Here is a 70,995-nt window from a genome sequence, read left to right as displayed (position 1 = left end):
ATGACTCCATACCCTCCAACATTTCTCCGGCGAAAATAGGGACGTCCTAAGGAAAAGCAGGACATTCCAGGATTGAATCAGAAACCGGGACGGCTTCTGTAAATCTGGGGCCGTCCCTGGAAAATAGGGGCACTTGGAGGGTCTGCCATTTCAGGACCCTCCACCAACTGCACCCTTTCTTCTGTCCTGCTTTCTGCACCTGCAGCAGGAAGCTGTTTGGCGGCAGAGGCTCTCCCAGCTGGCAGAGGCTGGTGGAGGGCAGGAGAAGGGAAAGTCCACTGTATTCCAACCCCCAGCAGCAGTGTAGATCAGGGATGAGAATAGCTTCCATAAGCTCACAATGCTGTCCAATTGGAAGACCCTTAAGTGCAAGTAGATAAATAGGTACCGCTTTATAGCGGGAAGGTAAACGGCGTTTCCGTGTGCGGCTCTGCTTCGCCAGGGTAGCTTCGTCACGCTAGCCACGTGACCCGGAAGTGTCTCCGGACAGTGCTGGCTCCCGGGCTCTAGAGTGAGATGAGCGCACAACCCTAGAGTCGGTCACGACTGGCCCGTACGGGCAGGGGTACCTTTACCTTTACCTTAACGGTAAGGTTACAGGTTTTAGGAATGGAAGGCCAGTGGAATGGACAGCCGTCTGTGGACGCTAGGTTTGCTCCCTCTTTTAGCAGCCCCTCTGCCTGTCTCTCTAAAAACAAGGGTGGGGAGCCTTTCCTTCTCAGAACTCCCACCATCACTGACTATTATGGGCCATGCTGGCTGAGGTTGGTGGGGGCTGGTGGTGCCCCTAGACCCAGCTCTGAAATGTCACTGTGCTAATTTCTCATATGTTCCAAACATAGCTGTCAACTTACAGATCTGAAAATAAGGGACCAGCAGCCTCGAAAATAAGGGATCAGCAGCCAAAATAAGGGATTTTGGCTAAGCTTAGGCGCAAATCCGACACTCACGGAGCCATGCTGCTTCGGCTGCCACTGACTGTGGTTTGCAGGGGGTTGGACTACATGATCCTTAGGGTCTACAACTCCCACCAAACAAGAGGGGCAGACAAAACTGATGAACGACGTCCAGATGGCAAAGATTACAGGCAGAATTAGAAACCAGGAAGAGGACCTCTTTCATAAAGAATGGGGAAAGTTTATCATTTAGTTGAAAAGCTATTGTCAAGAGTTACATACATTGGTAGGATTGACAGAAAATTTGTAGTAAAAATTTGAACTATGGATGGACAAATGATTTATAAAAATAGAGTTATGAAAGGGATGCAGAGGGGGAAATCACTACATTAAGATGCTGCACTGGTTGGACGGGATGCTAAGCAGCACGTCGGGGCTGCCGTCGTCCTGGCGCGAGGAGTTCCATCGGCCCTTCCCTGCCCAAGAGAGAGGGAGGGAGAGAGACTCTTGCCCACACCGCCCATGAGCCCGGCATGAGACGGTTGCAGTGCCGGGGCGGCTGCTGAAGTGCCGCCCTTCTGCGTCCCTCCCCATCCCCTCCTCTTCCTCCTCCCTCAGGCTGCCTCCTCAGCCACTGCCGCCGCTGCCGCTGCCGCCTCCGGCTTCCCCTAGCAGCGCGGCAGAAGTCTTGCAAGAGAGGGGCTGCCTGCCTGCCCGCCGCCACCCGTTTCCTCACGACGCGCCCCTGAGGGGGAAAAGGGAGAGACGGAGACGCGGCAGCTCGTGCGTGCTCTCTCTCTCTCGCTCTCTTGAGGCAGATGACCCCGAGCCGTTGCTTCCCTCCTGAGCCAGACGAGCATGAAACCCAGGAAATTTAAGACACATCATCAATCCGGGACAACAGCGGGAAACAGCGCTGGGATAAGGGAGTTTCCTGCCAAATAAGGGACGGTTGAGAGCTATGGTTCCAGCTCTGATTATATTGCCACCTCACTCTGCAATACCAAGACGATTATACATTTGCCAATTAGTGCTGTGGCGAACAGTCCTTTTGTATTCATGTAAGCACCCACTGAAGGGCTGCAGCCCTTTTCATGCTACTGCTTTCTAGCGCCAACATTTTAATAGATCTGCACGTATATACGAGCTTTGTTGTTTTGTGCTCCGACAGGCAACCAGTCTTTTTCCATCTCTGTCCTGCGCATTAAATAACACCCTTGTTACGCAATGCAACTGACCTGCCCAGGGCGAAGCCACATACCAAAACCCTAAATTATCCCCTGACTAATTATTTAGCAAAGGTTGCGGTAGCAGCAGGCAACAGAGACTGCCACGGAAGGGCAATTCCTGGGTTTCAGCAAGAGGAGGTTCCTGACCGTTAGCATTCCTTGGAAGTGGCAAAAAAAGTCAGGTCTCCTTGTCACTTTCATAGCTGCATAGCAGAAGAGATGTCAGCAAGTGCAATCTTTTCTGCTTTCTGAAGATGTCCTGTACTGAATCAGGCCATATCTGTCTGTCTAGCTATCTATCTATCTGGACCTCCACACCTCATTTAAAATGACTTATTACTACAGTGATACCTCGGGTTAAGTACTTAATTCGTTCCGGAGGTCTGTACTTAACCTGAAACTGTTCTTAACCTGAAGCACCACTTTAGCTAATGGGGCCTCCTGCTGCTGCTGCGCCGCCGGAGCACGATTTCTGTTCTCATCCTGAAGCAAAGTTCTTAACCTGAAGCGCTATTTCTGGGTTAGCGGAGTCTGTAACCTGAACTGTATGTAGCCTGAAGTGTATGTAACCCGAGGTACCACTGTACCGCCCTATACCCGAAGGTCTCAGGGCGGTTCACAGAACAAAATCAGAATATATATAAAAACATTGAACATTGAAATTCTCCTTATGTAGGGCTGCCTTCAGAGGTCTTCTAAAGGTTGTATAGTTACTTATCTTCTTGTCGTTGCATAATTCCACACCCTCCAACATTTCTCCAGTGAAAAGAGGGACGTCCTAAGGAAAAGCGGGAGATTCTGGGATCAAATCAGAAACTGTAAATCCAGGACCATCATTGGAAAACATTGGAAAACAACTTGGAGGGTCTGTGTGACTAGGGACATGGTGGGCTGATGGGCTGCCTAACACTGAGTCAGATCAATGGTCCATGTACTTTGTCGGCATTGTCAATCCTGACCAGCAGTGGTCCTCCAGGGTTTTAGACAGGATCTCTCCCAGCCGTACCTGGAGAGGCCGGGGACTGAACCTTCTACATGCAAAGCAGGGGTTCTGTTACACAGCTGCGGCTTTCCCCCAAACCTTCAAGCAATTGTTACTCAGCAATCTGTTATTCAGAAAAGTTTCCACTGGAGGTGGGTTCTTGACCTCCAGGGAACACAATCATGGAAATCGGTTTGTTTTTATTTTGACCAGAAACCAGTGGGCAGCAGCAGGGGTTGTTCCCCTAGCCAGGGACGCAACCCAAACTTTCCTTCCCATCTGCTTTGTTTAAAGCGAGGATGTCCTCACACAGCAGCTGCAATCTCTCTCTCTGGCTCGGAAGATGCTTCACTAGAACCCAAAGTAAACACACCGCATCAAGGCACAGGAGTTGGGAAAGACCCGGTCGGCCTCGTTTCTGGTTTCCGTCAACTCGGTTTGACACTGTAGTCAACCTGGATTCCAGATGCCAACTCCCACTCTGTTATTTCGGTCACACTTGGGGCCAGAGAAAGCCCAAACCAAGCCCAAGCATTCGCTCTTCAGCCTTTGTCTGAAGCCGCTGACTCATACTTTGGAATCCGGAGAACGCTACTGTAAGATTTTCTGTGCATCGTTCCCTCCCCCCTTTTCCTGCTCCATTAGAACCTCTTTGCCCCTACGTCACTCGCTTGCTGAATCATGCTACACCAGCCGAGAAGCCGCTCTGAGGTCATGCATGTGCAATTAGAGAGAGAGAGAGAGAGAGAGAGAGAGAGAGAGAGAGAGAGAAGAAAGCAGTTCCTTGGGGTCATGGAGGAAAGATATTAGTGTAGGACTGAGCAGCTTTGTTATGCCGATATGCCCTCTCCCTAACCTGTGCGTGTCCGGCTTCACAGAGGAGCCATTTGTTTCAAGTTCTGTCCTGTCCAAGTCTAGTTTAAGGTCTATTTAAAGTATCAGAGGAAGATAAGGCTGGATCCCTGAAGTTGCCCATCAACAGTTAGCATCCAGGCAGCAAACAGAGCAGGCACACTTGGTCACTGGCTTCCCCACTGTTGTGCTTTATCATAGTGATTATTTCCACTTCTGCATCTGTACATATAAATTACCACATATGCATCTTATGCAAATCTCTGTCCTCTTTTGCCCATCCCTCAACTGCCTCAGACATCCCGTTTCTTCTCAGGAGAGCACGGCAGCCATTTTGGGTGCTGTGATCTCATGTGATTCTGCGCTGTGATTCTCCCCTGAAAACGATCTCAGTTTTGGGCGTAAATGCCCAAAAAAGCACTTTTTCAGGCCCATGATTTTGTGTGCGTGATTTGACTCGCACAGGAGTTTGGCCCCGGAAGATGGCACCCCAGTTTTTCATTGTGACGTGTTGGAGGGTATGTTTATGGTGATGCGTATGCGGCCAATTGGTGGCCTGGTTCGCTTATCAAGCCAAGCCAAACCATGGCTTCACATGACTGTATAAGCATCCAGGTTCCAGAAGAGCCTGCTTCATGGCTCCCTGGTTGTTTTCTGGTGTGCGTTGCTAAACCACAAGTTTCCGAAACCAGGCTTGTGGTTTATCTCCCCTGGACAAACCACGAACTATGAACCACTGGACAAACCTTGGTTACCGCTCATGTTGTTGTTGTTTAGTCGTGTCCGACTCTTCGTGACCCCATGGACCAGAGCACGCCAGGCACTCCCGTCTTCCACTGCTTCCCGCAGTTTGGTCAAACTCATGCTGGTAGCTTCAAGAACACTATCCAACCATCTCATCCTCTGTCGTCCCCTTCTCCTTGTGCCCTCCATCTTTCCCAGCATCAGGGTCTTTTCCAGGGAGTCTTCTCTTCTCATGAGGTGGCCAAAGTATTGGAGCCTCAGCTTCAGGATCTGTCCTTCCAGTGAGCACTCAGGGCTGATTTCCTTCAGAATGGATAGGTTTGATCTTCTTGCAGTCCACGGGACTCTCAAGAGTCTCCTCCAGCACCATAATTCAAAAGCATCAACTCTTCAGCGATCAGCCTTCTTTATGGTCCAGCTCTCACTTCCAAACATCACTACTGGGAAAACCATAGCTTTAACTATATGGACCTTTGTCGGCAAGGTGTTGTCTCTGCTCATGTAGAGAGAGCTAAACCACAAGTCCAGGTTTAGAGCACATGCTAAGCCAAACTATGGCTTAGCTCAGTATGGTACAGCTTGCAAATTCACAATAAGCCGTGCCTTAGGACGACTGTATCTGCTATTGTGTTGCCTAACATATATTACTATTTATTTATTTATTTATTTGACTGATTCGTTGCCCACTGCAAAAAAGCCCCCCTTGGAAAAGGGGATGAGTCAAAAAGGTGTACTGCAGAAAACAGTACATTTCCATAAAACCATTCTGGTAGCCCTTAAACAAACCCACCAGAAAAACAACAACCAACAAGAACATTCAATCGAACAGGCCAGCAAGCCAGCTTCTCATAATCCTCTCTTGGCAGCAGAGGTGAGTTTTCATTTGGTGCTGAAAGGATGCAAATGATGGTGCCAGGCAGACTTTGGTGAGGAGAGCATTCCACAGTTGTGGAGCCACAACCCAAAGGACCCTGTTCCATGCTGCTACTGAATCTCCCTCCAGGAAACTGGCCATCTGTCATGGATGCTTAAAGCTGAGATTCCTGCATTGACCCTTGGGGTCGCTTCCAACTCTACGATTCTAAGTAAATATATTTATACAGTGGTACCTCAGGTTACATACGCTTCAGGTTACAGATGCTTTAGGTTACAGACGCCACTAACCCAGAAATAGTACCTCGGGTTAAGAACTTTGCTTCAGGATGAGAACAGAAATCGTGCTCCAGTGGTGCAGCGGCAGCAGGAGGCCCCATTAGCTAAAGTGGTGCTTCAGGTTAAGAACAGTTTCAGGTTAAGAACGGACCTCCGGAATGAATTAAGTACTTAACCTGAGGTACCACTGTACTGAGAGCTGCTGGTGAAGGGCTGGTAATAAATTTATTTATTTGCTACTGCTACTGCTACAGTCGAAGCACATCTGGAGGTTGGAGGAAGACTTGCACAGCATCTCTCCTGAGGCCTGCACCACTTCTACCCTACAGCTACTCCAATGTGTAGAGATTTACTTCTGAGTTGAGATTCACATGGGCTGATAATCCCTTCCTTATAGCTTGTCTTCATCCCTCTCCCTAATTGTCATCAATCACTCTACTCCCACCAAAGATTAAAACATAATAGCATTACCCGCCAGGTTTCCTGGTCCTTAGCCAAGGAGGATGTGCCTCAGGGTGAGAAGAGCGAAAGGGAAGAGGGAATAGATTTCAGGGGAAATGCCCAGGTTGCTGCCTGGGCACGCAACTTTTCCGCTTGCCTTGAGCTAAAAATAAGTGGTGGGCCCACATCTAAATTTTTCCAAATCCAGCCCAGTCATGCCAGCATTCCAGATGCACCTCAAAGAGGCAAAATGCCAAAGTGGACATTCATGCTGTCTCTTCTCACGCAAAGGGCCTCCGCCTCCGAAAGCCTCTGTCTACCTTTTTCTGTGGAGAAATTACAGGCCTTCGGCCTGTCCACACCAGAGTTTACTATGTGGCTGCAGCTGCTTATTTTCCCATTTAATTTGTGCAGTCCGCATGATGTTCCCCTCAAACAGCACCAGTCTTGATGTTTCCCCATGGAAATAATAATAGTAATAGTAATAATAATAATAATAACAACAATAATTATTATTTTATTTATATCCCGCCAATCTGGCTGGGTGTCCCCAGCCACTCTGGGCAGCTTCCAACAGAACACTAAAAGCAGAATAAAACTTCAAACATTAAAAACTTCCCTAAACAGGAGCTTCCTGCAGCCAATCAGAAGCCGAGCTTTGGTTTCAGGACATTTTGGAAGTCGAACAGACTTCCGGAATGGATTTTGTTCGACTTCCAAGGTACAACTGTATATGTTACTGACAAAATCCATCAATGGGGTTGGGGAAAGTGGGTTGCCTGGGGGGTGCTTGCCCCTTGCTCCCCACCCGCTCTGGTGCTGCCCATGTGGACAAGTCCATTCCCAAGTGGAAAGAGGAAAGGAGGGAGGGAGGGAGGAAGATCTCAAACATTGCCGAAATATCACAAGAGTTCACCTTGCCGTCTTCTTCTTTGTTTCAAAGGATTGCGTACATGTTCAGGCAGGTGGATATGTTTGTATAAGGAGGTGCTCATCATTTCAGTTAATTAAAAAGCAATTAAATCCTTAAGAACCCTTCCAAAACTGTTCTGGGCTGGGATGGCCTAAGATACTTTGCTGAGTCAGAGAATGAATCAGAATGGAAACCTACACCGCGTCCATCTTGACAATCTGCAGCCTTTTTCTCGTCAAGACCGAGGTGTGGCCAGGTCATCCTGCTGCCTAATGGTAGGGCACAGGCTCTGGCCAATTCTAGCAGACTGGGGAGCAGGACACCAAAGTGGAAAATTCATCAACATTGAGGTGCAAATTTCTCCCAATAAACACATTTCGCATACAGTTTTGATAACTGCAAGCAATTTCCCCCATTATGATACAATTTTGTATCTTATTTTCACTAATACATACATTTATATTCCTACTTTTCCCTAGTTTCACTAATACATACATTTATACGCCTACTTTTCCCTAGTTTCACTAATACATACATTTATATGCCTACTTTCCCCTAGTTTCACTAATACATACATTTATATGCCTACTTTTCCCTCGTACGTATTTTTTTCGTACATTTTACTTGCTTAGAGAACTGCACTGCAAAATTTGAAGAAATGCAAAGGTCTACGCAAATAGAGTCTATTCTATTCTAAAGGATGGCTGTGTTTCAACTCCCATATTGTTTCATGAAGCACAAACTGGATAGATTCACCATTAAATGCAAACTGAATCAAACTTCTTCCCCATCCCTACCCACCACTCAAGCATGGACACTGGTTTTGCATGCCAAAACCAGCCTCCTGAGACTCTCAGCAGCTTCTTTTTTAAAAAGGCATAGCAAGTTTCTATACCATAAGATTGCAAACATTGCCTCCAAAGCAGGAACAGGATTAGGGACAGTGGTCTTAGGGATGTCACAGCCCACCAACGTTCTTCACCACAAACAGGAGAAGCAGAATATTTTATTTACCAAATAAAAAAAAAAAGCAATATGCAAATGTGCATACAGTCATACCTTATGTTACGTCCACTTCATGTTACGTTATTTCAGGTAACGTCCCGCGGCGACTCAGAAGTACCGGAAAGGGTTACTTCCGGGTTTTGCCGTTCGCGCATGTGCGCAAAATGACGTCACGCACATGTGTAGAAGCAACCCGCGCGTGCGCAGACATGCCACTGCGGGTAGCATTCTTTTCATGTTGTGAACGGGTAGGTAATTTTGGTAATACAGTCAAACCTCGGTTGTCAAAGTTAATCTGTTCCGGAAGCCCGTTCAGCTTCCGAAATGTTCCACAACTGAGGCGCGGCTTCTGATTGGCTGCAGGAGCTTCCTGCTCTCAAGCGGAAGCCACGTCGGATGTCCGGCTTCCAAAAAATGTTTGAAAACCGGAACACTTCTGGGTTTTCGGCGTTCGGGAGCCAAAACGTACAGTGACGGCGGCATTCGGGAGCAGAGGTTTGACAGTATAGGCAGAAATCCTGCTAAATGAGACTGAAGGGCCATTAGAATATTGTTCTCTATATGATCCCAAAAACTGTTTGAGGCATTTTCTCCTCTCTCAAATGTTATCCCCAAACCCCTTCCTTAAAGGGGGGAGGGAGGTTTTTACACCAGCCAGAAGAGCAAGGTTTTCCCCCCCTTCTTCTTGCTTAAATGTTACAGTAAAAATGGGCCTCTCTCTCTGGAATGTCTGGGCGGGTAGAGATAATAGCAAGGCTGAATGGGTGTTATTGTAATCCCAGATGGGAAGGGGGGGACTGAAAAGGAGGAGGCGAACTGAAAAGGAGGAGGGTAACACAAGAAACAAAGCTGTATCTTATTGCTATTAGTGTAAATCACATGTTTTACATGTGAACACATGTCTATGCATTCTAAGGGGTATAAAAGTGGGCGCACCCAGACTGGGGTGTGCAGATTGCGAATTTATCGCTCTGTACCTTTGTCCTGCATATGCATTTCAAATAAATCCTGTTAAATCCTACAAGGTTGGTTGCCGCTTCGTGTGAATGTGTGCTCCAAGGACTCAATAGCAGATATGGAAAATGTCCAACAAGACATGGGTTTGCCTCTGGCATTCGTGGCATTTATCACTTTCAGACTGCAATGTTTCTCTTGAAACTGCCCTATATTTTCACTTGAATTTCGTCTAGTGTCACTTCTGCCCAACACTGCCCACTGCATTTGTGCACCCTGGCGCTTGTGGAATGGGTTTCCTCGGAACAACGTGACGGATAGCCCAGGGTCAACAAGGAAACATTCCCACGACCCCCCCCCCATTTTTCTTTTCCTGTTTGTTGGACCCAGCTGAACCGGTTGAATTGTGCGAGATGATATGGAGCGCGTTAGCTTACTTCCACTTTCTTTCCAGGAAGCATCCAGCCCAAAATAGCACTTGGCAGCAGATGACGCCTTTGAAAGGCGCTCAGCGCTGGCTTTGTGGCTGCTGCAACCACATCCACTCCCAGAAGCTCAAACGACACATGATGCTCAGCGACGTGATTCTGCTCATGTTTCAGTCGGCGGTTTTTTAAATAAAGAATCAAAAGCAGGTTCAGAGGCTGCTGTGGGGCCAGGAAACACAGCTATGGCATCATCTGATGGAGGTTCCTAGAAATCTGATGCAAAATTCGGAAATGTTTCATCCCTGGCTTGCAATGAAGGGAACCTGGATTGCTTGGACTGTAAAGCTGGTTAAAAAAAAATAATTATATAGTTTTTGAGAGAGGGAGAGAAAGGAACCCAGAGCTGGCTCTCCCTCTAGAATGGCAGAGTTCCTCTGCACTGGGGGAAAACTGCCTGCAAGATTGCCAATACAGTGGTACCTCAGGTTACATACGCTTCAGGTTACAGACTCCGCTAACCCAGAAATAGTGCTTCAGGTTAAGAACTTTGCTTCAGGATGAGAACAGAAATCGTGCTCTGGTGGCACGGCGGCAGCAGGAGGCCCCATTAGCTAAAGTGGTGCTTCAGGTTAAGAACAGTTTCAGGTTAAGTATGGACCTCCGGAACGAATTAAGTACTTGAAGTACCACTGTACAGTGTTTTTTCCTTTCCATTCATCTACCCAAATTGCCCTTAGACACACGAGCTATTTATGTGACTAGGAAGAAACAAGATAACACTTTCCCCACATTCCTATTCTTTGTTGTATAACCATGAATTGGGTCCAGATGTAAACATGGCTTGAAGAGTAACTGCTGCTTGCAGACAAAGCATATCTCTTGCCAGAGTTCCCTATAAACAGCTGTCAAAAAACAACAATAGTTTCTTGGGTCATGTGGTGGGAGGAAAGAGGAAACTTAGGATTGTGTACTGCAAACACCCACCGATAGGGAGGAATGTAGAATATGCAGCGTGTCAGATATACCTACATTAGTAACAAATCACATAAAATTTCCATTTTTAAAAGAGACCTTCACTTAGGGCCAAATGAAATGTAATACAGGCAGAATTTGGAAAGTTCATTTTAAAAAGGAACAAATAATACTAGTTCAACATGTAGAAAAGAAGAATTTCTGTGCACCTTTCTCCCTTTACAGAACGAACTACTTCAGTTCATTGTTAAATTCAAGTTGACCCAAATGATATTTGGCAATTTATTTTCAGCATTCGGGAGTGTTACAAAATACTGTGCTTAGGGATTAAATATGCTTAAGAACACTAAGAAAATATTAAAACACACACACACAATGGAATGTGAATTCTTTAATTTATTTTGCCCTGCAATTGCTATCTTTCAGCTTAAAGGCCAAAAGAGTTTTAAAAAAGCACAGGTGAGGGAACACACTCAAAGCTCTGCCCCCAAATGAACTTAATTCACGTATGGTTCACCCCGAAATTGCGGGAACCACCTTAAGGTTTAGTTCAGAGATTTTTTGAACTAATTCAATGAACTTTGTTAAATAGAACTAGTTCATTTTGAACTGGTGCATTCTATAGAACAGTTCCGCAGTCCCCCTTCTCTCTCTCTCTCTCTCTCTCTCTCTCTGTTCTAACTTTCAGTTCTTTACTTGATGAGAAAAATAATGTTCCTCCTGCCGCCTCTACTGCCAGCTTTCTCACACTTCCTCACACTTCTTGGCAAGAACGATGAGTAAGGGGCTGTGAGATATTTATAACTTTTATGTTAGTGGAGTTGACATCCTATGAACGTGAGATGACGCAAACAGAACAAGTTCCAGTTCACATTTGGTCTTCTCAGGAATACAGTTGACACTCCGTCAGAAATACTTTCATAAAATATAAGGTCCATCTAGACGCAAGCAGGATATATACTACGTTCAGGGTATATTCCCCCCCCCCCCATTTGATCAAGTGTAGCCCACAGAAAAGCACATTTGATCTCGACGCTCTTCACACCATACTGCTATTTCCTATCCATACCTGTAGTCTGTGTGAACTAGCCCATGGGTAGGCAAACTAAGGCCCGGGGGCCGGATCTGGCCCAATCGCCTTCTAAATCCGGCCCGCGGATGGTCTAGGAATCAGTGTGCTTTTACATGAGTAGAATGTGTCCTTTTATTTAAAATGTATCTCTGGGTTATTTGTGGGGCATAGGAATTCATTCATATTTCCCCCAAAAATATACTCCGGCCCCCCACAAGGTCTGAGGCACAGTGGACCGGCCCGCTGCTGAAAAAGTTTGCTGACTCCTGAACTAACCTCTATCCACATTGTCTGCCTTCTCCTATGGGATAATGTGGTTCCCTCCCAAATAAACTGGTCCCAAGCCAGTAATAGCTTTATACAATGGTACCTCAGGTTACATACGCTTCAGGTTACAGACTCCGCTAACCCAGAAATAATGCTTCAGGTTAAGAACTTTGCTTCAGGATGAGAACAGAAACCGTGCTCCGATGGCGCAGCGGCAGCAGGAGGCCCCATTAGCTAAAGTGGTGCTTCAGGTTAAGAATAGGTTCAGGTTAAGAATGGACCTCTGCAACGAATTAAGTACTTAACCCGAGGTACCACTGTATACCAATAGTAAAACCTTGAACTTGGGTCAGTAACAAATCAACCCGTGCAGATCTCTGAGCAGAAGTGTAATATGCTGACAGGATCGTGGTGTTGTCAGCCACCGTGCTGCAGCATTCTGGACTAGCTCCAGTTTCCAGGTCAAGCACAAGGGAAGCCCCAGGCGGAGCGCATTATGGCAATCCATGCTTGAGAAACCAATGAAAAACACAGAGGAAGTAGCATCTATGTGAAGGGTGGGGAGGGGGAAATGTTCTGACTCAGGCACATGATGGGCGGGAAACCCCACTGCAATGCGTCCGGTAACAAAATGACGACAGTTTGGCGCCGGATTATCAAGATCGTCCCTGGATTCGGGAAATCCAAATTTACTGCTGAAAAGAAGTGAGAGGGGTCCTTAACTGGACGGAGCCAATTAATTGAGATATAAGGAGCTTCTAATCTACAGGGATTTTGAATTATGTTGCTGGAGGAGACTCTTGAGAGTCCCATGGACTGCAAGAAGATCAAACCTCTCCATTCTGAAGAGCCCTGAGTGCTCACTGGAAGGACAGATCCTGAAGCTGAGGCTCCAATACTTTGGCCACCTCATGAGAAGACTCCCTGGAAAAGACCCTGATGTTGGGAAAGATGGAGGGCACAAGGAGAAGGGGACGACAGAGGAAGAGATGGTTACCAGCATGGTTGGTTACCAAATGATGGTTACCAAAGCTACCAGCATGAGTTTGACCAAACTGCGGGAGGCAGTGGAAGACAGGAGGGCCTGGTGTGCTCTGGTCCAGGGGGTCACGAAGAGGCGGACACAACTAAACGACTAAACAACAAAATCTACAGGGAACACCAGGGTAGCTGAGTTCTACTGCCAATTTGGCCCATCCTTTGACATGTATAATTGTCCTGAATATTAGGCATCTGGGCAGTCTGCACTCAGAAGCAGAAGAGGCCGGTCCATCAGGATGACGGACACATCGCCACACCAACCCCAGCCAGCCACCACCACCACAAGCCTGCCTGCCTGCCTTCTTAACAAACTTGCCCACTTCCTCCTCCTTAGTTTCAGTTTTGCCTTTGCAGAACTCAGGGGGCAGAACAAGAATCAGGTGGTCTTGCCTGTCATTGGCTCTGGCGCCACCTACTGGTGGCCTCCCTGCCTGTCACCCTACCAGTCCCAATGGGTGCCACTGATTGGCAGAAGGAGCAGGAGGACCCCTAACTCAGCATGGCCGGCTTATGACTTTTTTCGAAGTAACTGAAAAAATGTGCGTTACCATCTAAAACATGGGTAGGCAAAATAAGGACCGGGGGCCGGATCCGGCCCAATCACCTTCTAAATCCAGCCCGCGGACGGTCTGGGAATCAGCATGTTATTACATGAGTAGAATGTGTCCTTTTATTTAAAGTGCATCTCTGGGTTATTTGTGGGGCATAGGAATTTGTTCATGTTTTTTTCTTCAAAATATAGTCCGGCCCCCCCACAAGGTCTGAGAGACAGTGGACCAGCCCCCTGCTGAAAAAGTTTGCTGACTCTTGATCTAAAGAGCCCCTCCGTAAGAACTTTACGTCCAGAGTCTAAAATGACTTGAATGCACCACTGTGTGTGTGTGTGTGTGTGTGTGTGTATGCACATGATGGTGGGTAGAGGGAAAACATATCAGAGAAAGGGTTAAGCACACACCTCATCGCTGCTTCTCCACTGCAATATATATTTTATCAGCCACTTTACTTTCCCCACCAACACTTTGTAAACTGATTGTAAGTATTAATTAAACTTTGAAGGTATGGTGGGGGTTTTCCATGCTTTTTGTTTGCAGTTAATGATCCTGTCTCAGCTGCCCTCAGCCCCCATCATGTTGTGTGGCAGCCGACAGCTATCAAACATGAATGGGAATACTGAATGAGACTGTATTACAATCTTTAAACTTGTTTCTCGTATCCACAGTTCTTTTTTGTTTTTCTCCAATAACTGAACTTTACGCTTCTTCTTGGCCTGGTTACGACTCCCTGGCTTCTCCTTTTCATGTGTCAGACCTCCATTTCAACAAGTGCACGTGTCCAATATGTGGCCAGACTGTTTGTGTGTTTGCAAAATTTCATGGGGCCGGAGAGCGTGTTAAAGGCAGCAGTGGGTTGCTGTGGGGGTGTTCCTTGCGCAGGATGTTTATGCCGGGACAAGGGCATATTTGTGTTGCAGCAGTTGCTTGTTTATTTCATGCTCTCGGAGGGTGTGTGTCAGAGAGAAGCTACATTTGGCAAAAGAATGTTTATGTGGGGGAGACCGAAATGACATATTACGGGGGGGGGTACACGGCTACATCCACCCCCTGTTGCTTCCTCATACCTTCCTGGTAAAGTGATGGTCTTTGGAAAACATCACCAATTTTACCTACCGTATTTTTCGCTCTATAACACGCACCCGACCATAACACGCATGTAGTTTTTAGAGGAGGAAAATCCGTAGGCATGCCACCCGTAGGCATTCCCTCCATAACACGCACAGACATTTCCCCTTACTTTTTAGGAGGAAAAAAGTGAGTGTTGTGGTGCAAAAAATACAGTATTTTGAGGATTGTTGTTATTTACCCATTCTTCACCTTCAGGTCCTTGGGTGGAGCTGTGGTCTAAACCACTGAGCCTTGAGTTTGCCGCTCAGAAGGTTGGCAGTTCGAATCCCCACAACGGGGTGAGCTCCTGTTGCTCTGTCCCAGCTCCTGCCAACCTAGCAGTTCAAAAGCACACCAGTGCAAAGAGATAAATAGGTACCGCTGCGGCGGGAAGGTAAACGGCATTTCTGTGCGCTCTGGTTTCTGTCACGGTGTCTCGTTGCGCAAGAAGGAGTTTAGTCATGCTGCTCACATGACCTGTTTCGTCTGAAAGCAAGATGAGCGCCGCACCCCATAGTTGTCTTTGTCTGGACTTAACCATCCAGGGTCCTTTACCTTTACCTTTTACCTTAAAATACAACAAACATATTGTTATATTCGACCCCAATCTCTGAGTGGTGCAAGATTCCAGAGTTTCCAGTCACTTACCCACGATTCATGTTTCCTTTGGAATGAGGTACAGTAGACTGCTGTGTCTTTATTATATATGGTTTATTTACATATACAGTGGTACCTCGGGTTAAGTACTTAATTCGTTCCGGAGGTCCGTTCTTAACCTGAAACTGTTTTTAACCTGAAGCACCACTTTAGCTGATGGGGCCTCCTGTTGCCCCTGTGCCACCACTGCACGATTTCTGTTCTCATCCTGAAGCAAAGTTCTTAACCTGAGGTACTATTTCTGGGTTAGCGGAGTCTGTAACCTGAAGCGTATGTAACCTGAAGCATCTGTAACCCAAGGTTTACGAACCTAAACCATTCCGGAAGTCCGTTCTTAAACCAAAACCATTCTTAAACCGAGGGGCGCTTTCCCTAATGAGGCCTCCCGCCGCCAGTGCCCTTCCACCGTTCAGATTCCGTTCTTAGACTGAGGTAAAGTTCGCAAACCAGGACACTACTTCTGGTTTTGCGGAGTTCGTAAGCTGAATCGTTCGTAAACAGGACTGTTCTTAAACTGAGGTACCACTGTATCTACGTACAACCGGAGCCTATGACAGAGGGGTTCACAGCATTAACACCGCAAGAGAGTCTTGCTTCATCCATAGCTGCAGCCTTGGATTCAGACAGAAATCAAGGATTGCTCTGATTCTCTGGCTTCCCAGCCTGTTGCTTCAAGCTTCTAGCTCACATTGTTCCTTTGTTCCCTTAATAGCCCAGTACTGAGCTATCACCTCACCAGGAAACTAGCCTGGCTGTTCAAAGCACCCAGGCATTAAAAGGATCTTACCAAGAAAAAAGCACACCAAGAACCTTGGCCAATATAAGTTTCAATAGTGGGAGTGGTCCCTACTCAAAAATCAATAGTCAATTGTAACAAAAACTAATCCATTCAAAAGTATGTATTCTGACAAGGATTACAAACTCAAATAGAGATTACAAACTCAAACAGAGATTACAAACTCAAACTCCTAAGGATATGTATAACACAATAATTTGTTACTGTATTAAAGATAAGTGTTTATGAGTAGAGATAAGTTCATGTTAGTCCATAGTAAGATTTGACGTGAAGGTCTTAGTTTCAATCATTGAGCAGAAGTCAGAAGTCAATTATGGATCAGAAACCAGGACAGCGCCCTGTTTCGATGTATTCACCTTCATCAACTGGAAGTAGCAAACATTACATGAAAATACAATTATCATAAATTATAAAACAGTGTTATACAACATTTGGTTCCTTAGAAGGATTAGAAGGATCCTGGCATACAGCCTAGTCTCCCCTCCCCAAACTCAGGACAATATTTTAAGAGCGTGTAAGAAGTGTCCTCTCCTTCAGTCCCTACACAGGCTTTCAACCTGCACCCAGGCCCTGTGCAGGATCCCCATCTTTACCTTCGAAGCCTTCCTTGCCTCTCCCCTGCCCTTATTTCTCTCTGTCCTCAACTCTCTGCTGTCCGTGACCTTCATCTAGTCCAACCCCTGGCAATGAGGAAATCTTTCCTTGTCCATTCAGTGCGTGTGTGCGGGACAGCAGAGTCTTGTGGCACCCTGAATACCAACACAGTCATTTATTACACCGTAAGCTTTCATAGGGGACATGGGTGGCGCTGTGGGTTAAACCACAGAGCCTAGGACTTGCTGATCAGAAGGTCAGCGGTTCAAATCCCCGCTACGGGGTGAGCTCCCGTAGTTCTTTCCTGCTCCTGCCCACCTAGCAGTTCGAAAGCAGAACAGTGCAAGTAGATAAATAGGTACCACTCCGGCGGGAAGGTAAACGGCGTTTCCGTGCGCTGCTCTGGTTCGCCAGAAGCGGCTTAGTCATGCTGACCACATGACCTGGAAGCTGTACGCCGGCTCCCTCGGCCAATAAAGTGAGATGAGTGCCGCAACCCCAGAGTCAGTCACTGGACCTAATGGTCATGGGTCCCTTTACCTTTACCTATTAATATACTTCTTCTTAATCATATTTCAGTTCAACAATTACTTTGATAAAATACATATTTTGTTATGTGCAAATGGCTTTAGATACCCATTAGGTCCATAAATTAAAAAGGTAAAGGGACCCCTGACCATTAGGTCCAGTCGTGACCGACTCTGGGGTTGCGGCGCTCATCTCGCTTTACTGGCCAAGGGAGCCGGTGTACAGCCTCTGAGTCATGTGGCCAGCATGACTAAGCCACTTCTGGCGAACCAGAGCAGCGCACAGAAACGCCGTTTACCTTCCCGCCAGAGTGGTACCTATTTATCTACTTGCACTTTGACGTGCTTTCAAACTGCTAGGTTGGCAGGAGCAGGGACCGAGCAACGGGAGCTCACCCTGTCGCAGGGATTCGAACCGCCGAAGTTCTGATCGGCAAGTCCTAGGCTCTGTGGTTTAACCCACAGCGCCACCTGTGTCCCTTTTAGGTCCATAAATTACCACATAGCATATATTCAACACATAAACAGCGACAATTCATTGTTGACAAAGGACAGCTGGACATATAAATGGCCCCATTACCTTCAGTAGCCGAGGGCCTCATCAAACCTAAATCCGGCCCTGGATGTGTGCATGCATATAGGCAGCGAGCTATTAAATGAGGAAAGGGCACTGGCGCGCTTGTTTGCTTTCAGCCTATATCGCTCTGCTCTTTGCAAATTACGCAATCCTGCCCTTCCTCCCTCCGTTTTCACTCTCTCTCTCTCTCTGTTTGCGTGCCATTGCCTCACATTTCCTCCCGGGCGCTCAGCCAGCTCTGCACTTTGGAAGGTCTGGATTTTCCAGGCTGAGCTGTCTGCCGAGCATCAGGCTGCCTCGGCCAATCGGGTGGCGGCGGGGGCGTGGCCTCTGCCATTCATAAAAGCTCCTGCCCGGCGGGCGCCTAAGTCAATCTGACAAAAAGTCGCTTCGCTCTGCGCTCGCTCTCGTTGCATGAATACCTTGTACGGCGCGACTGCGACGATGTGCTACGCTTGCACGCCAGCTCTGCCCACCCTTAAGATGGTTCCCGGCCCCGGCAGGCCTGAGCCCACCGGGCCCCAATACTTCACTTTCGATCCTCTCCCGGAAGCCGGAGAAAGCCCGGCTCCCAGGAACCTCTCCAAATCGAACAGGATCAAGAAGCGATCCCGGAGGGTGCTTTATCCCCGAGTGGTAAGTGAACGCACCCACGCCCAGCAGGGGAGCTCGGATTCCTGGGTTCATCTGGAAGGGGGAGGGGGTTTTCCTGGGGGCAGAGAAGCGGGACTCCCCTGAACAGCGCCATCCTATGCACATTTACTCAAGAAGTAAGCCTACTGAGTTCAGTGGGACCTTTTCCCCCAAGTAAGAGAGCGCAGGGTGGCAGCTTTGGGGGAGATCAGCAGATTCTCCCAATCCAGGTTTCTAATAAGAAGGAAGGAGGGAAGGAAAAGGAGCTAAATAAGGTTTTGCAAGCACCCCTGAGAATTCTGGGAACTTTACTTTGCCCCTCACAGAGCTACATTTCCCAGCACACTTTTTTTACAAAACAACACAGTTCCCAGGATTATTTGTGTAGAGGCAGAATGTGTTTTCTGTGTATGGTGCGTGTTTCATAATATCCAGTCCTAGTACCCACCCTTTACTGGCAGGCCTCCTGAGCTTTGCCAAAAGTTGCACGGCTGACTAAAACCCCCCACAGGCAAAACTTTCCCTATCCCTGCATCTATCTGCAAGGTGAGGATGCAAGCTCTTGGATTTGCGTCATGCATCTGCCAGGAAGGCATGAGCTTTGCCAAAAAAGGGGGCGGGGAGTGGATGAAGGGGAAAAACCCAAGAGCTTTGCCAGCAGGGAAGATGGCAATCCAGTCAGCATGCTAAAACAGGTACAGAGGCAGAATCTGTTCACAGATAAGCACCCCATGTTACCTGCTTCAGCATGTTGTAGGATCCTCCCCTCTCCACTGAATCAATGGGGAGAGAGTTCCCTCTCCTCCTTAGGGTTTGGTAGCAAGGACTCTCCCTAGTGGAGCAGAGCCAAGATTTGTTTTGGGTTTCCCCCCCCCCCTTGAATTTTGATCTGAGGAAGGGTGGTTGTGAATTGGTTGGTGGAGCTAAGTAACTGCGTAGGTGAGATTAGGAGGGGTGTATTTTGAGAAATGCATTGCAACATGCTGACAGCAGAGGGAAATCACTGGTGAGTTTGGTGCAGGGCAGTGGGAAACAGCATTGCATTCTGGGAAAAGGGCCGCCCTGCAACTGGATTTCTAGGCCAGCTGAAAGGGATTCTGGGAAACACGCATAACTGTGAATGCGAATCTGGGATCATTCTTGTGTTTCTAACTGCCTGCTCTTCCTCTCTTTACAGGTAAAGCGCTACTATCCCGCCGAAGAGCGCAGCTACGTCAAACACCTTTTCGTTATCCTTCTCACTATCATCTTCTTCCAAGTCTACAGTGCTGAGGAAGAATTCGCTGCCTTGGACGCCTCCCAGAATGCGGAGGAAAACGTCTCTGTCTGCTCCACAGAGATGAGGGGATCCGAGGAGGAGAATCTCCTTGAGCAGCTCATCGTGGCCTCCGTTGAAATCGAAGAGGCAGCCAACAGCACCGGTTGGGACTGGGGAGATTGGGAGGCAGCCGAATCTGCCATCGACATCACTCAGTTTTTGGAGCAGAGGCCAGCTGCTTTCTGAAGACCCCCGAGGGGAGAGAACTGTGAGGGGGGAGCCCAGGCTGTGGAGCGCTCACATCTGGCTTGAGAAAAAAGCAGAATTCAAGCCATGAATGAGTTAAATGCCGTTTGAAACACAGCCAGCTCCTTCTGGCATTCCTGAGCAATTTTGCTCCAAACCCAGCAAGACTGACGTCAAAAGAAACTTGAACCAGCACTACATTTTGAACGGAAAGGGGAAGGTTTTGTGTTTTTTTAATGTTATTTTATTTCTGCAGCAGATCAGACATCTGGCAGGCAGAATGAAGGATATTAATTTAATATTTATTTAATTAATAATATTAATTAATTGTTAATAATATGTATAATTTAATGTGTTTAATTTAAACTGACTTAATTTAAATCTGCGTGAAACTGGGAGTTTGCAAGTGAAAATGCTGGCTTACACTGTTGGGCTAAATAAAAACACACATAACTTGTCATGTACGTCTTTCTCTGTCGTGGCCGGACATAATCGAATTAGAGCATAAGTGGGGAAATTTTTTTTTTTTAAATAAGAAGATTAAATTAGGGTTAGGAACATTGGAGGATGGTGCTATGATGTTCTTAGCTGGTTTGGTGGGGAAATTATTAGTGTGACAGCTCTGAGATTACAGAAAATCAGATAGGTAACAACCCTCCTACAAGCTCGTGACATTTTCTGAGGCTGATGGGGGAAAAACAAGCCACAGCAGTTCTGGCTCACTGACAGAGAAGGACACAGTGAAAAGGAAAAGCAAAGGCATCATAGGAGACTTGACATAAAATTTATTCTACTCCGGATATTAGCCAGCAGTGTTTGCTTACTGTGTAAGCATGCTCTCAAAAGCAGCAACCACTTCCACACCAACATTTCTGAAATTGCAGTAGATTTCTTTTGTGAATTGCACTTGTGCGTGTCCACGCTATTGCAGATGAACTGTCTGAACTCTGTATGTTCTGTGAACAAAAGTGAATAAATGTTTTACATGAGACACACTTTTTTTTTGGTCTGACTGACACTTTTGTCAAAGTGTTGTGGGAGGAGGATAGCCCAGTGGGCTGGGAGATATAATATAAAAATAAAATAAAACAGATGACTGCAAAGAGGGGCTTCTGGGTGAAGAACATTTGCTGGCAGTTCCAGTTTCAATCCTCAACATCTCTGGGTAGTGTTGGGAGACATCCCTGTCTGAAACCCCAGATAACTGCTGCCAGTCTGTGTAGACAACACTGAGCTAAATGGACCAGCTCAGCATATTGCAATTTCCTTGCTTCAGAAGGGATTTAAAGGTCTTCAAGACCCTGGTCAAGCGCTATAGCCTAGCAGTACTTCCCTGTACACTGGCCTGAGAGCCAGTGTGGTGTAGTGGTTAAGAGCGGTAGTCACGTAATCTGGGTAACCGGATTCGCGTCTCCGCTCCTCCACATGCAGCTGCTGGGTGACCTTGGGCCAGTCATACTTCTTTGAAGTCTCTCAGCCCCACTCACCTCACAGAGTGTTTGTTGTGGGGGAGGAAGGGAAAGGAGAATGTTAGCCGCTTTGAGACTCCTTAAAGGGAGTGAAAGGCGGGATATCAAATCCAAACTCTTCTACTACATAGATGTGAGTGATAAACACCAAGATGGGAGATTTTGGGTGGTATCCAATGCACTCGTTCTGTCACTACAAGGACCTTTAGCTGCTCAGTGAGACTCCCCCACGCCTTTCCCCCAAATTGCTCCAGAGCAGGCATAGGCAACCTCTGCCCTCCAGATGTTTTTGGACTACAATTCCCATCATCCCTGACCACTGGTCCTGTTAGCTAGGGAGCATGGGAGTTGTAGTCCCAAAACATCTGGAAGGCCAAGTTTGCTCCAGAGGGTTGGGGGGTGGGGAAATCATTGATTTGGGAGGGGTGCAGGAAGAAGTCAAAGAGGGGACGTTCAATTGCACAGTTAAAAGTTATTGTGCTGATCAAGAGGGTGTGTTGAATTCCACCCTCTGCTTCCGTAGGCAGTAGCATCGGTAATGCTACCAAGAATTGTGTTAGGTACATTTCTTATTTTTAGGAGTAGCTGAATGAACCCAAGAAGAAGAGTTTGGATTTGATATCCCGCTTTATCACTACCCTAAGGAGTCTCAAACCGGCTGACAATCTCCTTTTCCCTTCCTCTCCCACAACTAACGCTCTGTGAGGTGAGTGGGGCTGAGAGACTTCAGAGAAGTGTGACTGGCCCAAGGTCACCCAGCAGCTGCATGTGGAGGAGCGGGGAAGCGAACCCGGTTCACCAGATTACGAGTCCACTGCTCTTAACCACTACACCACACTGGCTCTCACAAGAAACGGCCAAGAAAGGCTCCAATAACAAACCCAATTGAACACAAGGCTCATTGCCAACTAGCTCTTACATACTGTATCAACTCACTCTATCAGGAGCAAATGAGAGGTTGTGCTCAAGTTGTGTGCAGAGTAGAGGGCTCTGGGTGACGTACGCAACAAAGTCAAGCCGTATCCATCAAGGAGAAGCAAAATCCAGGGAGCTTGTTACCAATTTGACCATGGATGTACCTAGGGTGTACTTCCAGGCTGGCGCCATTTTGCAGGAAGAATTCAAGCACATGCCATAACTTTAGCTTTGTGCTGTTAATGTGGGTTAAAATGCTCTGTCAGTTGGGGGGGGGGGAATTCCACTTGCCAGAGGGCAGGGTATCTGTTTCCAGGTTGGAAAGTTACAAGGAAACGTGTTGAAAAGTGTGGGGGGGGGTGAATGAACAATTAACAGGAAGACATGCAAACATCCTGAGAGAAAATCAGTAGGACCGCTCCTTGCCATATAACTTCCCCATAACCAATCAGGATGAATGCTCAATAAAGGCCAGATAAAGATCAAATTCGCACCATACATTTAAAGCACTATAATACCACTATAAACAATTGTGGGTTCCCCCCCAGAGAATTCTAGGAGCTGTAGTTAATGGTGTTGACTGTTGTTTAGTAGACCCCTGTTCCCTTCAGAGAGCCACAATTCCTAGAATGGTCTAGGAACGTCTAGTTTATCGTGGAAACCCATGCCAGACTAGGCTTTGGGGGACACCCATTTCCCATAAACTATTGTCTAAACTGGCAGGCCTGTCGGTATATGAATATATGTGGATTTAGGGTGCTAGGCTGTCGCTCAGAGGTCGCCTGAGCTGCCCACAGCTTCAGTGTCACTCATATACTCTGGTGGGGGAACCAAGATGACGGAGTGGTGAAGCACCCATTTCAAAAAGGTCATATCTACCCTGCTCTTCCTTCGGGGAGGTAATGACCCAACAGCCTGTTTTATCCTCTCATCCATCTTGTGAGGCAGAAGAAGCTCACTGACTGGCTGAAGGTCATTCCGTAAGCTTCATGAGTGGGTGGGGATTTTTAAATTATTTTTACCAGGGTGTCCCTGGTCCTAATCTGACATTTAACCACGACACCCTGCTGGCTCATCCAGCCCATTGTTGTTGTTTTTATCAGTTGAGCAAAAACTATGGGGAAATAATACTTGATTCATATTTCTGGTGACTTGAGAGCTGATTGTTATCTCAGGGCAAAGGAAGGTTAAGGCCTCTAAGGTCACACCCATACCATACATCAAAAATACATGTAACACATATTTAAAGCACACAGCTTTCCCCCCCCCCCCAAAAAAAGCCTGGGAACAGTAGTTTTTTTACCCATCACAGCGCTACAGTTCCCAGCACACTTCATAAACTACAGGATTATTTGGGGGGGAATCACATGGTTTAAATCTTTTAATCTTGGCTTACCAGGGGTTCAAAGTTGGCCTGTGAGACTGTTTCCCCCAAACTACAGCCGCCTGATGTGTGACATCAGATATGTGGGTGTTGAGACGCAGCTGCCAAGGCACAATCAGCATTAAAGTGCACACCCAGCTGGCGAGTGGAAGCAGGTTTCAGCTGATGGGCGGCACAGCCAAAACCTGCTGAATCAGGTGTGCAAGAGAGTTCCCTGCAAGCAACTCCCTCACACAACTGGGGAGCATGCCGAATTGAGCATAGAAAGGAGTTTCCTGTGGTGAACACCTTAGCACAGCCAAGCAGCTTAGCACAGCTGCTGTGTGTGGTGCCCCGAAGTCCCAACTGCAGGACACAAACATGCAGCAAAGTTTAACATGGAAATAAAGGCTATCAGACCATTAAAATGATGCCCTTGTGAGTTATAAAGCTTCCCTCTTCCTACAGCATAGGAAAAGACCACACGTTTGGTAAACTAACAATTGGTTTACTCACAAACCCATCAAAGGTCAGGTTTGTGTGATTTTCCATACATCATTCAGTAAAACTGTCTTAGTCACAGTGGTGAAAGTTTTGAAGAGCCTGGAGGCGTAACCTAGCTAAACCCGGCAGGACAGCTCACTCTATGGCATTAACCCTTTCGTGTCTTGACTAGACCTTTTGCAACTAGGATGGTTTTGAAAGAGGCCACTATGACAACAGGACACCAGACTGGATAGATCTTTAGGCTCTTTTTATGGTTTTATTTGACACTGACCCCAAGGTAAAATATATATGAAGCCAGCAGGAAAGAAGCCTTGATGGCTGACAGCCCCATTTGTACTCCACCTGAACTTGAAAAGGCAAGCCAAACAAATCCTAATCCCCCCTTGGTGATTAATCATCTGGATTAAACGAGGAAACAAAATGGGGTGGTATTTTGGTGAGGATGACGCCGTGTAGATGTTATGGGGGAAAGTGGAGGCAGGAGCAGCACCAAGAGCACAAATGAACTGCAGTGCGGAAATTCCCTTTAAAAAAAAAAAGATGGGGCGTTATCAGGCTGAGCAAATCCTGTCAGATGCAAGGGACACGTCATAGCCCCACCATTTTGAGGGGAAAAGAGGAAAAATGTTAAGTTCCTCCTTGAGGCTTCAGTGGGAGGCAAAGGAAGGGAAGGAAGAGGCATATTTGAGGTTTGGTGGTAGCGGCAAATAATAATAATCAGGAGCAGATAAGCAATCTGGAAACACAAACTACAGTTCATTGTGTACTTCATTCTAATTCGTGATGAGGTTTTCAGTTCTCTCACAATGGCAGCCCCATTCAAAGCCCTTTGACAAACGTAGGCCCATTTTTCGATGAAGTGACACGTTGTGCGATCACCCTGCCTTTTGTGTGTGCGCAGTGACCTGAGACCAGCGTGTTATTGTGGCGAACCTGCAACAAAACCAAGCGTGAAGCTGCCCTGTGACATGCGTTTAATTTGGATTTCAAAAGCTGTCATCAGCCTTGGATTTCCTCACCACATTTCCGTGGCGAATGTGTGGGTGAAAGGAAAGCATGTTGCCACACCAGATATTATGGGCTCCTCTCTTGCAACACACAAGCCCCATCGGCACCATACATTTAAAGCAGTATCAAATATCAAGCACAATTCCCCTCTTGCCATTTGCAGCACCTGACATTCAGAAGCGTTGCTGCCTCTTGGACCGCAGAAGCAGAGAACATAGCCATTGAGCAGCTTCCTGATGGCCTGTTTGTTGAGTATTCATCCAGATTTGTTTTCACAAAGCTCGTGTGGACATTGTACAACACCCACTATTCACTGAGCAGTCACATAGCTGTCAAGCGTCCCTTATTTGACGGGACAGTCCCTTATCCCAGCACCATGTCCCGCTGCTGTCCCTTATTGAGGATGTCCCTTAAATAAGCTACTGAAGGTAATGGGGCCCTTCCTATGTCCAGCTGTGCTTTGTCAACAACAAATTGTTGCTGTTTTTTGTGTTGAATATGTGCTATATGGTAATTTATGGACCTAATAGGGATCTAAAGCTATTAGCATGCAACAAAATATGTATTTTATCAAAGTAATTGTTGATCCCTTATTTTGGCTGCTGATCCCTTATTTTCGAGGCTGCTGGTCCCTTATTTTCAAATCTGTAAGTTGACAGCTATGAGCAGTCATCCGGATCTGTTTGCAGGGAGGTTGCATGACTTCCCGTCCATCGATCATCACCCTAAACTTTAGGTAAAGGGGTGCTGTACCTTCTTTGCTGCAAAAAGTCTGATCCTCTTTTTTTTGGAAGAGCGGGTTTGTTACATCACATTTAACCTGCCTTTGTTGCATAAACCTACTGTGACTAAATCACTCTCACGGAATTGTGACAGGCAGCCAAGGAAGCTTTTGATTTCCTAATGCCAAGCCCTAAACTCTGCTTGATTGCAACCTGAACTTGTTGGATGTCTTCCAGTTGCCTTCGTAAACGTTTCATATCACTTCTTGAGAACTCAGGTATCGCACCCCTGAGGTAAATGTTCCCTCACCTTGGCCAGCCATTCCATGTTCGCCATTCGGCCATCTTTGTTGTTTTCTGAATCTGATGAGGTAACAGGAGGTGGGGGGGGAAATACCTGCAGAGCAGATATTTCTAAGCCTGAGCTGTGTGCTTTTGGCCTTGCACTCACAGCCTTATTTTACTAAACACCTTGGAGTTTCTTCCAAAGAAACAAGATTCCCACCAAGATAATCTCATTAGGGTCGCTTGCACAAGAGAAATCAAATGAAGTTATCCAACCCACTGAAACTCTTAAGACACCTCTTTATGGAATGCATATGCAGTTTCCACTTGAAGGTTGTGAGAAAGTGGTAATTTATTTTTTCCCATGGGACGTTTGGTGAGAATGTTGCATCTCTCTCTCTTTCAGATTAGAGACATGCAAGTATCAATATGGGAAACTGACAATATTATCAGTGGCTACCAGCTACATTTCTCTGATGAAAATAGGGATGTCCTGCATTATTATTATTATTATTATTATTATTATTTTACCATCTGACTGGGCTGTCCCAGCCACTCTGGGCGATTTCCAAGATATATAAAAACATAATAAAACATTAAACATTAAAAAAAAAACATTTCCCTATACAGGGCTGCTTTAAGACGTTTTCTAAAGGTTGTATAGTTACTCATCTCCTTGGTGGGTGGGTGCATAACTCCATACCCTCCAACATTTCTCCGATGAAAATGGGGACGTCCTAAGGAAAAGTGGAACATTCCGGGATCAAATCAGAAACCAGGATGGCTTCTGTAAATCTGGGACTGTCCCTGGAAAATAGGGACACTTGGAGGGTTCTTATGTGCTTACGTTCTTAAGCAGCCTCCTGTAAAATATGTTCAATGAAAGGAAAGTCATGGGAAATTATGAAATGTCCTTCGTGGAAGGCTTATTAACTGTGAGCTGTCTGCCTGTGATGGTTTACGCCCATGGTTCTGCCCCTTCTCTTATTCTCTATTTGTTAATACCGTCACATTTTTTTGTCCCAGGGCACCCTTACCACCAAGTAAACCCTTAAGAGAAACCACATGGTGCAAAACAGGAAGGAAGGCACCAGAGAAGGAAGCCAAAGGGGACGCTAGGAGATGAGTCTGTGCAGACCAGAGGAAATGAAAAAGGGGTGCAAAAGTAGAAGGGAAATGGGCGACGTTTTGAACATCAGATGATGTCATATCCACTCTATTATACCACTTTAAAGCACTGTTATACCACTTTTAACAGCCACAGCCTATGCACACCATCAGCTGTTTTCAACCAAGTTGTACCAAGAGTCGAACTGAGGAAATTAATTAACCTAAGTTGGTCAGGTCTACTAACCTTAATAGGTCTACTCTGAACAGGACTCACATTGGAAACAACCCCATACATTTAAAGCACACCCCCAGCTGAATCCTGGCGTCTGTGGTTTATCCCTCACAGTGCTACAATTCCCAAAATAAATAACAAGCTGCAGTTCCCACAATCTGGAGGAAGGCTGTGGTGCTTCAAGTGTGTTGAGTTGTAAGTAGACTCACCAAAATTAACAAACCCAGTCATGTCCATTAATTTCAGCAGGTCTACTTAATAATAATAAAAAAATTTATTTATACCCCACCCTCCCCAGCCAAGACCGGGCTCAGGGCGGCTAACACCAGATATAAAACAATTGATTAAGATACAACTTTAAAAAAGATTAAAATACAACATTAAAATGCAGCCTCATTTCAATAGAAACTCAAATCAAAAACTTTTTGGGGATGAAAACGTCAAATCTTCACCAAGGCCAACTATTCAGACTGGTCCTATGTGGGCCAGAAAAAAGCCAGGGAAGTCCCCAAATAGGAGTTCCATCACAGAAGGAAAAAAGAAAAAAGAAAAGAGTGGGAGGGGATCAAGTTGATTCCAAGCCAAAGGCCAGGCGGAACAACTCTGTCTTACAGGCCCTGTGGAAAGAAATCAGATCTTGCAGGGCCCTGGTCTCATGAGGAAGAGCGTTCCACCAGGCCAGAGCCAGTGCTGAGAAGGCCCTGGCTCTGGTTGAGGCTAATCTGACTTCCTTAGGGTCCGGGACCTCTATGGTGTTGCTATTTATGGACCTTAAGGTCCTCCGTGGGACATACGGGGAGAGGCGGTCCCGTAGGTTCGAGGGTCCTAGGGGGTAGAACGAGACTCAGAGGCACGCCATGGTGCGTATGCAGCTGTGTCATCCCCATGAACAATCCTGGGGACTGCGATAAATTCAAGGCGCTGGGAACTGTAGCTCTGCCCTCTCTGCACTCTGCGTAGGCCAGGCTTCAACGGGGGGCATTGCAGTTCCCTAGGCAACTGTATAATATATCGTCCAACTACCAAGGACTAGTAGGCCGGCCCAATATATTCTAGCACCTGAGGCAAACCACAAAATGGCGCCTCCCGTCTGCCATGGAAGAATGGATGAGTGAAGATCTCCATCAGGAATAAGGGGGGGGGAATAAAGATCAACATCAGAAACAAGGGTGAGGGGAAGACCAGCAGCCAGGTGGCATGGGGGCTGTCAAGGAGGTTGCATATCTGGCCTTGAAGGAGCACACTGCAGCAGTAGCAGTAGCAGTGGAGGCTGGAACTGCTACCCCTGTGTATCCTGCCACCTGAGGCAGTTGCCTCACGTTGCCTCCTGGGTGGGCCGGCACTGGAAGAAAAGGAGAAGTCTAGTTGAGGAGGAGAAAGTGTGTGCAGATATGACTCGTTCCAAAGCAGAAGAGGAAATGGGGAGGGAGGTGATATGGGCAGGATGGAAGGGGCAAATACCTAGAAATAAGACAGGAAGCGAGTTCCTCTTGAGAAAGCGACTTCCGCAGCTCATGTTACTGGACATCACATCACCTGCTGGCAAAGGATATCACGATGACACATGCTTCGTGGGTGAGGGGAGAGAATTGCTTCCTTCCACTTGTTGTCAACCCGAGAGCATTTAATCTAGATTTTGCATTAAACAAAAAAAGGTCATCAGCCCTTCCTAGCTTACACAGCACTATCTTGTGATTATACAAGGAAGCTTATCATTGTATGGAGGATTTCCACACACCCAGTTTGTTTGTTTCTTTCGGGGGATCTTTATCCAGGGCCACCGCCCAGCTGGTTGCTTGTGTAAGCAGGAAAGCACACAGCTGTCAAGATGTGGGTGATACTCTTTCATCCCCACCAACTAAGAACTCACCTAGTGAGTGGTCTGGTGGGATACAGTGCAAACAAGCAAAGTATGAATTATTCTTGTGATCGTCTTTTCAATTTATATCACACCCTTCCTCCCGAAGGAGCCCAGTGTGGCACACACATCAATAATAAAACTCTTCTTTTTTAAAAGCATTCTGAATTTCTTTATTTTTTTACTATCAATTCTTTATTGATTAAAAGATTTACATGTGTATACAAACATTATGTACTATCTCTTAACAGGTTTTTAAAAAAGAGAAAATTATATAAAATAGAAAATTTATGAAGAAATAAAGAAGTAACAAAGATAAGAAACAAAGAAATCAAATTTTTAAAAAAGACAAAGTTATTTACATAGTAAACGTACTCATCCACACAATCCTCCCCATCCTCATTATACTGTTTGATATAACATTCTTTTTTTACACAGGTTTACATTGTATAAGATCATTTCTTTCTGCTTTGTATACATTCCTTTGATCTTTTTCTTTACAAATATCACTCAGTTTCTGCTAAAATATTCTGAAAATATTTTTTAAAAACCCTTTTCCCAGCCAGGGATCTCAAGGTTTTGCCCTTGGGAGCGCGCCTAGACCCCTTCAGGAGCATGCCTGCCCTGGGCAGCACAGACATACCTACAGGACTGCCTCTCCTGGTATGTCCCACGAAGGACCTGACGGTCTTCAAACAAAAACACCTTGGAGGTCCCAGGCCACAGGGAGGTTAGGCTGGCCTCAACCAGAGCCAGGGCTTTTTCGGCCGTGGCCCCGATCTGGTGGAACGCTCTGTCACAAGAGACTAGGGCCCTGCGGGACTTGACATCTTTCTGCAGGGCCTGCAAGACAGAGCTGTTCCACCAGGCCTTTGGCCAAGGCACAGTCTGACCCCCTCCTTTGGTGATCCTTGTAGAACTCTGGCCCAATGGTTGCCATTAATTTGATTCTGAATTGATTTTAGAATGAATTGATTTTAGAATGCTGAGTTACTTTTGTTGTTGTTAGCCGCTCTGAGCCCGACTTTGGCTGGGGAGGGTAGGATATAAATAAATTATTATTATTATTATTATTATTATTATTATTATTATTATTATTATATGCTCCGCCGCTGCCTGGGGTGCCTTGAATGATGGTCAGGGGTGCCGCGGGCAACACTGGCATCTGTCTGTCTTTCCTTCCCTCCCTCCTCTGATGCCCTCTTGCGTCTCTGCCTCCCAAAGGCTTGCACAGCTGTTTGTTGCAGCAGCCCTGGCTGCAAGCTCCCCAGGAGAATGGTGCCTCTGGGGCTGGCTAGGGGGTGCTGGTTGCCAGGAGCTGAGGCGGCCTCGGAGTAAGCAAGCAAGCGGGTAAGAGAGCCCAGCCAGCAAGTCTGCCAGCCCTTGCTGTTGGGAATGGGCAGAAGTGGGAAGCCGGGCAGGTGCCGTGCTGGCCTTTCTTGTACTTGCTGTGTGCAAGGCCTGCCTGGGAGCTATATATTAATAATAATAATTTATTATTTATACCCCACCCATCTGACTGGGTCTCCCCAGCCACTCTGGGCGGCTTCCAACCAAATATCAAAAACAATACAGCATCAGCTGAGTGCACAATGCCAAAGGAGAGCCTTTCTGCCATGTAGGCCTGGCAGTGCCCGCTGCTGCCACCGCTGCTTCCTAAGGAAAGGTGCTGCCCTCACCTTTGGCTGGTCTCCGTTGGGGCACTAAGGCTGGTGGCATATTCTTGCCAGGCCCCTGTGGGGCAGTGTGAGGAGGCACCTCTCTTTGGGGCAAGGGGCAGCTCAGAAACCGGGACGGCAGCAGTGGCTGCCCGGAGGACTCCCAAGGAGAATGGAGAGGAGAGGAGGCTGAGGGAACACCCACAAGGGAGCGTGTTCAAAAATGGGGTGAGAGGCTGCCAGCTCTGCAGGCAAGGGGTGACATAACTGGTCAGGGGTGCCGCAGTGGGTCAAGAGAGCCGTGGACTCGAAAAGGTTGAGAACCTCTGGCCTAGGTAAACAGAAATGTTTTAAAATTCCTCCTGAAAATCAATAATGAGGAGACAGACATACCATACAATTAAAAGCAACTGTTTAAAACGTTCCTAAATAATAATAATAATTGAAATCAACGGTAAGCTTGAAGCCAGACTTGGACACATGTCGGCATCCTACACAGGCTTGTGTAAACAAAAATGTTGCATAATGGGTGTGTGACTTCAGCCATTAAATCACTATTGGGGAAGCCTTGTCATTGCCCTGCAGCAAAAACAGCAGTCTTGTGTCACCTCCCGCACCACTTGACCTTAAGATGCATTTAAAAAACACATTATGCAGCAGGATCCCACCCTTCCACCCCCAGAGACATGAATCTCACAATGTCATACTTCCAGTTGTGTGGTAACATTGATTACTGTACACAATCAAAGCAGCCGAAAAAATCTATAATGCATGCGTTTTTTGTTGTTTGGTTTGGTAATTTTAAAATTTGATGGGGAAAGAAATGAAAGCTATCCTGTCAGCCCCGGTGCCCCATTTAAAGCATGGGGATTATATCTGTCTCTCAGGGTTCTAGTAATGTTTAGGGAAGTTTTTAATGTTTGATGTTTTATTGTGCTTTTAATTCTGTTGGGAGCCGCCCAGAGTGGCTAGGGAAACCCACCCAGATGGGTGGGATAGAAATAATAAATTATTATTATTATTACAGTGGTACCTCAGGTTACATATGCTTCAGGTTACATACGCTTCAGGTTACAGACTCCACTAACCCAGAAATAGTGCTTCAGGATGAGAACAGAAATCATGCAGTGGCGGCAGCAGGAGGCCCCATTAGCTAAAGTGGTGCTTCAGGTTAAGAACAGTTTCAGGTTAAGTACGGACCTCCAGAATGAATTAAGTACTTAACCTGAGGTACCACTGTATTATTATTATTATTATTATTATTATTATTATTATTATTATTATTACAGATTTATGAACTGCTTTGTAACCAGAAGCCACTGAAGTGGTGTACCAGAAGTTGACAAGAGATAAAATTTAATAAAAGATGGAGACTATAAAAACAATGCAACCATTTCTGAACATTTGTTCAGTTAACATTCCATAAATGACTGGGTCACACTTCGGGGATAGCCTTGAACAAAAATTGGCATCTCATTCCAGAGGGCTGGAGCTGCAACACTAAAGGCCAGATTTCTAGTACAAACTAAATAGACATCTGGGGCAGAGTAATATGTAAGACGGGTCCATGTTTTTCAGGGCAAACGCTAAAAGCAAAACCATGCACTGCCTAAGTGTTTTGAACCCTGGAATTTTGTTGTATAAGTGCTAAATATTTGTGCTACAGTCATACCTTGGGGTGCAAACGTGATCCGTGCAACCCGCTGCGTTCGCAGCCTGAAGCGCCGTGTCTGCGCCCGCGTGTAACGCGATTCGGCGCTTCGGCGCATGCATGAGCGCCGAAACCCAGAAGTAACCCATTCTGGTACTTCCGGGTTCGGCGCGGTCCACAACCCAAAATCATGCAACCTGCAATTTTCGTAACCCGAGGTATGACTGTATTCTGTTCTCATTAATTCATACCACCACCCGCTCCTTTTCCACCCCCTTTTTAGGCTTTTCCATACCTCCCCTCTCACAACATTGGCAAATCCAGGCTTCCAAGAATCTCTCTATAGGCTGCATTCTGTGCCCTTGCCGTTGGTGGTGATTGGGCCAGAGTACAGATAAGAGACCCAAACAGCAGCTGATCTGTTCTATTATTTGCTGCCTCTTCCTGACCACAGGAGGACTCCATGTTCTTGGAAATGTTGTACATCTTCCCTAGGCCTCGAATAGGAGGGTATTATCACAAGCTGGCATGCAAGAAGGAGCCTCATGGAACCCAATGAGACTCTCCAGCAGAAAAACTGGACGGTCTCCAAAAAAAGGGGTCGCTTCTGGCGATTTCTCTCCTCATGGAGAGGAAGGGTGTGATTTTGTGTGAGTCCGTGCTGCTCCCGGGCCTTATTCCTTATGGGGTATCCAAGAGCCCATATAGAGTCCTTACATAGGTTCCCTATTGGTAGGAGAAAATAACAGAGGCCAACCAGAGAATATTGAGAAGCAAAGCAGCTAGTAAGCTTGATCTTTATTGATCTGTTGCAACAGGGTGCTCCCCTCACCCGCAGGAAGGGAGGAGGGACCCAGAAAAATGGCGCGCAAGGCCTTATAAAGACTTTTGAAATTGCCACCCTGTAGATCAAGACTACCCCCAGAAACATCATACATACATCACAGAAGGTGTGTAACCTAAGAATACCCCCCAGATACATCATACCTACATCACAGAAAAGGCGATCTAAAACAGAAATTTGAGTGTTGTTTTTCTCCTGTCGTTATTTATCTCCTTTCTGGCAGGTTACTTGATTGGATTGCCTAGGGAGCCCGGCCAGTTTTTTGTAATGATAAATACTTAGTTCCTGGGCCAAGTCACAGGCTCACACCCTATTCAAACACAGACATACCCTTAAGACAGGATTTGTGAGGAAAGAGACAATGGGGAGGTTTCCCACTTTGACCTTACAGAGAAAACATTTGCTCAGTTTAGGAATCAAAATGGTTCCAGGTTGGTCTTCCTGTGCTGATCTATGTACGTGCTTGGTTGGTATACTTATGAACATTACCATATATCTAAGACCATAAAATTCCTATCACACTACATTGCTCTTGTGAAAGTAGGCTGTTGCTGTGGTGTTTTGTGCAAGCCAGCCTGATGGAATCAACGCTAAGAGAAGCTGGTCAACACTTCTTGGGAAACCAAACCCGTCTCAAATATAAAAACAAAGGAAAACAAACCGGAAAGCGACATTACTGTGGAAGCCCCTTTATAGTGCAACTTGGAAATGCAGATGTGGAGTGCTTTTGCTGTTGAGCCTTTAAACCTAGAAGGTTTCTTGGCATTCTCCACCTGAAAGGATCTGAAGGGATCAAGAAAGCCCCTAGAGAACCTCTGCCAATCTGAGCAACTTTTCTCCCGTTTTTTCGCTAGCAGTTAACAGGGATCAGCAAACTTTTTCAGCAGGGGGCCGGTCCACCGTATCTCAGACCTTGTGGTGGGCCGTACTATATTTTGAAAGGAAAAAAATGAACGAATTCCTATGCCCCACAAATAACCCAGAGATGCAATTTTTTTAAAAGCACACATTCTACTCATATAAAAACACACTGATGCCCGGACCATCTGCAGGCTGGATTTAGAAGGTGATTGGGCTGGATCCGGCCCCCAGGCCTTAGTTTGCCTACCCATGAGTTAATACATATGTTGCCTCCCAGCATGGACGTGATCTGTAATGCACTGGGGTTGTCCATACTACTTGACTCTTATTAGGAGCTATTGTTTTTTATTTAAAATTTGCAATATTGGTAAGAAATCTGGAAAAGCCTACCGTGCCTGCAAGTTGAACAAAGCCGTGTAACATTACCGTCTTCAAATGCAAGCAGTCAGGCTGCTGGATGATTTTTTGGGATTGAAGCTGGGGGGAGGGTTGGAGGGAAGCATAGAAATCATAGCTGTCAACGTTTCCCTTTTTTTAAGGGAAATTCCCTTATTCTGAATAGGATTCCTCGCAAAAAAAGGGAAAAGTTGACAGCTATGATCGAAATGTAGTATTTCATAAGAAAGGATAAGACAAGATGCAAGGTAGATGTGGATTGCAGTTAACTCCACTTTACCAACACAGTAATGGGACGCAGAGTAAACAGGAGTTTGTAAGCAACCCGAGACAGAAATCTTGCCGTTTATGATCTACTTCCTCCGATCGCATGCATGCTCTGCGGTCAGGAGCCGGCGGATGTGGTCGCCTGCTATTCTGCCTTCCTTACGTGCCAATATTCTCTTTCTGTTGGCAGGGTTTTGAGTGTATACTAATGTTTTCCACATCAAGGAAGTTTAGAGTTTGAGCAACAATATGCCACTTCCTTCCTTAATGGACACACACACACACACACACACAAAACCACTTTAACTAATTTCCTGCAGCCACGTGAGCCTGCTGTAACCTACTTTTAAACTACTTCCAAAGTTTAGAAAAGTCCTGTTGGATCAGGGCAAAGGAACATCTAATGCAGCTTCGTGCCTCTGCGAAGCCCACAAGCAAAACCTGAGGACAACACAATCCTTTGCCCACTTGTGAGTCTCAGAAACTAGTATTTAGAGAGACGCCATCTCCAAGAGCGGGTGTGGATTTACCCAATCACCTTTAAAAGCCATCTAGGGCTTCATTCACACAATGCCTTTGAAGCATGGCGATACCGCTTTAAGCAGTTGCGGCTTCCCCCAAAGGATCTTGGGAGTTGTTGTTTGTTAAGGGTGCTGAGAGAGTTCTCCTCTTCCCCCTCACAGACTTACAATTCCCAGAGTTCCCTGGGGAAAGGGATTAATGATTAATCCACTCTGTCAGAATCGACAGCCTTGGGTTTGATAGCCAAACAGTTTGCACTGGCAGAAGGCAGGTTGCGAATATTCCTAAACATGGGAAGAACAGCACTGGAATTTGCATTCCCAGGGCCGTTTTCTGAAAACGTTTAAGAACTGGTTAAAAATACATCAATCACAAAATGTTCCAATATTTAAAATATAGCACTTTTTTGCTGATACTTTTTTGTTGGAGCGGGTGGCCAGGGACATGTCATCGCACAGCATCAGAATATATCCTGGATTTCTCTGTTGATTTCAGGGGGTAGCTCTCATTTCAACCATGGCGTAGATTTAAAAATGGGCTTATCTGGCAAAAACCTTGAAATTCATCACACAATGATATGTATTTAATATATAGGGAACCAGGCAGAGGGCCTTCTCGGTAGTGGCACCCTCCCTGTGGAACGCCCTCCCACCAGATGTCAAAGAGAACAGCAACCACCAGACTTTTAGAAGACATCTGAAGGCAGCCCCGTTTAGGGAAGCTTTTAATGTTTGATGTATTACTGTATTTTAATATTTTTTTCGAAGCTGCCCAGAGTGGCTGGGGAAGCCCAGCCAGATGGGCGGGGTATAAATAATAAATTATTATTATTATTATTATTATTATTATTATTATTATTATTAGCACCGAAATGCCTGTCCTTGGGGACTTATTAAGACTGTTTGAAATATACTACTTTATTTCGATTATTTCATTTCCTCTTTCTTCCACGGCTCAGATCCCCAAGCCGTCCCCCACCCAGGCATTCACTAACCTCAGCCTTTGCTCATCTTCAGCCCAGCTGCTGTACTGCATGCCTTCCGGCCACGTCCTGAGATAGCATTGCCCCGGGGGAAACCCAGGGTTGCCACCAAACGTACAATCAGCAGGAAGTCAGAGTCAATCCTTCCTCCCAAGCGTGCCAAAAATCACAATACAGTGGTACCTCTGGTTAAGTACTGTTAACGGAGAAATCCGAGGGCTCCCTCGGACAAAAAAGCAAGGACCCCAACCAGGAAAATTGGAGCAAAACAGCCGCCAGTAGGCTTGGTCTTTATTGAAACTGTCATGACAGGACTCCAACTCACCTGAAGGAGCATCTCCACCCCCATCGTTCTGCCCGGACACTGAGGTCCAGCGCCGAGGTCCTGCTGGTGGTTCCCTCTCTATGAGAAGCCAAGTTACAGGGAACCAGGCAGAGGGCCTTCTCAGTAGTGGCGCCCGCCCTGTGGAACGCTCTCCCACCAGATGTCAAAGAGAAAAACAACTATCTGACATTCAGAAGACATCTGAAGGCAGCTCTGTTCAGGAAAGTTTTTAATGTGTGACATTTTAGTGTATTTTTGGTCTCTTTGGAAGCCGCCCAGAGTGGCTGGGGAAATCCAGCCAAATGGGCGGGGTACAAATAATAATAATAATAATAATAATAATAATAATAATAATAATAATTACTGCAAGATGAAGCAAGATGGAAGCCCCAAACAAAAGAGCCCCCCCCAAACTTTTATTAGCTGCTAATCCCCATGTTACACCCCCCCCAAACTACATCACTCATACATCATGGTTACATCATGAAAGGGGAGGTCTGGTGGCAATAATCTGAGTATCCTGGACCCTGCCCCATGGTTCTCTTTGCCCTCCACCAAACACCCATCAAGTGTAACAAATATATTTTTAAAAATTAACCTTTATTTGCACTTCAAATAGGGCAGTGGGGGCTGTCCTGCCTACCCTCAGCTGGTGCTGTGTGTGTGAGAGAGAGAGAGAGAGAGAGAGTGTTTGTGTTTGTGTGTGCCTGCCTGCCTGCCTATGCAGCCTCCTAATCCTTGGCCTCAGTTTTCCCCTTGCAGAACTCAGCAGGGAGCGGGATGGGCAGACAAAAATGAGTTGGCTCTGCCTGTCAATGGCTCTGGTGCCACCTACTGTTGGCTTTGCTATCTTCCATCCTGCCAGTCCCAATGGCCACCGAAAGATGGATAGAATGTAGATCAGAGGTACAGCGTTGGTTATCTCTTGGTCTGAAGAGTTCGGAGGAAAAAAGGACTGGAGCATTAGGGGAACAACTCTGGGAACAAATCTGGAGCAAACTAATGTTTGGATCTATCTCAATTAGAACTCGAGAAAATGCTTTAAAAGATCACTGGTACATGTGTGCCCAGCAGGACTATATAGAATTCAACACTAGTGTTGAAGCAATGATTCTTCAACATCAACTTCGTTGGACTGGTCATGTTGTGTGGATGCCTGATGATTGTCTTCCAAAGCAACTACTCTATTCCAAACTTAAAAATGGAAAGCATAATGCTGGTGGTCAACAAAAGAGGTTCAAAGACTCTCTCAAGGCAAATCTAAAAAAATGTAGTATAAACACCAACAACTGGGAAACACTGGCCTGCGAGTGCTCCAGTTGGAGAACAGCCTTTACCAAAGGTGTCATGGGCTTTGAAGACACTCGAATTCAGGACGCAAGGGAGAAATATGCTAGGAGGAAGGCACGCTTGGCAAATCCACACCGTGATCAACTCCCACCCAGAAACTTGTGTCCCCACTGTGGAAGGACGTGTGGATCCAGAATTGGCCTCCACAGTCACTTACGACTCATTGTTCAAACCGTGTTTATGGAAGGCAATCTTACTCGGCTACGAGTGATCGCCAAAGAAAGAAGAAGAAGAAGAAGAAGAAGATATAGAATTAATCAAAGCACACCCAACCTTTGCTGACAGGGATGCAATTTATGTAGCTCTCTGGTACACATGTGGTGGTTTTGCCCACAGATTATTCCCTTTTGGGGAAAAGTTTTTCAAACAACCGAATGATGGTACAATCGCTACAACCAGACCCAAAATTATCCCTACTATCTTCTTTTCCTACTCAGATGAAGAACACAACCCATAAAGGCCTCTTCCTCCATTTATTAACCGCAGCTAGATGAGTGATTGCAAGAAAGAAAGGAAATGGAAAAGGAAAGGAAAACTTTAAATGCAAATTGTTTTGAAGTTCGGTTTTCGCAAGTATGGGGAAATTATGGACAAATGAACCATTTCACAAAAGGAATAGCGATCAAGAAGACTCACCCCTTCTATACGACATGAAATCATAGAATTGTAGAGTTTAAAAGGACCAGTATCCTTTCACTGACTTTTTTATAGCAATCAGATGTGGTTTTCACCCTCCATCAATTCATGGAATCTTATGGAGAGACGTTTTCATTTGATTGCCTTTCTCAGAAAGTCCAAAACTGCAACCATCAGCTACTGATTTTCTTTCTTTTCTGTACAGTTTTTTTTTTGGTATGGTTCGTTAATTACAATTAAAAAATAATTTTTTTAAAAAAAAGGAAAAATGGATCACCAAGATACAGCTAAAGAAAAGTAATGTTTGCAGGTGAGCATGGTGAGGTTAGTCTATATGTGATGATAAGAGCATGTGATGATATCTGCATTCCCAGGAAATGTGGGGTAGCCAGCTTCATATAACCAACATGCTTAAGTCTAATTAATGCATGAAGGGGTTAAAGCCATAGAGCAAGCTGTCCTGCCAGGCTTAGCCCACCTTGGGAGGAACTAGGTATTCAAGCTTTTGTTCCCCCTCCAGTCTACCAGAGAAGCTCATTGTGTCAGGAGGTCTAAGCTAGTTGCTCCAGCTTAGCTGCTTGACTCTCATCAGCAATGACTGAGTTCCTATACTAATAGTTCAGGAACTTTCACCACTCAGCATGTGGTAAAATATTCTGCATCTTGCACTCATCTGTGGGCATCCCCATGACCTTCTTGTTCCTGGGATTGCGAGGTGCTGTTTTTGCAGCACTTTTGCTGTTTTGGTGTTCTTTTAGGGCCAATGTGGTGTAGTGGTTAAGAGCTGTAGACTCGTAATCTGGTGAACTTGGTTTGCTTCCCCGCTCCTCCACATGCAGCTGCTGGGTGACTTTGGGCTAGTCACACTTCTCTGAAGTCTCTCAGCCCCACTCACCTCACAGAGTGTTTGTTGTGGGGGAGGAAGGGAAAGGAGAACGTTAGCCGCTTTGAGACTCCTTTGGGTAGTGATAAAGCGGGATATCAAATCCAAACTACTACTACTATTCTTCTTCTTCTTCTTCTTCTTCTTCTTCTTCTTCTTCTTCTTCTTCTTCCTTTCATGCCACCTGTCGCTTCTACCCTTGCAAGATTGAATGTATTGGCCTTGGCCGTACTTGAGGGACGATTTCTACAGATTCCACACGACAAACGCTCATGGCCCTGTGGAGATGGCAGTCCCGAATCAGTGGCGCATGCCCTTCTGGCTTGCACTCTTAATAAAGACTTGAGGAACGACATTATCACCCCTCTCTTATTGTCCATTCCGGGTCGCCCAACCACTGCCACAGTGTCCTTTCTCCTGACAAATCAAGAGGAACAGATGGCAGCAAAGGTTGCAAGGTTTTTAGCTGGGGCAATCAGAATAAGGTCCACTATTTGACCGCTGATTCAGGACCCTAAAGTGTGTTTTATATAATCAACTTTTTATTTCTGTTCTTTGTGTATTGCATTGCTGTTTTGTTGCTATGGCCAATGGCTGATGCAAATAAAGATTCATTCATTCATGCCACTTGTGGGTTCGGGACTATGTGTGTGTGTGCATGTGTGTTGAACGTGCTTAAATGGGGAACAGACAAACTGTAGAGTTGACTGGAGGTTATGTAACACACACACACACACAACATGAAAATGCACTTAATTTGTAATCATGCAGTCACATCTTAATCTTATTTAGAAAATGTATTCATTTTCTAGTAAGCTAGGGATGTTAAAAAACGGTAATATGGAGCTCAGTACTGCAAAAACAAAGCTCAACCTGCTGTTTACCCGCCTGTAGTGCAACCATTAAAGGCACAGAGCCCATCTGTCCTAATGTTAAAGCAAAGCTTGACCTGTTTGTTTTCTGTGTCCAGGGCAGCTGTCTACCGGCTCCAACTGGTACGCAGGCTGAGACCCTACCTGCCCGCAGACTGTCTTGCCAGAGTGGTGCATGCTCTGGTTATCTCCTGCTTGGATTACTGCAATGCACTCTACACGGGGCTACCTTTAAAGGTGACCCGGAAACTACAACTAATCCAGAATGCGGCAGCTAGACTGGTGACTGGGAGCAGCCGCCGAGACCATATAACACCGGTCTTGAAAGACCTACACTGGCTCCCAGTACGTTTCCAAGCACAATTCAAAGTGTTGGTGCTGACCTTTAAAGCCCTAAACAACCTCAGTCCAGTATACTTGAAGGAGTGTCTCCACCTCCATCATTCTGCCTGGACACTGAGGTCTAGTGCCAAGGGCCTTCTGGCGGTTCCCTTGCTGCAAGAAGCCAAGTTACAGGGAACCAGGCAGAGGGCCTTCTCGGTAGTGGCACCCACCCTGTGGAATGCCCTCCCACTAGATGTCAAAGAGAAAAACAACTACCAGACTTTTAGAAGACATCTGAAGGCAGCCCTGCTTAGGGAAGCTTTTAATGTTTAATAGGTTATTGTATTTTAGTGTTTTGCTGGAAGCCGCCCAGAGTGGCTGGGGAAACCCAGCCAGGTGGGCGGGGTATAAATAATAAAAAATTATTATTATTCCCGCCTGTTGTGAAGCAGAGAGACTGTCCCAGCTTTAAACAAAGCTGTACCTGTTGGTTTTCTGCCTGCCGTGCAGCCTTTAAGTTGCACTCTTTTTTTCTTTTTTTTTAAAGTGACCAAACCTTAATGGCTCAGTTGGTTAGAGCACATAGCATAGCTGTCAACCGTCCCTTATTTGGCGGGAAACTCCCTTATCCCAGTGCCATGTCCCGCTGCTGTCCCTTATTGATTATGTCCCTAAATTTCCCGGGTTTCATGCTCGCCTGGCTCGGAAGGGAAGCAGCGGCTTGAGGTTCTCCGCCTCGAGAGAGCAAGAGAGAGTGCGCACACGAGCTGCTGCGTCTCCGTCTCTCCCTTTTCCCTCTCAGGGGCCCGTTGTGAGGAGATGGGTGGCGGCGGGTGGACAGGCAGCCCCTCTCTTGCGAGACTTCTGCCGCGCCGCCAGGGGAAGCCGGAGGCGGCAGCAGTGGCTGAGGAGGCGGCCTGAGGAGGAAGAGGAGGGGATGGGGAGGGACGCAGAAGGGCGGCGCTTCAGTGGCCACCGCGGCGCCACAACTACCTCATGCCAGGCTCGCGGACCGGCGTGGGCGAGAGTCCCTCTCCCTCCCTCTCTCTCGGGAAGGGCCAATGGAACTCCTCGCCCCAAGACGACGGCAGCCCCGACGTACCTCTTAGCAAACCCTCCAACCAGTGCAGCATCTTAATGTAGTGATTTCCTCCTCTGCATCCCTTTCATAACTCTATTTTTATAAATCATTTGTCCATCCATAGTTCAAATTTTTACTACAAATTTTCTGTCAATCCTACCAATGTATGTAACTCTTGACAATAGCTTTTCAACTCAATGATAAACTTTCCCCATTCTTTATGAAAGAGGTCCTCTTCCTGGTTTCTAATTCTGCCTGTAATCTTTGCCATCTGGACGTCGTTCATGAGTTTTGTCTGCCCTCTTCTTTGGTGGGAGTTGTAGACCCTTAGGATCATGTAGTCCAACCCCCTGCAAAACACAGTCAGTGGCAGCCGAAGCAGCATGGCTCCGTGAGTGTCGGATTCGCGCCTAAGGTAAGCCAAAATCCCTTATTTTGGCTGCTGGTCCCTTATTTTCGAGGCTGCTGGTCCCTTATTTTCAAATCTGTAAATTGACAGCTATGGCGCATGCTTGTAATCAAACTGAACAGAAGCCTCCCAAAAAAACCCCACCCCAAAGCAAAGACCTTTCCCTTCCCTGTGGTCTCTTGTCTCTCAGCAGCGCCTGCAACTGCGAGGTAGCAGCCAGCAGGTGGCTGCAAATACTCTTTGTTCTTCCATGCGATCCTGCCGGCGAAGGGGGGGGGGGAGAGAAAACAGCAGACTGCGGGCTGATGGGAAAGTGGTGGTGTCAGAGAGCCAGGAAGGGTGTGCCTGTCGGAGGCAGGAAGAAACAAGCAGAGCGCCTTGGAGATTCAGCTGCAGCGGGCGAGCGGGTGAGTGAGAAGGGGGCGCCGATTTGCAAAGCGGGTGCGTGGCTGGCAAGAACCCACGCGCTCCCTCGTGCATTGGGATCTCGCATGCGCCCTTTGCAATCTCTTTTTCTCTTTTTTAAGCATGCATATATATCTATTAAAACGGCCCTGGCCCTGCTGGCCTTGTTGTTGTTGTTTTTCTTTGGAGACCACCTCCTACTGGCCTCCCCACCCCATCCCTCGTCCTGCACATCTCGCCTCAACCCGCTAGTCCTCATCGCGCCTTAGGGAAGCTTCAAAAGCGCCCCAGCGCAATGTGCAACAGCAATCCGAATAATTACACCTTTTCAAGGGAAATAAATAACACAGCCGCGCCCGGAGCGAATGCGCAGCCTGAGGCGACCTTTGGAAGCATTTACTGAAAAAGTGTGGTCTGTTTTTTTGGAAGCGGGGAAATTCTGGGATCCTTGTATGTAGCATGGATTGAGAAGCTGTCAAAGGCTGCTGAGTGTGCCTTTGTTTGTATGGGTTTGTGTGTGTGGTTCTCCTGTAATGCGTTGTGTAGGTGGGGCTGCCTGGAAACTGGATCAAAGGACAGCTGTGCTGATTCCACTGTCTGATCCAGTTCAGCACAATTCAAGGTGCTGGTGCTTCCCGCGCATATAGTTGCATCGCAAGGGGGTTGGGATAGATGACCCCGGAGATCCCTTCCACCTCTGCCGTCCTAAAATTCTGTTATTCCTTTCAAAGCCCTACAGGGCAGGTGTGTGCGGCCGTAGGGTATTGCCGCTTCCATCATCCCTGACCCCATGACCCACTGCGGGCAGGCCCAGCAGTGTCAGGTTCCCCATAGCAGCCATAATAATATAATATTATCATTTATCATTTATACCTCGCCCATCTGGCTGGGCTTCCCCAGCCACTCTGGGCAGCTTCCAACTGAATATTAAAAACAATACGGCATCAGACATTAAAAACTTCCCTAAACAGGGCTGCCTTCAGTTGTCTTTTAAAAGTAAAATAGTTGTTTATTGCCTTGACATCTGCTGGGAGGGCGTTCCACAGGGCGGGCGCCACTACCGAGAAGGCCTTCTGCCTGGTTCCCTGTAACCTCACTTCTCGCAATGAGGGAACTGCCAGAAGGCCCTCAGCGCTGGACCTCAGTGTCCAGGCTGGATGATGGGGGTGGAGACACTCCTTCAGGTATACAGGATCCTTTGCGGTGTAGTGGTTAGAGCCCTAGACTAGGACCTGGCAGACCAGGGTTCAAGGCCCCACTCATCCCACTGGTTGACTGGGAGCCAGTCACCCTCTGCCTGCCCAACCTACTTCGCAACGTTGTTGTGAGGATAAAGCGGAGGGCGGGAGCGTGTACACTGTCTTGAGCGAGCTCTTTGGAGAACGCATGGAATATACAGTGGTACCTCAGGTTAAGAACTTAATTTGTTCTGGAGGTCCGTTCTTAACCTGAAACTGTTCTTAACCTGAGGTACCACTTTAGCTAATGGGGCCTCCCGCTGCCGCCACACGATTTCTGTTCTCATCCTGAAGCAAAGTTCTTAACCTGAGGTACTATTTCTGGGTTAGCGGAGTCTGTAACCTGAAACGTCTGTAACCTGAGGTACCACTGTAAATGCAATAAGAACAGCTTGGGGCCAGAGTAGCCTGGCTGCCTACTCTATACATTTAGCACACACCTCCCTTGCACTCACCCAAAGAATCCCATGGGCTGTTGTTTGCCCCTCAGAGAGCTACAAATCCCAGCACCCTTAGCAAACTACAGTGCCCAGGATTATTATTAGTTTTTTTGGCAGGATGTATGTGTGTGTGTGTGTGTGCACACTTTAGACGCATGTTGTACAAAGCCACAGCCTGCCCAGAGCCTCCCTAAAAGGCATGTTCAGATGGCCTCCTCAACAAACAAATGTTCAAAAAGTTGCCCCGGGGATCTACATTCAAACCCAACCTCTCCTTGCATGCATCCCCCCTCTCCCAAGTCTCCAGCTGTATCCCTCTGCTTGCAGCTTTTTCCGAGATGTGCCCATTCTGCAGGTGCCCATAGAAGTCTTGGTTTTTCAGGCTTCCTGCCTGAAAAGGATGAACCGTTTCCACGTCGAGTCACCTGTCAGGAAGCCTCCGTAGGCCCCACTGCAACTCCCGTGAGGCGTACAGGATTTTGGAACATGTCCTTGAGGACAAAAGCCAACCCATGAGGCTGTGCTGGTCTCAGGCCTTCTGGGCTTCACCATTGCGCCATGGAAGCCAAAAAGTTTCCCCCCAAAAAACCGCCCAAAACTCCCCTGCAGCTGCACAATCTGGTTCCTTCCAGGTCTACATGGGAAGAAGGCCGCTCCAGGGCAGCCGTACTGCCTCTCTTTATTTAACAGTGTTTTCCATTTGTTTGTTTGTTTGTTTTTGCACCTTTTTCATGGCTGGCTCCAGATTTTGCATGTTCCCCCACCCAATATAGTTACCTCTGAGAGCGATGGAACATTGGCAAGTCCCAGGGAAATTGCTGTGTTGTGTTCAAAGCCCCAATTGCAGTCACTGTTCCAGGTTGTGGGTAACAGAATAAACCGTTCTGGAGGTTTTTAGACAACTAGGAAGCAAAACTGTTATCAGACAGCCCTACAGCTCTCAGAAACCCTTGGAAAGGAATCACACGATCCGATCCAAACCATGTTCTACCCAGATCACATTGGTCGAGTCTTCTAGGAATCCGAGTTCCATTAGTGAATTCAGCCATTTCCGAATTGAGGAGGATCAAGTACACCTCTAATGAATCTATAAGTTCCTGTTGCAGCAATTTTTAAGACCACCTTCGGTTTGATCCAGCCTTTGGTCTGATCCAGCTTGGCGATTCTTGCGACGCTGTCTTTAAAGCTGAGCTTAAGTTAAGCCACGCCTTAACTTTCCTTTTGGCCTGCACTGCACGTTCATTCTCCCCTGGGACAAAACTGCATTCAGTTTATTTCCAGGCCTAATTTAAGCTGAGTGGGCAAGCTAGTACATTTGGGAGGCCAGAAAGCGGTTGGAGGATGGATGGCAGCTAACAGATTGAGGTTGAATCCTGACAAGACAGAAGTACTGTTTTGGGGGGACAGGGGGAGGGCGGGTGTGGAGGACTCCCTGGTCCTGAATGGGGTAACTGTGCCCCTGAAGGACCAGGTGCGCAGCCTGGGAGTCATTCTGGACTCACAGCTGTCCATGGAAGCACAGGTCAATTCTGTGTCCAGGGCAGCTGTTTACCAGCTCCATGTGGAACGCAGGCTGAGAACCTACCTGCTGAGACTGTCTCACCAGAGTGGTGCATGCTCTAGTTATCTCCTGCTTGGACTACTGCAATGCGCTCTACGTGGGACTACCTTTGAAGGTGACCCGGAAACTACAACTAATTCAGAATGCGGCAGCTAGACTGGTGACTGGGAACAGCCGCCGAGACCATATAACACCTATCCTGAAAGACCTACACTGGCTCCCAGTATGTTTCAGAGCACAATTCAAAGTGTTGGTGCTGACCTTTAAAGCCCTAAATGACCTCGGCCCAGTATACCTGAAGGAGCATCTCCACTCCCATAATTCAGCCCGGACACTGAGGTCCAGCACCAAGGGCCTTCTGGCGGTTCCCCCACTGCGAGAAGTGAGGTTACAGGGAACCAGGCAGAGGGCCTTCTCGGTAGTGGCGCCCGCCCTGTGGAACGCCCTCCCAGCAGATGTCAAGGAAATAAACAATGCTCTGTCTTTTAGAAGACATCTGAAGGCAGCCCTGTTTAGGAAAGCTTTTAATATTTGATAAATTATTGTATTTTAATATTTTGCTGGAAGCTGCCCAGAGTGGTTGGGGAAACCCAGCCAGTTGGACAAGGTATAATTATTATTATTATTATTATTATTATTATTATTATTATTATTATTAAGAGCTGAATGGTGGGACTCCATGGAAATAATCCACGTTTCTTCTTCCTTTATAGACCCTCCAGGCTTCAGGATGTTCTTTACCTGTGGCCCCAATGAGGCCATGGTTGTCTCAGGTGAGTTCTACACTTCTTCTTCCTCCCTATTACCAAAGAGGTGGGTATACGCCTGGAACCTGCAACAAAATGTTGCAGCGTGGAACAAGCCTCTTCAGTGTTCCAGCCATGGCTTCTTTCAGGATATATTCCTTTCCCTCCGATACTCATTATCGCAAGGCGATTGAGGACACTCCATCTTCACTGAAGAAGTGTTTTGGGAATTTCTTGTCTCCTTGGATTTCTTTTCCCTACTTGATGTTTTTTTCTGTTTCTCTATGTGGGCTTCCTTGAGCTTATAGCAGCCTTTTAAAATGATTTATTCACAACCTTTTAATTGAGTTAATCTGTTTATATTCTGCTGCTCCGATTACATTTTGATTTCTTTTTGGTACTCTTTTGTTTTGTAGGCTTGCCTGTAAGTGGTCAAATTGAGGGCAGGATATTAAATAAGACAAAATACTGCATGAGGAAGGTTAACAGGCAGCGTGTGTCTGCATTTAGGTCTCTTTTTCTCTTCTTTTAAACTGTATATACTCCCACTGGTAAAGGTAATAATAGGTGTAATAGGTCCCACTATTATATTATTTCATGCCACCCCAATCTTGGAGCAGTACGAGATTCTGGTAGTTCCAGGGTTTGTGTTTCCTTTCGGACATGAGGCACAGGAGAAACTCTGGTTCCTTTATGATCTATATTTTATTTACACATATATACCACCTCAGCCTATGATGGAGGGGTTCACAGCATCAGCACCCCCAAACCGATCTTGTTTCTCCCATATCTGCAGCTTTGGATTCAGACAGAAATCAAACATTGCGCTGTGCCTCTCTGGCTTTCCAGCCTACAGTTTTGCTTCTAGGTCACAATACAACCAACCTGCATCCTTCTCACTATCTTTAAGAGCTGGAGGAGGAGCCCTACCCATTTCTCTTCTGGCACAGAGGTCTCTTTCCTTTGTTTTCTTAATGGCACATCACCCAGGCGATTGCCTGGACACAGGAAGCAAGCCTGGCCTATATTTTAGCACTTGCTGGGTCCAGGCGGTTGAATGGGTTTGGTGTCCACAAACTCATAATGGTATACAGTCATACCTCGGGTTGAATATGCTTCAGGATGAGCGCTTTCGGGTTGCGCTCCGTGGCAAATCACGGCACGCGCAGTCGCAGGTTGCATTCGCTTCAGGATGTGAACGGGGCTCCGGAACGGATCCCGTTTGATCCTGAGGTACTACTGTATAAGAATTATATAACCTTCGAATTCTATTCAATGCAAGGTTAAAAGGCCAGCTTTTTTTGTTGGCCTTTAAGAGGTTGACGGGCTAAGTCGTTTTCATGATGTTGGAATTCATGCAACTTGTGAGAATTATTTTAATGTACTTCTGTTTGTCATGTGCCACATTTTTTTATATTGCTTTACTTTTGTAAGTCCACCCTGCTGTCTTTCTTGGTGATGGGCGTTGTTGAAACCTCTTAAGCCAGTGTGCTGTAGTGGTTAAGAGCTGTAGTCTCGTAATCTGGGGAACCGGGTTCGTGTCTCCGCTCCTCCACATGCAGCTGCTGGGTGACCTTGGGCCAGTCACACTTCTCTGAAGTCTCTCAGCCCCACTCACCCCACAGAGTGTTTATTGTGGGGGAGGAAGGGAAAGGAGAATGTTAGCCGCTTTGAGACTCCTGAAGGGGAGTGAAAGGCGGGATATCAAATCCAAACTCTTCTTCTTCTTCTTCTTAAACATATAAGTCAATGTGAATACCAAAGAAATTTACAAACCCCTGTCCCTGGAAACCTCTGGAGAGGAAAGTGCTGTTGCTCTTGGTTCCTGCTTCCTGGCTTCCCCCAGGCATAAAGGACTGCCCCCCCCCAAAGCCCTCTTCCTTCTGCGCATCTCATCCCAGTTATGGGAAAAGCTTCTTACAGGGGCAGTGATTCTGTCAACTTGCTTACAGAAGGTACCGTATTTCAAAACAGGCTGTAGTTCTGCCCTTCCATCCATTCACCCCAGAATCATTTCGGGGCTTGGATTCCCCCAACCCCTTCCATTTTTCCAACTGCTCTGCTTAGGGTTTTCCAGGGAATCATATTGTGCATGCCCCCCTTTGCAATTTTCATTTGCTGTTTGACAGTGAAACGGTCTCCCTTGGGAGGCTGTGGCCTCTCCTTCCTTGGAGGTTTTTAAGCAGAGGTTAGACGGCCATCTTGTCATGGATGCTTTAGCTGAGATTCCTGCATTGCAGGGGGTTGGACTAGATGACCCTCGAGGTCCCTTCCAGCTCTACAATTCTATGATTCTCTCTTCTCTTCTCTGCCCCTGATCATAAACAAGCTGGGTTGTTGTTGTTTTGGAAGTGCAGTGGTACCTTGGTTCTCAAACTCAATCTCTTACGGAACTCGGTTCCAAAACCAAAGCCTTCCAAACCAAGGCACTCTTTCCCATAGAAAGTACAGTGGTACCACGGGTTAAGAACTTAATTTGTTCCAGAGGTCCGTTCTTAACCTGAAACTGTTCTTAACCTGAGGTACCACTTTAGCTAATGGGGCCTCTAGCTGCTGCCGCGCTACCCGAGCACGATTTCTGTTCTCATCCTGAAGCAAAGTTGTTAACCTGAGGTACTATTTCTGGGTTAGCGGAGTCTGTAACCTGAAGCGTATGTAACCTGAAGCATATGTAACCCAAGGTACCACTGTAATGCAAAATGGATTAATCCGTTCCAGACTTTTAAAAACAACCCTTAAAACAGCAATTTAACGTGAATTCTACTATGTAACGAGACCATTGATCCATAAAATGAAAACAATAATCAATGTACTGCAGTCACACAATCAATCAGTCGGTAGCTGAACTGGGTTCCACACAGTCACAAAAACAAAACAAAAAAGAGCCTCAAAAACAAAAAATGCAAAATAAGTAGCAAAAACAGACAGATCTGAGCGTAACACTCAAAATGGAAGTGTGGCACTCAAATCGGAAGCGTAACACTCAAAATGGAGCACATTCAGCTTCTGAAAAAAGTTCTCAAACTGGAACACTTACTCCCGGTTTTGCAGTGTTTGGGTTTCAAGCTGTTTGAGTACCAAGGCGTTTGAGAACCAAGGTAGCACTGTACGCCCCTTTACTTCAGTGATTTTGGTGTGTTGCATTCAGGTGCTTCAACTCAACCTTTTTCTCTCAGGTTTCTGCCGCAGTCCCCCTGTCATGATAGCTGGAGGACGCGTGTTTGTGATTCCATGTATTCAACAGATCCAGAGGTGAGTTCTTCTGGGGCAGCACCCCGGGAGGGATGAGGGGGCTTTGGGAAGACTGCTGAAGGCTAGCTAACGTGTACATATTCCTGTCCTACCTGGATATTGAGTCCCTTCTCTGAGGGACACCAGTAAGGCCTCATCTGCTCCATACATTCAAAGCACTACCATGCACTAAAAGATACAAAAGGTAAAGGACCCCTGGACAGTTAAGTCCAGTCAAAGGCGACTGTGAGGTTGTGGCGCTCCTCTCACTTTCAGGCTGAGGGAGCCACCGTTTGTCCACAGACAGCTTTCCAAGTCATGTGGCCAGCAGGACTAAACCGCTTCTGGCGCAATGGGACACTGTGACAAAAGTCAGAATGCACAGAAATGCCGTTTACCTTCCCGCTGCAGCAGTACCTATTTATCTACTTGCGCTGGTGTGCTTTCGAACTGCTAGATTGGCAGGAGCTGGGACAGAGCAACGGGAACTCACCTCGTTGCGGGGATTCAAACCACTGACCTTCCGATTGGCAAGCCCAAGAGGCTCAGTGGTTTAGACCACAGCGCCACTTGCGTCCTTTACCATGCACTAGACCTGGCTGAGTGCAAGTCTCCCCAGTCAGAGTCAGATAGCCCAAATATTGCAACACAGTGGCTTTTGTTTACTCCGCTCCTGCACGCTGTAGTTTCTTTCACCAAAAATATGCACTTAGAAACGGCATCTTTTGAGTTTCTGTTGAGGGCTAGAAACAAGCTCTCCTCCACACACACCCTGCTCAGACAACAACAATTAAATTCTCAAATCCAAACATCACTGCCTGTTAGATTTTGCACTGAATTCTTGTGCTTAAAAGAGCACCAGAAAAATGAAAACTCCTGCTTGTAAAGAGATGTGTTGTTCAGTTACAGCTAAGCCAAGATTTAGATCTAAGTCAGGATTGGGCCTCCAGCCAAGGGATTCTGGGAAGAATGCAGTTTGCGTAGAAGAAATGGCAGGAGAATAGTCAGAACAGCCCAAGGAAGTCTTTTGACTTGGATCCATGATGGCATAGTGGTTAGAGTACTGGAATAGGACCTGGGAGAACTGGGTTCAAATCCCCACTGGGCCATAAATCTCACTTGGTGACTTTGGGTGAATCACATGCTCACTCGTTCGCTCTCATCTTAATCCACATCACTGGGTTGTAGTGAGGTGTTTGTACTGAATCCATGAATCCATCCATCCCTGGTGTCTACAATCAGGAGACAAAACCTGGCAATTAGGGACCACACTAGACAAGAGTTTCAAAAAGCATGGGGGAAATGCAGAGAATACATCACAAAACAGTGCCCTAAAATACATACTTGGACTTGTTTCAATTAATGTCTTCAGGAGACTTTGTGGATGTTTAAGTTATGATTAGAAAAATCTTAATAATTATTCATAAAAGAAACAGTTTATAAGAAGTAAATAAGGAGGCCAGATACAGGATAAAGGAAGTCTTTTATTTGGCTGCTTGTATTGTTGTATGTTATGCTCATTGTATGTGATGTTCATGTTTAATGAGGGTGGATTTGTGTATTGGGGGGTGGGGGGGTCATGTTATGTTGTAAATAAAATTCCAATTAAAAAAATACAATCGGGGGACAAAACCTGTGAAAGTGAAGGACAGTCAGTAAAAGAGCCCTTTGAATTGAGCAAGGAATAGAAGTGGCGTGTTGTGCCACATTGGCGGTGTCAACAATATATATCTGACTGGCAATCTTAGGCCCAGGGAGAGCCAGGGTGATGAGGTTAGACTACAACTCCCAGAAGCCCCGGCCGGCTTGGCCAATACACAGGGGTTGTGGGAGTTGTAGTCTAGCAACATTTGGAGGTCGCCACATTGACTCCCTCTGGCTTGGGCTTCTCAGGACAACTTAAACGAATCCAGGTCACCACTGAGAAGTACGTGGGTGTATGTGTCTTTCTCTTCTTTATTGGCCCTCTCCTTCCCCTTCCCTTTGCCTGCAGGATCTCACTGAATACTCTGACCCTGAATGTGAAGAGTGAAAAAGTATACACCCGACATGGGGTCCCCATCTCCGTCACCGGCATTGCCCAGGTAATAATAATAATAATAATAATAATAATAATAATAATAATAATAATTTATTATTTATACCCCGCCCATCTGGCTGGGTCCCCCCAGCCACTCTGGGCGGCTTCCAGCAAAACACTAAAATACAATAACCTATTAAACATTAAAAGCTTCCCTAAACAGGGCTGCCTTCAGATGTCTTCTAAAAGTTTGGTAGTTATTTTTCTCTTTGACATCTGGTGGGAGGGCGTTCCACAGGGCGGGTGCCACTACCGAGAAGGCCCTCTGCCTGGTTCCCTGTAACCTCACTTCTCGCAGCGAGGGAACCGCCAGAAGGCCCTCAGCGCTGGACCTTAGTGTCTGGGGAGAATGATGGAGGTGGAGACGCTCCTTCAGGTAACCATTTCCCAGCATGCTTCCCCACCCCCTTTTAATTATAGTATTTCCTTGAGGGGGCAGCTGCTGAGAGGAAGGGGGCATGTGCTGGCAGTGGCCTGGACTGAATCAAAATGTGGGTGGGCTGCCTTTTCGGGACAGCTCCCTTCTGCCTTGATTCTGTCACAAACATGCACCATTTTTCCTACAGGAACCTCGGCCAAGGGCCACATGAAATTCAGCCGAGGGCCCCATGTTGCCCACCCCTGTTCTGTAGAAAAAGGCAATTTCTGATTTCCTCCATTGGAACGATTTTATATTCCTCTTATAATAATAATTATTATTTCCACCCCGCCCATCTGGCTTGGTTTCCCTAGCCACAGATCTGGCCACCCCCCGCAGGGGATCCGTTTAATTTCCTTTCTCTTTCTCCTCTTTCCAAAATTTGCCTCGGCTCTTCCCCTGGCCCTCACAATATTGGCGGCGGGAGTGGGAGGATTCAAAGTTTAGCATTACAGTCTGGGACCCAAATACTTGCAAAACCACACTTCTTCCATAATAATAATAATAAATTTATTTATACCCCACCCTCCCCGGCCAGAGCTGGGCTCAGGGTGGCTAACACCAATAAAATTACAGTAAAAACATAATAGGGGAGAAAACCAATTTAAAATACAGGTTAAAATGCAATTTAAAATGCAGCCTCATTTTAAAAGTAGCCCATATATCAAAACCAAGGCCTGCAGTCTGTATTTTAAGAACTGTGTTGCTTTCTGGGATTTTTTTCATTTGCCTTTGTTGCAAACCAGCCTGTGGCTTGCGAAAGGGGGCAGTGTATAATCATCTAAATAAATGCTAGAGTACGACGCCGGCGTTGTGCTGATGTTCCCTTAATTAAATTTCCTCCAACTTAATGGCTAGCAAAAAGCAATATGTTCTGGGCTACAGCAGCTCCCTGCTTGCAGAAATTCCAGAAACAGCTCCTCTTCTTAAAGGAAAAATGTCTCCAATCTAAAACAGGTTACCTAAAACAGGAGGAAACGGGAGCGGGGATCCTTTCTCTTTCTCAGCTTTCTTCTCTTTCCACCCCACCTCCCACCCCCAACATAGGTGAAGATCCAGGGACAGAACAAGGAGATGCTGGCAGCTGCTTGCCAGATGTTCCTGGGCAAATCAGAGCTCGAGATTGCCCAGATCGCTTTGGAGACGCTAGAGGGGCACCAGAGAGCCATCATGGCCCACATGACTGTAGAGGTGAGCTCTGCTAGAATATGTTCAATCTTTGCTGCCCTCTGCTGGAAGGGATGAGTTTGGGTCATTGTGTATACATAATGCTGCCCCCTGCTGGGAAATGTGTGTTGTTGTTGTTGTTTAGTCGTTTCCGACTCTTTGTGACCCCATGGACCAGAGCATGCCAGGCACTCCTGTCTTCCACTACTACTGTTGTTGTTGTTGTTGTTGTTGTTGTTGTTGTATCCCAGCCAAGACTGGGCTCAGAGTGGCTAACATCATAAAAACAACACAATATGCATAAAAACAGACATCAATTAATTAAAATACATCTTAAAATTACAGTGGTACCTTGGGTTACAGACGCTTCAGGTTACAGACTCCACTAACCCAGAAGTAGTACCTCGGGTTAAGAACTTTACCTCAGGATGAGAACAGAAATTGAGTGGCGACGGCAGGAGGCCCCATTAGCTAAAGTGGTACCTCAGGTTAAGAACAGTTTCAGGTTAAGAACAGACCTCTGGGACGAATTAAGTTCTTAACCCGAGGTACCACTGTAACTCAGACAAGTTAAAATCTGGGCAGGTGGCAATTATCAGGTTGGAACTGAGAGCGGTTGTAGGAAGTGACCAAGTCCTGGAAGTCTGAAATAAATGGACGCTGTTGGGATGGAAGTGTGGGCAAGCCTAGACTCGATTCCTGTTTCTGGCTGCTTTTCCCTCTCTGGGTATAATACCCTCTGCTGTCTCTGTTTGCCCGTCAGGAGATATACAAGGACCGGCAGAAGTTCTCCGAGCAGGTCTTCAAAGTTGCCTCCTCTGACCTGGTCAACATGGGGATCAGTGTGGTCAGCTACACCCTCAAAGACATACACGATGACCAGGTAAGAAAACAGGAAGCTGCCTTGTACCAAGTCGGATCACTGGTCCACCCAGAGCTCAGTATCGTCTCTGCATTGAAAGCAGCAGCTTTCCAGAGTTTCAGGTGGGATTCTTCCCCACCCCCACCCAGAGACTGAACCTGGGAATTGCTGCAAGCAAGGTAGACACTCTACCTCTGAGCTTTGGCCACTTCTGCATGAAGGTAACAGCTCTCTCTCCCACTGTTTTGTCCCTCTAGGAACTAGCTTTAGGTACCATATTTTTCGCTCTATAGGACACACCCGACCATAGGACACACCTTGTTTTAGAGGGGAAGAACAAGAAAAAAAAATTCTCTCCCTCTCTGTGCAGCGCCCCTTCAGCCAAGTGGCAGGAGAAACGGAGCCCCTTCCATTTCTCCTCCTGCTTCGCTGAAGGGGTGCTGTGCAGCTCTCCCTCTCTGCTGAAGCCAGGAGAGTCTTGCTCTCCCGGCTTCAGCAAATGGAACCCGAAGCCTTCGGAGCGCAGCGCGAGTTCCCGCTGTGCTCCAAAGGCTTCAGGTGGCTATCCTTGAAGCCTGGAGAGCGAGAGGAGTCAGTGCGCACCGACCCCTCTCGCTCTCCAGGCTTCAGCGAAAGCAACTCAAAGCCTCTAGAGCGCAGAGAGAGTGCTCCCTCTGTGCTTCGGAGGCTTCGCGTTGCTATTGCTGAAGCCAAGGAGCCTGCATTCGCTCCATAGGATGCACACACTTTTCCCCCTCCAAAAATTAAGGGGACATGTGTGTGCGTCCTGTAGAGCGAAAAATACAGTATATCAATATAATTTCAGGGGCTTTGGTCCCTTTTCCATAAAGTGACTAGGGTTAGAATTCCATTGGCGAAGTCAATAAACAATAAAAACCTTAACATAGTTCTTTTGTTAGAGAATATGGAACATTTCCTAATTTCTGTAATGCACCAACGCAGAACAAGAGAAGAGAGGATTTATAAGGTGCACTAAAATAGTACTTTTCCCAATATCCACTTCATCGGAGGCACTGGTGAAACAAAGCAGTGCTCTCTATTTCCTCTGTGCTTTGTTGTAAAACATTACTTGGTTTTGTTTTATTTATTTTTATTACATATATAATCCTGTCCTTCCTCCCAAAGGAGCCCAGGGTAGCATCCAGGGAGTGTTAGAAACTGAGATAATAATATAATAATAATTTATTATTTATACCCCGCCCATCTGGCTGAGTTTCCCAGATATGAAAGCTAGGAGCTAAATGGAACCTCAAACCTGGTTATGGGCACAAGAATGGAATGTCTAGGCACGCTTTTTTATAACAAGAATACAAAGCTTAAAAATGAATGAACTGCAGTTAGAATATTATGTTCATTTTTCACATGGTTTATTCCTTCCCCTGCTTACCGCCCTAATATTCTTAAGAGGGTCTCTTCTCCAGTCTTCAGAGAGTAGCTGGAAGCAGGGAGGCAGAAAAAGGTCCTTCTTTCCATCCATAAAAAGGTAACGTGACCCCTGACCATTAGGTCTAGTTGTGGCCGACTGGGGTTGGCAACGCTCATCTCGCTTTATTGGCCGAGGGAGTCGGCGTACAGCTTCCGGGTCATGTGGCCAGCGTGACTAAGCCGCTTCTGGCGAACCAGAGCAGCGCACGGAAACGCCGTTTACCTTCCCACCGGAGCAGTACCTATTTATCTACTTGCACTTTGACGTGCTTTTGAACTGCTAGGTTGGCAGGAGCAGGGACCGAGCAACAGGAGCTCACCCCGTTGCGGGGATTCGAACTGCCGACCTTCTGATCAGCAAGTCCTAGGCTCTGTGGTTTAACCCACAGCGTCACCCACATCCTCTTTCCATCCATTCTGTACTTGGAAATCTTAAGCGCAGCACTGTGCCCAGAGCTCACAAACTGCTCACGCGAATGCAACTCCCTGTCACAAAATGCGCCTGGAGCGATGGGAGTTTCGAACACTGCACCTAGTGTTTTACTGGCCGTTCCTTCTTCTCTTGTTATTATTACATACCAGGACGAAAATGGCATTTTAAAAAAATGTTCAAGTGGTAATCAGTATATGGCAAATTCCAGTGTCAAAGACACCTTGGTATATTTGCACTTCTTGGCCATAATATTAACCCCTTCTCTTGTGCCAACTGTAGGATTATCTTCACTCTCTGGGGAAAGCTCGGACGGCTCAGGTGCAGAAGGATGCCAGGATTGGAGAAGCTGAAGCCAAGAGGGATGCTGGTATCAAGGTGAGCTCTGGGACCAGGCCCCTAGAGTGAACTGGCCTCTCCTGCTAATCTTGGTCTTTTGGATTTTCTCTATTTACTCTGGAGAGGTCCACCAGAAAGTAGCAAAATGCCTCTATGAGATTGGCTGTATCTCATGCACTGTGTAATGTGCGTTCCCCTTTCCATATTTGAACCACCACCTGTTAGCTGCTTCAGACATCTTGTGAAGCCTTTTGGTGGGATTTTCCTCTCCCATCCACAGAGGAAAGTTCCAGGGGTGTACAGTGAAAGGAGAGGGGAGGAAAGCTTCAGCCCGGTATACCTGAAGGAGCGTCTCCACCCACACCGTTCAGCCCGGACACTGAGGTCCAGCTCCGAGGGCCTTCTGGCAGTTCCCTCACTGTGAGAAGCCAAGTTACAGGAAACAAGGCGGAGGGCCTTCTTGGTGGTGGCGCCTGCCCTGTGGAACGCCCTCCCATCAGATGTCAAATAAATAAACAACTACCTGACTTTTAGAAGACATCTGGAGGCAGCCCTGTATCGGGACGTTTTCAGTGCTTCATGTTTTACTATTTTTTTATATATGCTGTAAGCCCCCCAAAGTGGCTGGGGAAACCCAGCCAGATGGGCTGGGTTTAAATAATAAGATTCTTCTTATTATTACCCCATTGCGCAAGCAGAAGTCCTTCTTCAGGGCTCCTTGTGTGAATCCTGCACGTATTTTTTCCTCTGGGTTTTCCTTAACTCATAAGATTGTTCCTTTTTATTTCTGAATTCCCATTTTTTTATAATGCTGGTTCTTTTTCCTCTTGCGTTATTGCTTCAGTGTTATTTTTGGATACCACATCAGCAATTTAAAAAAAAATTATGATATGATACGATAATCTTTAATAATAATAATCATTTATTCTTTGTACCCCGCCCATCTGGCTGGGCTTCCCAAGTCACTCTGGGTGGCTTCCAACAAAGATCAAAAATACATTAAAATGTCACACATTAAAAACTTCCCTGAACAGGACAGCGCTTTAGAAACACTTGTAAGTAAACCGCTATAGAAGTGTCACCCCTCGTTGCCCATACCAGCTGCCGTGCGGGAGCTGAGATATTTTGCAAAGGCACTCCTCCAATGTTATGCCTATCTCTTTCTTTCTCTCTCTCTCTCTCTCTCTCTCTCACACACACACACACGCATACACACACACACGCATACACATACACACACCCCAATCACTCACCTAACCAAGTACAGTTGTACCTTGGTTCTCAAACTTAATCCGTTCCTGGAGTCGGTTCGACTCCTGAAACCATTTGACAACCAAGGCACGGCTTCCAATTGGCTGCAGGAGCTTCCTGCACTCAAACTGAAGCTGCATCGGATATTCGGCTCCCGAAAAGCGTTTGGTTTGCAAACCGGAACACTTCATTCCAGGTTTGCGGCGTTCAGGAGCCAAAACGTATGAGTACCAAGGCGTTTGAGAACCAAGGCACGACTGTATTTATGTGTGTTTTGAAATGTGAGTTGGCCTTACAGCACTTGCACTGCATTTTGAAATGTGCAGCTGTTTGGAGCTTGGGAGTTTTCAAATAGGAGAGTGGAAAAGAGGGCTGAGATTTCCTGCCTGGTGATGTTGTCAGGGACCGTTCAGGTTTTCATCGCGAGAACTTTTCTCTCGTCACTATTCCCATTGGGAATTCGGCACCTGAGGCCTCTATCCTCCACGCAGAAGGTCAGAGTTTTCCCAAGGTGGGCCTCACCCCATTTAAAAGTTTCCTAGCATTTTATTAAGGGACGCGGGTGGCGCTGTGGGTTAAACCACAGAGCCTAGGACTTGCCGATCAGAAGGTCGGCGGTTCGAATCCCCACGACGGGGTGAGCTCCCGTTGCTCGGTCCCTGCTCCTGCCAACCTAGCAGTTCGAAAGCACGTCAAAGTGCAAGGAGATAAATAGGTACCGCTCCGGCGGGAAGGTGAACGGCGTTTCCGTGCACTGCTCTGGTTCGCCAGAAGCGGCTTAGTCATGCTGGCCACATGACCCGGAAGCTGTACGCAGGCTCCCTCGGCCAATAAAGCGAGATGAGCGCCGCAACCCCAGAGTCGGCCATGACTGAACCTAATGGTCAGGGGTCCCCTTTACCTTTACCTTATCATTTTATTTGCTGTTATTGTTTTGTTAAAGGTGAGCCATTTTTTTCCGGGCGGGGTGTGTGTGTTCCCTTTCCTGCCAAATTTCTGTGCCCAACCCCTCTAACCCGGTGCAAGTGGAGGGTCCGAAACTGATCATTAAACCCAGATCATGTGCTCTGTCCCTGAGCTGTCGCCCCTGTTTCCGTCTGCAGGAAGCAAAGGCCAAGCAGGAGAAATTGTCTGCTCAGTACTTGAGTGAAACAGAAATGGCCAAAGCCCAGCGGGACTACGAGCTGAAGAAAGCCACTTACGATTACGAGGTGAACACGCGGAAAGCGGAGTCTGACCTGGCCTATCAGCTCCAGGTGAGGCAAGCTTCAGTTACGGAAGGTGGCGGGCGGAGGAAGGGGAAATAAGTCACAGGAGCAGGGTGGATAAAAATCAATGGTTTTTTTAGAATTTGGATTTTTAAAATTTAAATCAGATTTTTTTATTTATTTAAATCGGATTCTTAAAATAAAGTGCTTCTGGAGAGAAAATCTTTCTAAAGATAGTTTTCTGTTTAAGTTACCTTATAGTCCAAAGGCTATTCATCAGGAAATAAGGATATGTTTTAAGTTTTTCATGTGTGCTAAAACTTAAGTCTGGTTTTTTGTGTGTTTTGTTTGTTTAACCACATCAGTTAACAAACATGGATACATATGCTATACAGTGGTACCTCTGGATATGCACACCTCTGGTTGCGTATCCTTCAGGATGCAAACGCGACAAACCCGGAAGTATTTTTCCGGATTTCGCCATGCGCACATGTGCAGAAGCGCTCTATCGTGCCGCGCTCATACGCAGAAGCGGTCCCTCCTGTTGCGGAAACCTCAGGATCCAGCCAGAGCTCCGGAATGGATCCCGTCCGCAACCGGAGGTACCACTGTAATGTTATTGTTTTAGTTAAATAAATTGTTTAAATTGTTATTAAGGAAATGATTATTTTTCTCCCTGCAATAAAGTACAGCAGAAAAGTTGTCCAAATATAAACAGTTAACTTATTAAACCTCACATAATCTCATAATTATCTGTCTATGTTTTTCTAACAGTATGACCCAATCAGTAATTTTTGATATAACTGTAAAAAGTACTCTGAAAATTTATTATTCCAAAAACGGACTGAAAAAGGCTGCCCTCCCCTTCTCTGCTGAATGTAAAATGATCTCCCAAATCTCAACATTTTCCTTTGCCAAGAAAGATCCTGCCTAAATGCCCTTTTCCTTGCCTTCCATTTGTTCTGTTTTTGTGGGAATAAACCTCTTCGTTAGGTTTATGACTAATTTTTTTAAAAAAGTTGATACTTATTCAGAGATACAGTACGCAGAAATACATACCCATTACAAAATATCTATTTCTAACATACTGAGATAAAACAGCTACTTAATCTGAAAAAGAGCAAAGTCAGAAGGGATAAAACACACAAAAAAAGAGATTTAAAGAAGGAAAAAGCAAGAGAGAAGGAAAAGAAAGAAAAATCTGAAGAAAGATAGAGGAGGAGAAATTTTTTCAAACTGACTTGTTTCCACCAAATGTAGTTAAGAGTACAGTGGTACCTCAGGTTAAGAACTTAATTTGTTCCGGAGGTCCATTCTTAACCTGAAACTATTCTTAACCTGAAGCACAACTTTAGCTAATGGTGCCTCCCACTGCTGCTGCGCCCAGTGGCATAGCGTGGGTTGTCAGCACCCGGGGCAAGGCAAGTAATTTGCATCCCCTAACCCGTGGATTTTAATAGGGGCAGAGAGCTGTGAGTGCGAGTGCGCCCCCCCAGATGTTGCGCCCGGTGCGGCCGGCCCCCCCTGCACCCCCACGCTACGCCACTGGCTGCGCCGCCACCGCGCAGTTTCTGTTCTCATCCTGAGGTAAAGTTCTTAACCCGAGGTACTATTTCTGGGTTAGCGGAGTCTGTAATCTGAAGTGTCTGCAACCTGAAGCGTCTGTAACCCGAGGTACCACTGTAACCACTTCCTCTTGTCTCGCTGCTTCCCCCCCGCCCCCGGAAAACCGCTCTCTAGTGCTCAGTCAGAGCAAACAGCAACTTGGGTTTTCTCCAGATTGCCATTCACTCTAATTTAAAACTAAAGAGCAGGTTTTCCCTGGGGAAGGAGCGGGACCAGGGGAAAACAGCTTGAAGCCACGTCTAGAAAGCGTGGGTCAAGTAGAAAACTGCTCAGACCATCCTGGGACAAGCAGAACGGTTCAAACTCACATCCACACCAGGTGAAGGGAGTGCGCTAGCCCAAGGGAATGGTAGGCTCACTCTTGGCATGCTAAACTGTAGTTTTCTGCTTCTGTAGTTCCTGCTTCCTCCAGATTCCAAGGCTCCGCCTGCTTGACCAAACCCCGCAAGCCGCTCTCTGACCCCGAGCCTCTCCCTCCTGTCTCTCTTCCATGCTCTGCAGGTAGCCAAGACGAAGCAGAAGATCGAGGAAGAAAAAATGCAGGTGCTGGTGGTGGAGCGAGCCCAGCAGATTCAGATACAGGAGCAGGAGATGATCCGCAAGGAGCGTGAGCTGGAGGCGAAGGTCAAGAAGCCCGCTGAGGCAGAGCGCTTCCGGCTGGAGAAACTGGCGGAGGCCGAGAGGTACAGGCAGTAAACTGTTCCTTTTCCTGAGATTTGCAATTAGTTTTCTGCCAAATTATGCACAAAACACAAAAATCCTTACATGCATGTGCACACACACAATTCTATACAGATATATATAGAGAGAGAGAAAACTCAGCAGTGGCCAGAAGATTGGAGAAGATCAGTCTACATCCCAATCCCAAAGAAGGGCAGTGCCAAAGAATGTTCCAACTACCGCACAATTGCACTCATTTCACACGCTAGCAAGGTTATGCTTAAAATTCTACAAGGAAGGCTCAAGCAGTATGTGGATAGAGAACTCCCAGAAGTGCAAGCTGGATTTAGAAGAGGCAGAGGAACCAGAGACCAAATTGCAAACATGCGCTGGATTATGGAGAAAGCTAGAGAGTTCCAGAAAGACATCTACTTCTGCTTCATTGACTATGCAAAAGCCTTTGACTGTGTCGACCACAGAAAACTATGGCAAGTTCTTAAAGAAATGGGAGTGCCTGATCACCTCATCTGTCTCCTGAGAAATCTCTATGTGGGACAAGAAGCTACAGTTAGAACTGGATATGGAACAACTGATTGGTTCAAAATTGGGAAAGGAGTACGACAAGGCTGTATTTTATCTCCCTGCTTATTTAATTTATATGCAGAATACATCATGCGAAAGGCTGGGCTGGATGAATCCCAAGCTGGAATTAAGATTGCCGGAAGAAATATCAACAACCTCAGATATGCAGATGACACAACCTTGATGGCAGAAAGTGAGGAGGAATTAAAGAACCTTTTAATGAGGGTGAAAGAGGAGAGCGCAAAATATGGTCTGAAGCTCAACATCAAAAAAACGAAGATCATGGCCACTGGTCCCATCACCTCCTGGCAAATAGAAGGGGAAGAAATGGAGGCAGTGAGAGATTTTACTTTCTTGGGCTCCATGATCACTGCAGATGGTGACAGCAGCCATGAAATTAAAAGACGCCTGCTTCTTGGGAGAAGGGCAATGACAGGCCTAGACAGCATCTTGAGAAGTAGAGACGTCACCTTGCCAACAAAGGTCCGTATAGTTAAAGCCATGGTTTTCCCAGTAGTGATGTATGGAAGTGAGAGCTGGACCATAAAGAAGGCTGATCGCCAAAGAATTGATGCTTTTGAATTATGGTGCTGGAGAAGACTCTTGAGAGTCCCATGGACTGCAAGAAGATCAAACGCATCCATTCTTAAGGAAATCAGCCCTGAGTGCTCACTGGAAGGACAGATCGTGAAGCTGAGGCTCCAGTACTTTGGCCACCTCATGAGAAGAGAAGACTCCCTGGAGAAGACACTGATGCTGGGAAAGATGGAGGGCACAAGGAGAAGGGGGCGACAGAGGACGAGATGGTTGGATAGTGTTTTCGAGGTTACCAGCATGAGTTTGACCAAACTGCGGGAGGTAGTGGAGGACAGAGGTGCCTGGCGTGCTCTGGTCCATGGGGTCATGAAGAGTCGGACACGACTAAACGACTAAACAACAACATGTTGATATGCTATGAACCATCCTAAGATCTTTGGATGAAGGGTGGTATAACAATAACAATAACAATAACAATAACAATAATAATGTGTTCCCACACCCTGAGCTTCCTATATCCTTGACCCTCCTGGTTTCAACCTCCGTTTTGTGAGGCAAAAAGGTTGCGAATAAGACCCCCCTTTTTTGGCTGTGGGGAGCAGGGGGCAGCCATGAAGACCTCCTTCTTTCTTCTCCCACAGGACACAGCTGATCATGCAGGCAGAGGCTGAAGCAGAGGCCATCCGGGTGAGTGTGTGTCCCCGTTCTCCCGCGTTGTGGGAGGAATGTTTCCGGGCAGGAGGAATGGAAGCCAACGCCTGGTCCTTTTTGCTCCTTGTCTGCAGGTGAAGGGTGAGGCTGAGGCCTTCGCTATTGAGGCCAAGGCCCGGGCTGATGCCCAGCAGATGGCAAAGAAGGCAGAGGCCTTCCAGCAGTACCAGGAAGTAGCCATGGTGGACATGCTTCTGGAGAAGATTCCGGAGGTGAGTCCCCGCTCTCTCAATAAGTGGACACTATACCTCAAACACGGGACGCGGGTGCCGCTGTGGGTTAAACCACAGAGCCTAGGACTTGCCGATCAGAAGGTCAGCGGTTCAAATCCCCGTGACGGGGTGAGCTCCCGTTGCTCGCTCCCTGCACCTGCCAACCTAGCAGTTCGAAAGCACGTCAAAGTGCAAGTAGATAAATAGGTACCACTCTAGCGGGAAGGTAAACGGCGTTTCCGTGCGCTCCTCTGCTTCGCCAGAAGCGGCTTAGTCATTCTGTCCACATGACCCGGAAGCTGTACACTGGCTCCCTTGGCCAATAAAGTGAGATGAGTCGGTCACGACTGGACCTAATGATCAGGGGTCCCTTTACCTTTTTATACTGCAAACAAATACGGAAGGTGTCAGTAATGGCAGCAGGATAGAGAGCAAACCTGGTCCAGAGAGTGGTTTTAATAACCTGTTTGCCGTTTCTTGTATAATTCCGTTTTTTATAATTCCTTCTGGTAAAAAATGTATTTGGACCATGTTTATACATCATATGTTTTATTTATACCCCGCCCTCCCCAGCCAAGACCGGGCTCAGGGTGGCTAACACCAGGTATAAAAACAATTGATTAAAATACAACTTAAAAACAAGATTAAAATACAACATTAAAATGCAGCCTCATTTCAGTAGAAACTCAAATCAAAAACTTTTGGGGGATGAAAACTATATATATAGTTACAGATAGGTAGCCGTGTTGGTCTGCCATAGTCAAAACAAAATTAAAAAATTCCTTCCAGTAGCACCTTAGAGACCAACTAAGTTTCAGTTAATCAACTAAACGTCACAGCATTCTAGAACTTAGATGTTTGTTTTTGTTCTTGATTCTGTTCAGAGGCTCGTGATTCTGGCAGAGCCGTCCAGTTTTGTGCCAGTTACCGGATTCTCTGCCAAATATGAGAGAGAGAAAGAAAAAGATAAATATACAGGGAGAGATACGCACACACATACAAACAAACACATGTAAATGTGCATACTGTCGTACCTTGGAAGTCGAACAGAATCCGTTCCAGAAGTCCGTTCAACTTCCAAAACGTTCGCAAACCAAATTGTGGCTCCTGATTGGCTGCAGGAAGCTCCTGCAGCCAATCAGAAGCCGCGGAAGCCCAATGGGACGTTCAGGTTCCAAAAGAACGTTTGCAAACCGGAACAATCACTTCTGGGTTTGCGGCGTTCAGGAGCCAAAACGTCCCGAGTTCCAGAGCGTTCGGGATCCAAATTACGACTGTATTCTACTGTTTCCTTCTGCTGACAGATGGCCGACGAGATCAGCAAGCCCCTGACTTCGGTGAAGAAGATCACCATGGTATCGAGCGGACCTGGGGACATGGGGGCTGCCAAGATAACTGGGGAGGTGCTGGAAATCATGAGCAGGCTGCCTGACACCGTGGAGAAACTCACTGGCGTTAGCATCTCTCAGGTACCAAGCCAGAGCTGCTAGGTCCTTAACGGGGGGGGCTGGATCCCTCCCCCCCCCAGGAGGGTAGATGGCAGGGTGGCAGAGAGTGGGCGGAGCCAGTCAACGGTGGGCGGAGCCAACTCCTTCTGGTTTTGTTCCCCATCCTCCTCCCTCCCTGCTGAATTCTACCTAGGCAACACTGAGGAGGAGGAAGCCGACAGCCAAAGCACCTCTTCGGCAGTTTGTAAGTGGGGAAGCAGGCAGGTGGCTGAGTGAGGCAGTGCCCCATTTGCCCTAACATGTGGGAATGTTCAGGGATGCAGGAGAGGATATATTGTCTGATTATATCCTTATCCAACTTGTGTTAACAAGTTCCCCAATTTCAGCAGAGTAAAACATTCCCCTTTATTTTAAGTTTGCAACGGAAGCGTTTGCTCAGGCTCGCTAAAGCCTCAATAATAACTATTCTGGTAATTTCCCCTTATTCCCTCATAAAATAGAAGAGACGACGCAGTCTTTTACAAAAGTATAAAAAGAGTTTACTCACATTCTGTTCACAATCAGATCCCAGAAGGCAGACTTAGCTTAATGAAGTAACATACACTTGGAATCTATCTCTTAAGAAGACTGGGAGCCAAGAGAGCATCTTTCGCTCAGTAGATGTTGCTTCTTCGATGCATGTGGTGAAAGATGGAAAGATGGCTGCCCTGCCCTGTGCTTTTGTCATTACCTGCACAGGTGAGGCCACGCCCACCTCTAGTCACATGCAGAGGAGGTCTGTCCCAGCCCAGAGGGAAACAGGAAGTTTACCTGCTGGGTGGACAAACATCCCTCCCCATGTGTAAACATGTTCACTCTAGGAATGTTGTACTTGACTGCTCTTGTGTTTCACATCCCACATAACAGACCACTGATTCTTAGATGAGGGCAATGGGGAGAGAAGACTTATCTGGTCACTGGCAATTTTACAGTGGGAAGGCGTTTTAAAGCACGAGTAAGGAGCCATCCCTGCCCCCTTTCTCCCCAACGCCAGCAAGGGGAACCTGGGAGCCATATTCTGCGGAAGGAGGAAAGATCGTGGGGTTGGGAGTTTTTGAATCGCAGCTCCTCAGTTATCCAAGGAGAGAGTGGGATTTGAGGAACCTCGGGTGCTTTTGCTTACCTCCCCTTTTCCTACGGCGTGGGCTTAATCCGTCCCACTTTGTCTTTTCCGTCTTACCAGCAGATGAATCAGCAGAAGCCAAGACGGATGAACTGAATGCGGAAGACTTGCGGAGGGGGAGGGAGAGGGGGAAATCCTTCCTGAGCGTGACCCTCGTCATCTTGTATGTGTCCATATATAGAGTTCTTCCCCATCCTGAGCCCTCCTGTAATCGCCAAACCTTTAATGGACTCGACTGTTGCATGTTGGCCAACAATCCTTGAAACTGCTGAGGTCTGTCACCCTTGCTGTCTCCCAGTGTCAACCCCAACGTGTACCTTGTCAGCACCCTGGCACCCATCACCGCTTGTCACGCCACGCTTCTGTTGCGCTCGTTCCCCCACCAACTGCACCGTTGACGCCACTTCTGTGCTTTGTTGCCTGAGCTCGTTGGGTCACCATGTACCTCCTGCAAGTGACCTTTCTTGGAGAATTTAAGGAAGAATCTGCTGCTGGAATTACTGGGGAGGCAGCAAGGAGGAATCTGGGAGGAAGGGGAATCCAAGGCCTGCCCTTTAGAGGTTGGTTTGTTCCCGGGTGCTTTGCCAACAAGAACTTGTAAGAGTTTTGAGTTTATGTAAGGTGGGTCCAGTGGATCTTCTAAGGAACTGCCTTCTGCGAGTGGAGACGTTTTAGAGGGTCAGTCCTACACTACCGGCCGATGCTGAAAGAACGGGCATGGACACAGTTCTTGCTAGCTCCATAGACCTAAAACCACTTATATTTTTCTGTGTATGTATGCCCACGCTAATTCAGCCCCTTCTCCCTTTGTGCCATAGTTCTTGGGCATGGCTGAGATGCCCCCCACTTGGCAGAATTCAAATAATCTTGCTCCCTTTTGTTGTTGCTTTTATACTTTTTTAAAAACACACAAACACATACTATCTCGCTTTTTCAAGGGGCATGTTTTTACAGCCGCTCTGCACTAAGCCACAAATATATGAAGCCAAAAGCATGTTCCACACAGCATTTGGCACAGTGGGCAGGTGGCCAAACGCTGTTCTGGTAGGTGCGTATTAACAGAGACGAGATGTATAATGAATGCATATTTATTCCCCCCCCCCTTTAAAATCAACATCTGATTGTGCCTTATATCTGTGTTAGCTTCTGGAACAATCCTACGTTGCCACCAGTCCTGTGGCTGGGATAGGAGGCGGGTGAAGGAAGGGCTTGTGGGATACACAATCAAGATGACAGGTGCTGCTGTCCTTTTACTAGTTCGGATTCTGGGCCAAGAGGGTTATATGGTACTTGCAGAAACCTGGCTGTGGCTTTGGCCTAGCCTTTCCCCTTGACATGCTAGTTTTCTGCATGCAGGGAGCTTTCCTGAAGGAGAGCATTCCAGCCGCAGTGGGACATGGAGACTCTGCGCCACATGGTTCGCCTGTTGCGTTCAGATCTGCCTTGGCAATCTTTGCCGTGAGGCGGGTTGGCCCTCCGAGGATGGCTGCCAAAACAGAGACAATCGGCTCTTGCTTCATTCAGGATGGGAAACCCCAATAGAGGACCATTTAAAGAGCTCCCCCACCCACCCACTTTTCTGCTGCCAGACTCTGGTCTTGTCCTTACATTTCAGCTGTTTTGAGCCATGTCTGAGCTTCCCAGAGTGAGCTGTGAGTAGCCAGACACCGCTGTGTCGCCTTTGCCCTCTTCCCTCGTGCCACAAATCATGTTGGCTTGCCTGCTGCTCACTCCCAAGATGAAGCACGCTTGATTGTAGGTGGAGCACACCTGACCCTGTACCTAACGGAGAAGCCCCTTGTTTGTGCCTATCCCACCTCTTGCCCTGCTTGCTGTGTATTAAGGCCTCAGCACGGTGCCTTGTCTAACTCTTTGCCAAGGAGTTGCCCCCATCGTCCTTTCTGCCACCAAGATCCTCCGCTTATAATAAAAGCCAAGATTACTGCCTGTGTCCCTCTCTCTCTCTCGCTCTCTCTCTCTCTCTGTGTGTGTGTGTGTGTGTGTTTAGCCCACCCTGGCTGGGCTTTTTCTTCCTCCCTGCCTTCCAAAACTAAAAATGTTTTGAGCACCTCAAAATGTGTCCAGAGCCAGAGGCAGAGCTAGCTGCTGTGCACCTGGGGGCAGGGCTAGCTGCCTGTAGCGGCTAGTGTCCCAGGGGGGCGCCACCCGCAGCAAGCATCCGGGGGGGCGGCGATGTCACCCCCCTCAGGGATGACACCTGGTGCGGACTGCACCCACCGCACCCCCTTCCTCCGCCAGTGTCGATAGCACCTCAAAACGTGTCCAGCAGTCTCTCTTTCCCAGCCCATCTTGCTGAAAAACTTTTAGTCAGCCTCCCAAAATGCTTTTGATTGTTTTTCTTGCTTTTCTCCCTCCCTCTGGCTGGAGGGGGGGGAACGAAGGATGAGTCATCTCCAACTATCTCATAAGAACCTTGTGCCATTTATCAAAGAAGGAGTCTCCTTCTTTGGAGGTCTTTAAGCAGAGGCTTGACAACCATATGTCAGGAGTGCTCTGATGGTGTTTCCTGCTTGGCAGGGGGTTGGACTCGATGGCCCTTGTGGTCTCTTCCAACTCTATGATTCTATGATCACTGATTAACTGAAGAGAAGACGTCCCCCTGGCAACTTTGCCACTGACTTCCAGGAAATAGCTGCAGTCCTTCTGGCTCAATTAGCTGCAGAGTGGCACTTCAGTGAGGCAAGTGGACAATTAATTGCCCCAGGCAGGGGCAGGGGGGACATTAGCACCACTCTGGGCCCTTGCTGCTATGCCAGGACTGCTAGCTCTGGAAAAGGTGGCCTGGGAGACTTGCCTGCATTGAAATTCTGGTTTAAGATCAGCGCAATTAGTAACACTGAACTCGTAACTAAATTTTGAAAAGGCTTGGAAGTGCAGGTCTTTTCCCAGCAAGCCTGCAGGGACAACTGCTGTGTTGTGGTGGTTAGAGTGTCCAGACTAGGACCTGGGAGATCAAATCTTCACTTGGCCACGAAGCTCATCTTGGGCCAGTCACTGCCTCTCAGTCTAACCAGGCGGGATATAAATGAAATGATAAATACATAAAGCTCAGTTTCGTCCCTTAACACAAAAAGCCGTACTCCTGGTTAGCTTTCTTCGTTTGTGCAGCCTAACAAAAAGTCATTTTGCTGTTGTTGCTGCCGCCGCCGCCATTATTATTATTGTTATTTAATTCAATTTGATTCATCTGTTTGTATGCTACGCTTCAAAGAAATAACTGCCCCGAAGGGGCTCTCAACATGCCAGATGGACAACTGCTATGCCAATTTAAAAACGCCATACTAAAACAGTTATGAATGGTGCCAATAAGTAAACCCATTAATTAATATCAAGTTTTTGCGCACAAAAAGCCACCCATGCTGTTTGGTTACAGATCACCCTACCAGCAGACCCTGATCTGCTCAGCCCTGCCACGTTGACTGGGGTGAGAAATACAGGCAGGCCTCAGCGCAAGACTCTTTTTGTCCAGCTGCCTTTTAATCCTGCTTTTCCTTCCGCCGCTAACCCCGAGTGTGTCTATTGTCCATTGTCTTCCCGGATCCAGCAGCAGCAGCTGCAAAGGTCAGCGCCAGCCGCATCTGGCCTCCAGCCACGCTGATCTTACTCGATGGAGCTGTGCTCCTCTCAGCGGGATGATGCGATAGTCTGGCCGGAGCTGAGCGTGCGACTGTATGACTACAGTCCAGTGACTTAGACGCCAGCTGGAAGGAGCTGCTGGTTTCACAGCAGCCCTGTTGGGAGGAACGTGACAAGAGTGGCTTCGGTCAAGAATAGCAGGGAACAAAGCGGCTCCTTCGCTTTTGGACTCCAAGCCACAACCAGTGTGCATGGGCCCTGCCATTAGGCAGATGGGGCAATTGCCTCAGGCAGCAGAAGCAGCACCCAGCTGCTCCTGCTGACCCCACTAGGCACTTTCCTTTGTTGCCACTTGGGATGCGAAAAGGCAGCAAATTCCATCCTGGCTCTGTGTTCATCACAATGACCGCTGTTTCCCTTCCACTGCGGCTCAGGTAAAGGTAAAGGGACCCCTGACCATTAGGTCCAGTCATGGCCAACTCTGGGGTTGTGGCGCTCATCTCGCTTTACTGGCCAAGGGAGCCGGCGTACAGCTTCCAGGTCATGTGGCCAGCATGACTAAGCCGCTTCTGGTGAACCAGAGCAGCGCACAGAAATGCCGTTTACCTTCCCGCTGGAGCGGTGCCTATTTATCTACTTGCACTTTGACGTGCTTTCGAACTGCTAGGTTGGCAGGAGCAGGGACTGAGCAACGAGAGCTCACCCTGTCGCAGGGATTCGAACCGCCGACCTCCTGATCGGCAAGTCCTAGCCTCTGTGGTTTAACCCACAGCGCCACCTGCGTCCCAAATCCTACATCATTTATCTCACTGTGATACTTCACGCAAGATACGTTAACTTACGTTACTATTCCCGTAACTTATATTCATCCCAATGTAAAGAAAACACCAAAACAATGTTTTAAAAACCCATCATTCGTGGACTTGCCAACAAAGACAATGACGTGAATGCATACCAGTTCAATTTAAAAAGTTAAAGGAAACCAAGTCAAGAGGAATAAACCAGCAGTCATCTGGAAGTGACTGCAGTTAGGTAACCTATGACTAATAAGACTTTGTGTGGGTGTGTTTAAATAATGCTGTTATTCATCACTGTCCTGGAGGTATTATTGAATATGATTAGAAGGGACCGTTTGATAAAAGGTATTCAGGTCGGAGCTAAGCAATATAAACTGAAAGCATTTGCAGACGATTTAGTTCTAACATTACAGG

The 70,995-nt window shown here is 46.9% G+C and overlaps 2 protein-coding genes across 3 annotated transcripts; both read left to right on the top strand.

Moving 5' to 3' along the window:
- Positions 1-18,111: 18,111 nt before the first annotated feature.
- On the top strand, positions 18,112-20,892 carry IER3 (immediate early response 3). The gene is made up of 2 exons (XM_053378697.1): positions 18,112-18,396; positions 19,571-20,892. Exons 1-2 carry the CDS (start codon positions 18,175-18,177, stop codon positions 19,895-19,897), a joined length of 549 nt encoding a protein of 182 aa, XP_053234672.1. The 5' UTR covers positions 18,112-18,174; the 3' UTR covers positions 19,898-20,892.
- A 21,825-nt stretch (positions 20,893-42,717) lies between these two features.
- Positions 42,718-68,134, top strand: FLOT1 (flotillin 1). Of its 2 annotated transcripts, none has more exons than XM_053378659.1 (13): positions 42,718-42,834; positions 46,785-46,844; positions 49,994-50,069; positions 52,042-52,132; positions 53,594-53,737; positions 54,477-54,596; positions 56,734-56,829; positions 59,145-59,297; positions 61,377-61,558; positions 63,296-63,341; positions 63,440-63,577; positions 64,882-65,046; positions 66,251-68,134. In XM_053378659.1, exons 2-13 carry the CDS (start codon positions 46,802-46,804, stop codon positions 66,281-66,283), a joined length of 1,287 nt encoding a protein of 428 aa, XP_053234634.1. In that variant the 5' UTR covers positions 42,718-42,834; positions 46,785-46,801; the 3' UTR covers positions 66,284-68,134. The 2 variants fall into 2 exon arrangements, with proteins under 2 accessions (XP_053234634.1, XP_053234633.1); XM_053378658.1 differs by having other exon boundaries at positions 42,719-42,834; positions 66,248-68,134.
- Positions 68,135-70,995: the final 2,861 nt, after the last annotated feature.

This window comes from Podarcis raffonei, chromosome 2 (assembly GCF_027172205.1).
Source record: "Podarcis raffonei isolate rPodRaf1 chromosome 2, rPodRaf1.pri, whole genome shotgun sequence".
Classification (NCBI taxonomy): domain Eukaryota; kingdom Metazoa; phylum Chordata; class Lepidosauria; order Squamata; family Lacertidae; genus Podarcis; species Podarcis raffonei.
Note: the sequence above shows the minus strand (reverse complement) of the source record. Positions and strands in the feature narration are given on the sequence as shown.

What these genes read in the sequence shown, in the direction of transcription:
- IER3 (XM_053378697.1), top strand. Translation starts at nt 18,175, where the DNA reads ATGAATACCTTGTACGGCGCGACTGCGACGATGTGCTACGCTTGCACG. An exon ending in GGGTGCTTTATCCCCGAGTG is followed by an intron (nt 18,397 to 19,570) that starts GTAAGTGAACGC and finishes CTCTCTTTACAG; the next exon opens with GTAAAGCGCTACTATCCCGC.
- FLOT1 (XM_053378658.1), top strand. Translation starts at nt 46,802, where the DNA reads ATGTTCTTTACCTGTGGCCCCAATGAGGCCATGGTTGTCTCAG. An exon ending in TGAGGCCATGGTTGTCTCAG is followed by an intron (nt 46,845 to 49,993) that starts GTGAGTTCTACA and finishes TTTTTCTCTCAG; the next exon opens with GTTTCTGCCGCAGTCCCCCT. An exon ending in AAACTGGCGGAGGCCGAGAG is followed by an intron (nt 61,559 to 63,295) that starts GTACAGGCAGTA and finishes CTTCTCCCACAG; the next exon opens with GACACAGCTGATCATGCAGG.